This window comes from Enhydra lutris, unplaced genomic scaffold (genome assembly GCF_002288905.1).
Source record: "Enhydra lutris kenyoni isolate GAN:26980312 unplaced genomic scaffold, ASM228890v2 scaffoldscaffold15, whole genome shotgun sequence".
NCBI classification, from domain to species: Eukaryota; Metazoa; Chordata; class Mammalia; order Carnivora; family Mustelidae; genus Enhydra; species Enhydra lutris.
The window spans coordinates 54836740-54908828 of record NW_019154099.1 but is presented as its reverse complement, the minus strand read 5'-3'; the positions used below and the strand labels follow the sequence as shown (position 1 = coordinate 54908828).

Sequence of the window (72089 nt, the reverse complement as noted above, 5' to 3'; positions counted from 1 at the left end):
GATGACAAGCTTAACTTCTGTGGTCCCGCTTCTCAAACTCTCCGTAGACATGGTTTTGTACTTATCCTCTGGCTCGGATCTCTTCTATCTTGAGTAACTTCATGCGATACCCGTCCTCCAATGCCTCCTTCATAACACCTTTCCCGAAGTTGACTAAACAAAGATGTGCAGGTGCCTGTGCACGAGAAGTACCAGCTCCAGTGCATCCTGGGAGGGCATCCTGGGCAGGCACGAAGCAAATCAGCACAGGTGCGTCTTGGGAGCTTGTTTGAACTCAGTCTTTCTTCCATCACTTTGCAGTTTAAAGAATGAGAAATAATATTTTTGAATGTTACAGTCATGACATTAAAATAGAAAGAAAATTTGCCACCAACTGGATTCCACCAACTAGATCTGCCACCAACTGGAGCAGCCTTGGTACATGCTCATGGAACTCCTGTTCCACTTTCTTGCTTTTCAGAAAGCCCAGAATGGAGGAAACTTTTGGAAAAGAAATGAGATACTCCTAGAAGCAGCAATGAGTTGACTGGCTGAGTCCAGCCAAGCTTCCTTGAAAGCCAGCAGCAGGCACCCGCACACCATACATTCTAGGCTCTCCATGACTACTACCACCCGCCTCCTTCCTTCGAAGGCCTTCACAGATTAGCCTCAACCTACCTTTCTGGCCTGATCTCCTCTGATGATCCACACACATAACACACTCCAGCAAGGTTGAGTTATTTGATGTTCCCCAGTGATCTTTCTCAATGACTTGTGATCTTATTTCCACAAGAAAGTTCTTTCCCCATCTCTCCCCCAGCCTTGTTCCTTTTCCATATCGGATTTTACTTCCTCCCTGAGCACAATCACCACATCCTCCCACTCTTGCAACAAGATGTAATCTCTCTCCACCTAACCTCTCCTAGCACCATGGGTGTACCTGTCCTTGGGCCCTTATTCCATTCTACTCTATGTTATAATCATTCACATATTGAATTGTTTCCTTTGCCACCATCAAGGCGTATTCACCTTGAGGGTAGAGACTGTATCGTTGTATCCCCTGCCAGGCCTAAAACACAGCTTGGCATGCTGAAAGCACTGAGTAAATATTTTTCATGTTGAATTAAAGATTGCATTGTGGATAAATATCCTTTGATTTACTTTATACTTATTTAAATGTATTTTGTTTTATTTTGTAAATATTACTGACTGTATCAACTTAAGATTGCTTTTCCCCTGTTTTGTTCCTGTTACTGGCAGTGAACAGTATTCTCAATATGCTGTGTAGCTGCCGAAACCCAAACCAGCAGAAAGAGCAACAAAAAATGGAGAATCAGGCCTTGTATTTAATCTCCATGTTTTTTAAATTTTCAGGGGAAAGTCCAAAAGCATCTCATGTTCTCAGATAACCTGCATACTGAATGAGGCTATGGCTCCGCAGGAATAAAATGAAATTTTAAAAGCTAGTTTATTCTTCTACATATAGCTGCCCAGTTTTCCCAGCACCATTTGTTGAAGAGACTGTCTTTTTTTCACTGTATATTTTTTCCTGTTTTGTCGAAGATTTACTGACCATAGAGTTGAGGGTTTATATCTGGGCTTTCTACTCTGTTCCACTGGTCAATGTGTCTGTTTTTATGCCAGTACCATGCTGTCTTGATGATCACAGCTTTGTAGTAAAGCTTGAAATCAGGTAACGTGATGCCCCTAGTTTTATTTTTGTTTTTCAACATTCCCTTAGTGATTTGGGGTCTCTTCTGGTTCCATACAGATTTTTGGATTATTTGCTCCAGCTCTTTGAAGAATACCAGTGGAATTTTGATTGGAATGGCATTAAAAGTATAGATTGCTCTAGGCAGTATAGACATTTTAACAATGTTTATTCTTCCAATCCAAGAGCATGGAATGGTCTTCCATCTTTTTGTGTCTTCTTCAATTTCTTTCATGAGTGTTCTGTAGTTCCTCGAGTACAGATCCTTTACCTCTTTGGTTAGGTTTATTCCCAGGTATCTTATGGTTCTTGGTGCTATAGTAAATGGAATCGATTCTCTAATTTCCCTTTCTGTATTTTCATTGTTAGTGTATAAGAAAGCCACTGATTTCTGTACATTGACTTTGTATCCTGCCATGTTACTGAATTGCTGTATGAGTTCTTGTAGTTTGGGGGTGGAGTCTTTTGGGTTTTCCATATAAAGAATCATGTCATCTGCGAAGAGAGAGAGTTTGACTTCTTCATTGCCAATTTGGATACCTTTTATTTCTCTTTGTTATCTGATTGCTGTTGCTAGGACTTCTAATACTATGTTGAATAAGAGTGGTGAGAGTGAGCATCCTTGTCGTGTTCCTGATCTCAACGGGAAGGCTGCAAGCTTTTTCCCATTGAGGATGATATTTGCTGTGGGTTTTTCATAAATAGATATGTAGAAGAATGAAACTCGACCATTCTCTTACACCATACACAAAGATAAACTCAAAATGGATAAAAGACCTCAACGTGAGACAGGAATCCATCAGAATCCTAGAGGAGAACATAGGTAGTAATCTCTTCGCTATCAGCCACAGCAACTTCTTTCAAGATATGTCTCCAAAAGCAAAGGAAACAGAAGCCAAAATAAACTTTTGGGACTTCATCAAAATCAAAAGCTTCTGCACAGCAAAGGAAACAGTCAAGAAAACAAAGAGGCAACCCACGGAATGGGAGAAGATATTTGCAAATGACAGTACAGACAAAAGATTGATATCCAGGATCTACAAAGAACTCCTCAAACTCAACACACACAAAACAGATAATCATATCAAAAAAATGGGCAGAAGATATGAACAGACACTTCTCCAATGAAGACATACAAATGGCTATCAGACACATGAAAAAATGTTCATCATCACTAGCCATCAGGGAGATTCAAATTAAAACCACATTGAGATACCACCTTACACCAGTTAGAATGGCCAAAATTAGCAAGACAGGAAACAACATGTGTTGGAGGGGATGTGGAGAAAGGGGAACCCTCTTACACTGTTGGTGGGAATGCAAGTTGGTGCAGCCACTTTGGAGAACAGTGTGGAGATTCCTCAAGAAATTAAAAATAGAGCTTCCCTATGACCCTGCAATTGCACTACTGGGTATTTACCCCAAAGGTACAGATGTAGTGAAAAGAAGGGCCATCTGTACCCCAATGTTTATAGCAGCAATGGCCACGGTCGCCAAACTGTGGAAAGAACCAAGATGCCCTTCAACGGACGAATGGATAAGGAAGATGTGGTCCATATACACTATGGAGTTTTATGCCTCTATCAGAAAGGATGAATACCCAACTTTTGTAGCAACATGGACGGGACTGGAAGAGATTATGCTGAGTGAAATATGTCAAGCAGAGAGAGTCAATTATCATATGGTTTCACTTATTTGTGGAACATAACAAATAGCATGGAGGACATGGAGAGTTAGGAGAAGGGAGTTGGGGGAAATTGGAAGGGGAGGTGAACAATGAGAGACTATGGACTCTGAAAAACAATCTGAAAGGTTTGAAGAGGTGGGGGGTGGGAGGTTGGGGGAACCAGGTGGTGGGTATTAGAGAGGGCACAGATCGCATGGAGCACTGGGTGTGGTACAAAAAACAATGAATACTGTTATGTTGAAAATAAATTTTAAAAAATGATTAAAAAATAAATAAATAAAATAAAAGCTAGTTTATATTATTATCCTTTGAGACTGTACTTCTCAATTATCCTTTGGTTTATCTCTAGTTTTCCATCCCCATGAAAGTCAGCTTTCTCTCACTTTTTTCACTGTAAACAATTCACTTCACGAATGTAGAATAATAAAATTAGGCTTCACAGGAAGAAGTTCTGGAAGCTAATAGAAAATAAATCTTATCTCCTTTTCTTCCCTGAGCCTGGCTTCTCAGTCTCTCTGGTTTCTTGTCTCTGGATCTGTGCCTCTTAAATGCCTTAAGATCAAAAAGCAGGAAGGTGGATGGGCACTAGCTCAGTGTTTTAATATCCGGTTCTTGATTTTGGCTCAGGTCATGATTTCAGGGCTATGTATGGAGCTCGGCATTCAGCTCAGTAAGGAGTCTGCTGGAGATCACCTCCCCCTCTCCCTCTACCCTCCCCCTGCTCGTGCATGTGTGCGCTCTCTCTCCTTCTCTCTCTCAAATAAATCAATCTTTAAAAAAGTAAAAGAGGGGTGCCTGGGTGGATCAGTGGGTTGAGCCTCTGCCTTCAGCTCAGGTCATGATCTCAGGGTCCTGGGATCGATCAAGGCCCACATCAGGCTCTCTGCTCAGCAGGGAGCCTGCTTCTGCCTGCCTCTCTGCCTGCTTGTGATCTCTGTCCATCAAATAAATAAATAAAATCTTAAAAATAAATAAATAAATAAAAATAAAAGAAAGTAGGAAGGTGGAAAAGATGAGAAGAATGACTTTAACAAGGCCAGCTGGGTACAGTGACTTTGGAATCGACACATTAATTACAAAGCAAAGGAATCTTCATTTGAGCCATCTAAAAGGTGTCATCTTGTTTCTCAACAGGAGCACCTAGAAGGTTATACTATTTTTGCTTAAATGAACTTTCATAAGGTTCATCAGAGCCCAGCATATTATAATAAACAGATGATACTTAATACAGACAGTGAGATAAAGATAAAAGCTATCAATATTTTTTATTTCCTGATTCTTCAAAAGACATTAAATCACTGAACTAGTTGAAAAAAAGTAGAAAGAAAGAAAGAAAGAAGGAAAGAAAGAAAGAAAGAAAGAAAGAAAGAAAGAAAGAGAGAGAGAAAGGAAGGAAAAGAGGAAAGGTAGGAGGGAGGAAGGGAGAAATGCTGACCTTGGGAGAGTGAGCTCAAGCTGTCTCCTATAATAAGCAAATTGAAAAAGCAAAGGAAAGACTTCCATCTAACTTACATAGCGCCTGTCAAAGTCCAGGGTTGAGTCTATCTAAAGAAAGCAATACGGTCGATTTCTACGTTAAAGAGCTCCAATAAAACCACTTGAAATGTCTAAATGGAGGTTTATTGTAACTTGCTTATTTTCTGAAGACATAGCCATGTACCTCTCTGTGCTACAGTCAGTGACATGTAAGGTATCCTTCCAGGTTCAACGACCAAAGAGCTAGGTGTCATAGAAACCCTTTGTCCTCTACCTTATATAGCATTTGCAAGCTGGTGGGGGCAGTGGTGGGGGGTGGAGAAGAGGGCCGGGGAAGAACAAGGTTAGGTGAAGGGTGTTCAGAAACCAAAATGCACATTTTTAAATTAAATCAGCAAGGAAAAGGAACTATTTTAGGCACCATCCTCTATCACAATTCTCCATTCAGATAGTCCTACTCAAAGACTCAAATTTTCTTAAAAGCAAAATGCCTCCATCTTTTTCTTTTGCCATTCCTTTAAGTTAAAATCCTTCTATTTTCTATTCCTCATATTAGGATTGCCAGATTTTGTGAATAAAAATACAGGGTATCCAGCTCAGTTTGAATTTCAGTAAATAACAATTTTTTTTAGTAATAAGTATATTCCATGCATGCAATATTCAGAAATAGGTTCTAAAAAAGATTCATTGTTTATCTGAAATTCAAATTTAAACAATGAACCATTTTTTTTTAATATAAGTATGTCCCAAATATCACATGGGCCATACTTACACTGGAATGTTATTTGTGGTTTATCTGAAGTTCAAACTGAACGGGACCTGCTGTATTTTATCTGACAGCACCGCTCTTCGGTGAATTCTCCTATCATTCAAGCCCAGATTAAATCCCATTTCTTCCATGAATGCTTTCATATCCATCCTGTTTTGAAAGGATTCATGCATTTATTCATTACTCCCCAATCAAATATGTATTGAACACCTATTTTCCTCCAGAAACTGTATTAGGTACTGGGGATAAAAACAAACGAAGTCCATAGCTCACAGGCAGAGGATGGCCTTGAAGGTAGGCAATAATGACCCGAGGAACAAGTGACATGAGAGAGAGATGCACAAGGTGCCACGGAAAATCCATACACAAGCCTCCTTGTAGGGTTGCAGGTTATCTGTCCCTTTCATCGCCTATCTCGTACTGCCTTATATTAACCCTGGGAACTATATCTATTACTTCTCACCTTCTGCCTGGTGTCATACTTTGCTTATTATCGGTACTTATATTTGTTCTGTGCCATGAAGCCCTTTTTTTCCCATTCATTTGCTCTTCTTTGGAATTTTTAGAAAGATAACCACAAGATTGAGTTTGGTTTGTTTCACTCCAACCACAGTGAGAAATCGTGCATTTTCCAACGTACTAAATGTGCCAGGCATCGCTTCATGTACTTCACAGTCACTGAATCCTTGCACTGTCTCAATGAGCGAGGTACTCTTCATATCCCACTTTATGGAAGAGGAAACAAAGACACAAAACGGTTCATTAACTTGCCCCCAAATCACACAAATAATAAAGGTGAAGCTGAGATTCAGACCCAGGCGACTGGCTTCAGAATGCCGTGTTGCCACTATGATGGAGGTGATTTTAAAAATTAAGAGTAAACAAGCTTCTGGAATTTTCTGTGGACACTTTATTTGTTCTTTTTTTAAAATTTTTATTTTTGGAAAGAATCATCCTTTTTCTGTTTCTAAAGATCCACAAATGAACCACTTAGGCTCCAATACAATGTAAGAGAAGAAATTTTAAAAAGGAAGCTAACACAGTGCCAACTCACATAATGAAAGCGTAAGGTAGTTCACGACCTTTCCCTTCATTGTTATCTACCCCAGTCCTGGTCTGTGCTACAGTCTAGAGCCTGGATTCAAGAGCAAGCACTGTGCACATCCCCAGTTACTACTGGACAACAGCAGATTTGATCCATCTAAGGAAGCAGAGTCATGAAAGCCTTTTCAAGGAACTGTTTAACTGAAGGTTAGTTATCATTTGGTTAGAAAAAACAAAATCATTCTTCAACATGTGGCAGAAAATTTAGAGAAAATCAAACATGGTGCCAAGAGACATACTTAGGATGGAGTATTATAACCTTGTTACCCGACTTGTAAAAATACAAACTTAAATCTACTGAATGCTCTAAATCTTATGACTTCTAAAATGTGAACTTGAGCAGCCTATTTAATGAATGTTAAAAATAACCATTTTTCCATTTGCATAAAATGAAGATAGTTAAAACTTGAGATTAATTTGGAAGCATGCAAACCCAAACTTTCTAAAAAGGAGACTGTCCCTTCCCTCTTCTTGATGACTGGGACTTCAAGCAAATATGTTCTTATTTAAATTTCAGCTACGTGGGATGCAGAGGTTTTTGTCTTCAGGAAATCACCTCCCTCTACAAGTAACAGAGGCTGTTGTGGCCTGGTCTCAGTGTTTATATCCCACTCAGTTTGGTGCGGTGTACTCAGTGTGATTATTACTGATAGATTATGATGTTAAAATAAGTAAAATTATTGAGAAGAGCTGTTTGTCCCTACATGGCATTCTTTTTTTTTTTAAGACTTTATTTATTTATTTGACAGACAGAGATCATAAGTAGGCAGAGAGGCAGGCAGAGAGAGGACACTCAGAGAGAGGAAGCAGGCTCCCTGCTGAGCAGAGAGCCCGATGTGGGGCTGGATCCCAGGACTCCGAGATCATGACCTGAGCCAAAGGTAGAGGCTTTAACCCACTGAGCCACCCAGGCGCCCCCCTACATGGCATTCTAATACCAAAGCTAAGACTTCTGTAATATTTTTTTTGTAAATCTGTGAACTAAAATGTTGTCTATGACCTCTTTTACTTTCTGAGTCAGTAGACAGTGCAGAAATGGGAAATTATCATAGTAAATTATATTCAGTACTTAATATAAATCCAAAAATTCAAAATCTCAAAAATATAAGAAATTCTCTTACTTTGGACAAATTTTCTGCCATATAAATTAATGGGAGCTTCATATATAATTGATAATGCTGTGACATTTGGAAAAATATAAAATGTCAAACAGAGACATCGTGAGTAAACATGTCACAAAAGTCTGTGTTTATAACAATAAAAGATAAATCGGTTTAGGGGAATAATAGAATCTCAAAGGTTGAAAGAACTTTAAAGGTTATTGAGTTTACCACCCCCAAGTTTTAATATACTCTCCAGCATCTTCTCCCCATCTAGGCAGCGCTGGCCCAAGTACCAGTGACTATATTGTATCACCAAGCAGTTTGTACCTATGTTTCCATCAAAAACCATCACTGAGATTGACCTACTGACAACAAGAGAACAGAGCCAAGATTGGGCAGGGACTTTGAAAGGGACCTGTCCCACAACAAACTTTTCTTTTAACTTCCAGCAATTTTGTCTTCTAAGACTTGGAAAGAATTTGGGCCACTGAGGAAGCCCAACGGGGTGAACTGAGAACCACAGGCAGGAACACTGGTGTGAAATGAGGGCAAGGCTGAGCACAGATGTGTGTAAGCAGGTCAGTGGGAAGAGTGCAGAGTTCTCAAGGAGAGAAGGAAGTGTCTTCACCACTCTCTGGAGCCGAGAAAAAGCCATGTGATCAGAGACTTCTTTTTTTTCAGTCATGGTAAAGAACACATAACATAAAATTTACCATTTTGTCTAGTTTTTAAGTAAACAGTACCTTAGTGTTAACTACAGGTACGTTAGTGTCAACTAGAGCTCTCTAGAAGCTTCTCATTTTGCAAAACTGAAACCCTGCACTCACTGAACACCAACCCCCTCTTCCTCTTTCCTCAGCCTCTGGCAACCTCCATTCTATTTTCCCTTGACAAGGGTTGACTAGTTCAGACACTTCATGTAAGAACCATACAGGATTTGTCTTTTTATGACTGGCTTTGTCACTTACCCTAATGTCCTCAAGCCTCCTCCATGTTGCAACATGTGAAGGAATTTCTTTCTCTTTTGAGGCTGAATAATATTACATTGTACGTATAGGCCATCTTTTCTCTAGCTGAGAGGTGAAATCAAACTAAATGTCCATCACTGATGGATGGTTTGATTTCACCTCTCAGCTGTTGTGAATATGCTGCAATGAGCATGGATGTGCAAATCCATTTTTGAGATCCCGTTTTCAGTTCTTTTGGATATACACTCAGAAGTGGGATTGCTGAATTATATGGTAGTTCTATTTTGAATTTTCTGGAAATCCCCAGGCTTCCCTTTTTTAACTATTTGCTATGTGTTCTTTTCAATTGCCAGTCCTTCCAACTCTGGCTCCTAGGAAGACACACCTAATACTAGGCAGGGACATCTGGCGACAACCTTCCTCTGACTCCTCCTACACAGATTAGTACCAATACTGAGAGCAAGTCTCTTCTGCCCTGCTCTACATGGTCCTCCAAAGATAAAACCCAGACCAGTTATTCTTTTCTTACTCTCTTAGGATGGTGTCTATACAGATTCCTCTAATAATTAAGGAGTTCCTGTTTATCTCAAGAAAACCTATCGGGAACACAAACACAGTTTCTATTTCAAATGAATGATCTCCTTCCCCTCTTCTTTGGAGAAAGTAACATAGATATTTTTAGTAAAAAAAAGAAGTATTCTTTGGGGTGTTTGATATGAAATGTGTATAAATTTGTTATTTATGCAGTATAGTAATTTATGAATGTAACTTACAGAATTAGGTAGTGCCCACCTAAAATCTCAAATTCAGGTGTCTCCTGTGAATTATGTTACTGAATAAACCTATCAGGAAAAAGGCAAGTTTTGATGTTTCTAGGTAGAACTCTGAAAAACCAGGGCCTAATGAAGCCTAATGAAGACTTGACTCATGTATTAGGATGTTCCAGAAAAACAGAACCAGGACAGAGAGAAGTTAAGATGAGTTAGCTCATGCGACTATAAAGACCAAGTCCCAAGATCTGCCATCCACAAGCAGGAGACCCAGAAAAGCCAGTGGTATAATTCAGTACCAAAGACCTGAGAACCAGGGAAGCCAATGGTTCGAAATCCAGTTTAAAAGGAGGAGAAAATGAGATGAGGTGGACCCAGCTTAATTACTTGAGGCAGAGGGGAAAGGATGAACTCCTCCTTCCTCTACCTTTTGTTCTATTCGGGCCCTCAAACAATTAGAGGATGCCCAACCACAGTTGGTGTCAATAGTCCATCTATTCAAATATGAACCCTATCCAGACACACCTTCACAGATACAACCAGAGACAATATTTAGTCTGGGTAACCAATCCCCACTCAAACAGACACATGAAATTAACCATCACAACTGGGTATCAAGAAAATTTTGCTTAATTGATGGAATTATTATTCTGCAGGAGCACTGTGAACATCAAGGAACCAAAGAAAGACAAGCGCAAAGCAGAGAAATTTTCCACGGTTTGCGGAGAATGATTCAGAAAAAAAGCAACACTGAACCCAAGGTAGAGACATGCTGCTCTTTCTAAAGCTGAAGAATCTGAAAAGCAGGGAGGGCTCCCTGGATTTTCCAGAGCCTGGAAAAAAACAACCCTCAAGGTGATCTCCTTCTCTTCGTTCAATATCAACAAGCAGAATTTTGAGTGCCCCAAAGTACCCTGATAGTGCAAAGGAGGCATCAGATTGAGGCCACTGGAAACAAATTTTCTCCATTGTCAATAATGGTTTGTCATTATGTTTATACATCACTCTCTTGTGAGTTGGTTTAAGGTATCAGTCTCTGGAACGTTGATAAATCCCAGCCACTCTGCATCAGCAAACTAGAAGACAAGACCACTCGCAGATGAGCTCTCCAAAATTCTCCACCAGAGGCATACTCCGTGAGCAGCTGAGACCCAGCATAGGTTTATTTTCGATACCTAACTTCCATGTAGAAGCAAAGGATATCTGTCTCTCTGTCTGTCTGTCTATCTTCCAACCACGGTAAAGAATGAAGCTGAGTAGGAAGATCTACCACATGCTATAAAGATACAACTTGTCTCAGCCTGAGATAAAGGACAGAAACCAGAATGGAACAGGATAAAAGCTTAAGTTGGGAAATGAACACAATAATTAAAGCCAGGTACCCAATAAAAATGAAGAAATAACTTCAATAGTTCCAAGCTATGATGGGCAGGGCTGGATGGGAGGGACAGCACCAACCAGGACAGACATGGCTTTGACACCCTTCAACCCTCCCCAGTCAGTGAAAGAATCCTGTCGGCCATCCCCACCCACTATCCCTGGATGAGAATGTCTCTTCCTTTCCCTTTTTAGGGGCAACTTTCAGTTGCCCCTAAATACAAAATCTGTCATTTATACCTTAATATGAATATAATTCTGCTTAAGGGGTTCCTAGAGTGACTCAGATCTTAATCCTCAACTTCTTATAAGGCACCACAGTGAGTTGATCTCATGGGATAGCGGTAGAGGTGTTGGAGTGACCAACTGGCAGGGAAACAGATGAGGTCATCAGTAGGGATGCTAGACGAAGGTAGGCTAGGTAAAGTTCCGAATCAAAAACCCAGGCATGCCAGAAACTCAGATTATAAATAGTTCTGGCCTCTCTGGCTGAATTTTCTAACAGATATCTGTCACTGACTGCAGCTTTTATCTCATTTTCTGGGGTTTTATTAGTTTGCAGATTTTTGTTTGTCCAGCATCTTGGTAGTCACTGATGGGGAGGGGTAGAGGAGGAGGCTGTGGTATTCATTCCCTGAGATGAACATAGATAGGAATGACCAGGATTCTGAATTCTCGTTTTGACCAGGTATCAAGAATATCTACAAGCAACCCTGAAAAGGCCTGGGGAAGTCATACACACAAAAAAAACACAAGGATACACAAAATCACATTATATTTCTTTAACATTTTGTCCCATAACCCTTAAACTATACAACTCAGTCCCATTCTGATATACAACTAATTTAATCCATTTAAGCCATTTATTTTACCTTTCTTTTGCCATGGATATCACCCCTGTTTGTTTGTTTGTTTGTTTGTTTGTTTTTAATATGTTCAGTTATCCAACATATACTACATCATTAGTTTTTGATGCGGTATTCAATGATTCATTAGTTATGTATGACACCCAGTGCTCATCACACCTGTTTTTGCTTAACCGGGCAAGTACTCTACCACTTCCTGACGATTAGAAACCCAAAAAGTGACCAGCAGCTTGGAATGAAGATCGAATTCTTACAGCAAAAACAGAAAAAAAGTAATATCTCAAAAATTATCCTGCCACACATGCAACAAAAATCCAAAATGCTCCCCTCAATAATTATCAAATGTTAAGATAATCCTCAGTGAAACAGTTGGAATAAATTATAGTCAAATATTTAAACGTTTATTGATGCTGTAGCAACTTTCCAGACAGTCCAAAATTCCAAAGTAATATTCTTCAAGATGTGGCACAGATTTCTGGAGTTCTTACCACATCTGAGAAGCTCTGCTCTTTCTATTAAGTCCTCAGGACAGGGAAGGGCGTTCTGATGGACGACTTCCAAATCAATGAGATTTTCTGCTTGTAGAAACAAGATATGCCACAGGAAAATCAAGCCCATGTGTGAGTATGCCGGGGTGCCTCCACATCTCTTTATGGGAATTGACATCCATTGATTTTTGAAAGTATACATTTTACCAGAACTCAACAATGTTTTTTAACGAGGCCTTCTCACACCGTATCATCAGCTCCAGTCACTCTGTAATTAGGTTCAATTAACATGTCCCAAATGCCAGAAGGGTTAGCAATAGTGACAATACTGAGTACAGTTAATGCATAAAAATTAAAATGTTTGCTCTCCATAGCATTACATTACATATCACATTCCTCTTTGCTTCTCTAATGTTTGCTTGTAGGAACCTTGAGAATTATGGTTTCTCGCTGTGGGTCATTCATATCAACATATTTTATAGATGAGTTTACTGATAGATTATACAATAAGAAGACAAAAACAGTCAACTTCTAACAAAAGGGAGAAGTTTCCAGTCCCAACCCCTCTTACCTGTCAATTGTGAGGCTGAAAATAGGCTTCCTGTGGGAGCTCATTTTTGAGGATGAGCGAAGGGTAGTTTGAAAAGATAAAATGTAATCTTCTCAAGGTATTCAATCGCCATATCCAATTCCGTCAAATAAGGAGGATAGGATAAAGTAAAATCTAAATACAGTCATGCCTATAATATTTAGCAACTACACGAGCATGAAGCAAAATACAGTTACAAGAGTGAAAGATAGCAGACCGCGATAACGATAAATCATAGTGTAGGTCTGAGGTGGGACATACTGCTACAACAAGCTACCACTTTATTTTTTTTTTATTTTATTATGTTATGTGAGTCACCCTACAGTACTTCATTAGTTTTTAATGTAGCATTCCATGATTCATTGTTTGTGTATAATACCCAGTGCTCCATGCCACAGTATTTTAAAAACAAAGTTTGCACATGAATTCCAATTCCAAATTGATGAATTCATTGACAGAAATGAATTCACATATAAATATCAACCAATAAAAGAGAAGAACAAAAAGGAAGACTAAAGAAATATTTGATAATTTATCAACATAAAAGTACCACAAAATTACTATCACAAAATGAGCAACTTCAGCCAACACTCCAGTGAGATTAAAATAGGTGTAAACACCTTTTTAAAAACTTGAAAATATAAAAACTTGAAAATATAGAAGCCAATAAAAGAGGAAATATAGAGGTAAAAGGAGGTTAAGCAAGCGTGTTGGGGGCATGCATACAATTCTGGAGGAGAGTCAAAGGGATTAGCTGCATGATCCACAGATTTTGAGGGAGAGAATACAGACTGGAGTCCAGAACGTCATAAAAAATAACCAAGATGCAAGACAACCCAAATGAAACCCAGTGGGGGTAGGGGATGGAGAGCAGAAAAAAAGCAATAGAATCAAATCTATAGTGATCCAGATATTAGTTTATATATTTTTTTAAAGTATTTCTACTGTTTTCAATAAGATGCAATCAAAATTGATAACTATCATCAGAAAACTAGACAATCTCAAAACAATGAAAATTCCAGAAATAAAAGGTATGATGACTAAAATTAGAAAAATATGAATAGTTTTGCAGAATTAAGACAACTAAATGCAAGGAGTATTGGTGAACTGGTAGATAGTCCAGAAGAAAAGATTGAAAAATAGAGGATAAAGAAAATATTATGGAAAATAACATGAGAGATTGAGCAAGTCAGAAGTTACAATGAGAAGCTTACAGTACATGTAATTTGTGTCTGAGCAAAAACATAGGACAGAAGTAATAGTCACCAAAACTGTAACTGATACTTTGTCAAAATTGGGAAGACATTGAACATATTGAAAAGTACTATGACGTACTTCTAAATAAATCTGTTTTCAAAGAAAAAATTAAGACAAAAATTGAAAAAAGTTTAATTCATTGATATTAGAAATCAACATATCAAGATTTGTGGAATGCAACTAAAGATGTAAAAATGTGTGTATTGGAAAAGAAAGGTTATATGTCTATCTCAAGAGACAAGGAAAGGGCACAGAAGTAAAATGGAGAATCAGAAGAAAATATACAAAATAGGAAAATTATAGCCGCTTTCATTCTTGCCTCATAAAATGTATTTGGAGAGTGTTTCTTTAAGTATTTAAAATAACTCATCAGTGAAGCCATTTGGGCCTGGAGTTTTCTCTATGAGAAGATTTTAATTACAAATGTAATTCCTTTAGTAGCTATGGAACTATCAGTATTTTCTATTTTTCCCTGCATTAGTTTTGGTGAACGGTGCTGTTTAAGGAATGTGTCCACTTCATCAAAGTTGTCTAATTTATTGGCATAAAATTTTTCATATTTGTTTATCATTATCCCTGTAATCTCCATGAGATTAATAGTGATATTGTATCTTTTATTCCTGATGCTTATCATCAAGCTTTTTTTCTAACACGATCAGACATTCTAGCCATTTCTCAATTTCACTGATCTTTTCAAAACACAAATTTAACTTTCCCTAATGTTTTATTCTCTTTCATAAATATCTTGTTAGTACTTAGAGTATTTTGCTTTTTTGTCTTCTTAAGATTAAAATTTGGATCATTAAACTTTTCCTCTTTGTTGCAAGCATTTGAAGCTAGTAATGCCACTGTTTTGTGGAGTCTGATATTGCGTGTTTTCAATTGCATACATTTCAAAATGCTTTAAATATTTCCTGTGGTTTCTTCCTTGACCCATGGATAATTTAGAATTTTCTTTAACTTCTAAATTTTTGAAATGTTTCCAGTTCTTCTATTGGTACTTACTTATAATTGATATCCTGTGGTTAGATCACATACTACAGAAGGTTTGATCTTCTTACATTTATCAATGTATCTTTTGACCTGTTACCTGATCTATCCTGTGACTGTTCCAGTGCACAAGGAAATAAAAACATGTATTCTATTGTTATGGGTACAGGGTTTTTAAAATGCCAATTAGATGAATGTGGCTGATAGTGTTATTTAAATCTTCCACAACCTTACTTAATTTTTCATGTTCTGTCAACTAATTACTGAGAGAGATCTTAAAAATCACTAAGTATTTCTGGATTTCTTCCTTTAGTTCTATATTTATTTCATACATTTTGAAGTTCCGTTAGTAGGTGTATACACATTCAGGATTGTTACATCTCCAAAATAAATAAAATCTTTATGATTATGAAATATTTTCTTTATTAATAATATTGCTCCTTTTCTTAAGTTCAGTGTAAATGATATTAATAGAGCCACACGAGCTTTCTTATACTTGGTAGTCTAATATATCTTCCACCTTTTACTTTCACCAATCTATGCCTTTGTATTATGATGGACTGAAAGGTTTGGTCCTTTCATATTCATATGTTGATGCACTAAACCCCAATGCAATTATGTTTAGTGAACATCCATAAACTACTGCTCAGGTTAAGAAATACAATATCACCAGCACCCAGGAGCCTGTTTATGGACCTTCCCAACCACTACTCCCTACCTCTCTGCAAAGTAGACCTTCACTTTCAAGGTAATCACATCTTTGTTTCTCTTTAATGTTCTGCCATCCAAGTATGCCTCCCTAAAGACCATAGTATGGTTTGGATTTTTTTTAAATAAACGGAATCATGGTTTCACTTTTTGGGGAAACATAAGGAATAGCATGGAGGACATTAGGAGAAAGAAGGGAAAAATGAAGAGGGGGGTAGTCAGAGGCGGAGACAAACCATGAGAGACTGTGGATTCTGGGAAACAAACTGAGGGTTTTAGAAGGGAAGAGGGTAGGGGGACGGGTGAGCCAGGTGATGGGTATTAAGGAAGGCACGTATTGCATGGAGCAATGGGTGTTATACACAATCAGTGAATCATGAAACACTACATCAAAAACTAATGATGTACTGCATGATGACTGGCATAACATAATAAAAATAAATAAATAGATAAATAAATGGAATCACAGACTACCGTTTCTGGTAGTGACACAGGGGCTTATGGTGAATTCACCTTCTTACAGATATCAATTATAAATTCTGGGAAAAATATTAAAAAGAACAACTTGAAGGTAATGAACAAAAGGCAGAACAAAACTAGAAGGTACTTGATCCTTGATAAAAGAGAACCGCTCTGAGATCTATGATTACAAAGCTCGTCCCCTCAAGGCAGCCATCAGTCCATGCAGTGTGGTATGGCGGAATTAAAGTAGAAAGCCACACAAGCTTGAGATGACAGAGAAAGAAGTCTGCAATTGCCAGAGAATCTAAAAATAAAGAGAGAAACCCCAGGAAGAAGGAAGAGATGGGGACATTCCCCAGTTTTGCATATAATTTTCCCTAAATCCTTTGCTGACCCCTGAGGAGCTCATGAACAAGAGAGACTCCAAAGATTAAAGCAGAACGAAAGAGCCGGAAGTCTGAAAATGCTGATCATAGATTTCAACTCCTGCCCACCAGAGAAGACACAATATCGGATTTGAATTCTTACAAATTAGAGAGGTATTGTAAACACCTCAGGCTTTTCATGAAAGAAGGGCCATGCCACAAGAATAAAATACACAAACAATGAATCATGGAACACTACATCAAAAATTAATGATGTACTATATTGTGACTAACATAACACAATTTGTGTGTGTGTGTATACACACTTAATGCTAAAAAAGTAAAAATAAAAATAAAGAAATAAAAATAAATAAATAAATAACATCTATGACTCAAGACTAAGAATCTAACCATAAAACTAGACTAAGTGCAAAACCAAAAGTCTTATCCCTGCAGAGTGAAAAGCCAATACAAGTTCAATGTAATAAGCCAGTAATTTCACTCCCCATTGAGTCAACTGCCATTTTGGTCAACTGTATGAGCTGCCGCTCTTCAGAAGATGATTCCTCAGTTAGGGTCTCTCAACATACAGTGTACAATGTCCAGCATATGCTGAAGAAAACAAAGCCTAGATACATGAAGAAACAAGAAAATGTGACCCATACTCAAGAGGAAAAGTAATGATGCCTAGGAATAGACCTCAAAATGTCTCCTTTTGCCTCAAAATATAGTAAGGTCCAACACTTCCCACCAAAATAAATAAATAAATAAATAAATAAATCTGGAAACAAAGAAGTGGAGATACATAAGCCAAAGCTAAGATTTCAACATGTAGGCTCCAAGGTGAGGAAAAGAAGACCCTAGATCCTGTTGTAGCAGGGCTCCTAAACCTGTTTCCTGACAGCTATCCGTTCTCTGATAATGAGGAGGCAATATGCTAAAATTGGTCACTAATAGTCCAATATATGGAACCAAGCAAGCTGAGGTGATATCCTTATATTTTTTTACCTTCAGATTTTTTTTTTTTTAATCAAGAGAAAGAAGTGAATATGAGGATGTGAAATTCTCGGGGCTGTGTCAGTGGTCAGTGTGTGAATTTTAGTATATACACTCTCAATATGCTGGAGAACAATCCACAGTTCAAGGGTAGAACACACTTTCCTCAATAGGTGGAACAAATTTTGGCAAAGGTATTTAGCAAAATCTAAAAAGTAGACAGAATTTATTACACATGAAAATGTTAGAGTGTTGATGAGAGGAAGAAAGAAGACAGGAAAACATAGGAGAAAAGGAAAAGAGAAGAAGAGAAAGGGAAAGAACAATGCATGTAAGACATAGATAAAGAACCCAGTCTGGAAGAAAATCTAACTCAAGGAATAAAAGAAAGTTCTGTGTGAGCACTTCCCATTTTAGAATAATTAAAAATAAATTCAATGAAATCAAATTCAACAGATTAAATGTTAAAAATACAGACTTTGATAAATAAACAATTTAAGGACAAATATATCATTTCCATGGTAAAAAATAATTTGGAAATGACAAGGAATCAAACAGATCTATAAAAGACAAGCGATATCATGATAAATGAAAAGAAAGGAGAAAAAGGTATTTTTAAAAACTAGAGATAGATAACAGAAAGGAGGGATCAACATAGTTACTCCAAATTAAATAACTGATCTTTCCTTAAATATAAAAGCTAACATATGAAACAGAGAAAGTATCCAAAGATAAAATATAAGAAAACTTCCTAATCAGAGAAGAGTATTTGAATCTAAACACACAGAGCATATAATGTTCTAAGACATGTCAGTATATTATGACCAAACCAGGGTCATGTTCTGATTGAATTCCTGAACTTCAAAATCAAAGAATAAATTCTTGAAGTATTCAGGCAGGAAAAAAAGAAAAACACACTGAAGAAAAAAATAATCTGGCCTGAAACTTCTCTATGGCAACATTCAATGCCAGAAGATAATATTGTAATGTCCATAAAGATCTAAGAAGTAATGTGAAATAAGAATATTTTACTTTCCAGTAGGAAGGCCAAAAAAACACACATTCATAAATAGAAAAGCACAGGGAATGCAAACTCCTAAAGTCCTTCTAGATAAAACTAGTCTGTGGAATACACACAATCAAAAATTAATATTAAAATTAAGAAAAAAAACATAAGAGAACTCAAAAATAATAGAGAAGTCAACTCTGGTGAATTAAAATTGGCTATGATTTTTTTTTTTCATTTTCTACAAAGAAAGGTGGGAGTTTTCTTCCTTCTACCTGGAATCTTCGGCAGCAATGGTACTGTGCCAGTTTTAAGCTCAGCCTTTTAGGACTAGCAACCTTCGAGATGAAGGCCTCTCCAGGCGGCTAAGGCTTCTCACAGCTCCCTTCCAGATCATCCAGAAGGATTGATATTCAGCATTAAATTCATTCTTAAAGACTAAATATCTGTGAAGATTATAGTTACAAAGCAGAATGTAAATACTATAATGACTGCAATGAGAAAAAGAACACTAATAATAGCTCCCATTCCACATTAGGTATTGGCCAACATCCTCATAATGGCCTACAAGAGATCTATGTGATCTTCCATCCTGTACACTTTCTCTCCTCTTCCATTACTCTGCTCTTCGTCAACTCCCTTCCAGCCTAGCCAGCCTCCCCAGGGTTTCTGGACATACCAGGCATTCCTTAGGGATTCACTCTAGCTTCCCTGTGCCTAGAATGGTTACCTCAGACACCTGACGAACTCCACTCACCCTTTTCTCCCACCTTGCCTTTGTAACGAATGGTTGGACTCCAACTTTCTTCTGCCACTCCCACACAGGGCACACCTAGTCCTTCGAACCCTTGTTTTTCTATTTCTGCTTATTTTTTATTTACTAAATTATTATTATGTTTGCCTTCATTATTTATTTCCTGTCTCCCTCTGAATAGACTGTAAGTTCCACAAAGGCAAGAATCTATTTCATTCACAGATGTATCCCAAACACCTAAGAGTTTCTGGTTCAGGGCAGGTGCTCAACATATATGAATTCAAACAATTTGGAAGCTGGAAGGCAGACAGGGAAGAAATGTGAGAATGTCCATTCTCCTCCCTTGTATGCTAGGGAGTTAACACTGCATAAAATTCAGTATATGTTTTTAAATGCATTCAACATCTTGTGTTTTCCATAACACCCTCTCAATATTTATCTGAAGCTATATCATTCCTTTATTCGATATTTTTCTTTTAAATTCATATACCGTAATTTTAATACATCTAATTTTTACCGGAGCATGCCGATGTGATGGCACTGTCGCAAGCTTGTCACCTTATGCTAACAGAAAGACCTTTTCATTCCCTTAATTTATCTGCAAAAGGACACATTTGGACCAATGATCCCTTAGTATTAACAAACTGCCCAATAATTTGGGCATTTTTTTTACTTCCTCTTCAAATCTGTTTTTCATTAAGTAAAATTTTTGTAATAAGTATTTATCAGTTGTAAAAATTATAAAGTGAAATTTATACGATAAATTACTTACTTCCTTAATGAGTTAGCTCTACCTCCAAATGTCCCAAAAGTAGCTCAAGGACCGGCCTTAATCCTTCTTACCTCAACCTTGTTTTCTTGTGTGTCATCAAGGATGAGGCATGTTTATCAAATTATAACTTGATATTTAAATATATCTTTGACTCCTGTCTTAACAAGGTACTGGTTATCAAGCATTCTCTGTTTTTAATTTTAATTAGCATCTCAAATCTAATTCTACTCCTCAATTCCATTGCTGCGCTCAAATACTCTACACAGGAGGAAGTCCAAATTCTTCCACCCATGGCTCAGATGTCTTGAGAATCTGCCCTTGATCGCCTTTCCTGCCTCAGTCCCCAACTCTCCCCAGCCTCTGCACCAGGCTTGTGTTCTCAAAAGTCCAGACAACTTGCTCATGGTAGGCTCTCCTCCCTTTTGTTGATTTTGTTTTCTGCTCTCTTAGTCTTTACTGAAGTTCCCTTTGAAAAGCCCAACCTGTCTCAGAAGTGTGGAGGAAAACAAGGAAGGGTTGTCTGTCCATTTGTATATTTGTTTGAGTGTTCCCTCGAGCTGGAAGTTTAAAAGGAGGTACAGTACACAGAGATGGGGAAGAGGCAGTGAAGGTATGGTCCTCCAAGGAGAAACAAAGGGATAAAATCTGAGAAAGGAAGCACGACCAAAGGGCGTATCCCACTGTTGCTTCATCTGCTTAATCAGCTGTCCTGTCACTTGGAGAGATCTTTTACCGGAACCCCGCTGTTGCAGTTTTAGACAGCATAGGTTTTATTAAAGAGATTATTACCCTGAACTTTGTTTTACAAAGTGCCATTGAACACGAGCCTCCTGACATGACTGACATACAACAGGGGCACCTGGCGGAGCCTTTGATCCCACTCAATGAATGGATAGCTAGTCTGGTCCTGATCTATACTCTCCAGGGTATTTTTGCCTCCAAGACGGTCAGTGGAGACGCCACTGACTATAGGACTTGCAGGCTCCATAAAAGTTCAGAGTGTGGGAAGGAACGAGAGAGAGGAGTAAGGGAGTTCATCTCAGCCTGGGGGAGTTATTCAACAGAATCACTCAAATCCCCAATGACTGTTGATCTGAATAGAGCCACAATAGGAAACAGAAAGCTTGTCTTTCACGAGTGATCTTCAGGCCAAGGACATTGCTTGGAAAGCTGTTAAACCTTCACTACTCCAGTGTGATCCACAGACACCAAATGGAAGCCCAAGCAATTGAATGGACCCAAAACCTGCTGCGTCTCCGACCAGGAGGCCAGAAGCAGGAACCTGCTGCTGGCTTCTTAAAGATGGTCTGTACCTGAGCTCAGTGCATGCAGAAAATGAGCAGAAAAGATTGAGGAGGATGACAGTGGAAATCAAGCCCCATTTTCCTGACAGTGCACTCAGGTGTGCATCTGTTCCCTGATTCTGTGTTGTAATTAAAAAGGATGATTTTTACATATTTAGATATTTTCCATTTATCCTGGTCTGATGCCTGAATTTGAATGCAGCTGAAGTTAAGGGTACTAATTAATTGTGAATCACTCCAATACTTGAATACGAGGCCTCTCGAGCCTAATGTGCAAATTTATGTAAAAACAATGTGAAAATTAGAAATGCATTGGCACATTTTTTTAACCAGAACTGTAGCATTCTGTCTAGTCAAACAGACTGCTCATTTGCAAGTTGTCTATATGCAAAGCGTTCTGCCCCTGGGAGCCTCAGATCTCCTTAGCAAGTGTCTGAAATTTGAGAACAGCTTTGTTCTGAACCTCCTTTCTCCTCTCCTGCTTTCTTCTCTCTTGGCTTCCAGCAGTGTGGACAAAAGGCTAAGTACGGATCTCACCTGGCAGCCAGCAGTGAGCAGGGCCCAGAACAGGAAGCCCACCCAGGGACCAAGCCAAATCACCGGCCAGTCCAAAAGCCTTGTTTCCCCTTGCAGGCCAGACCCAGGGAAGTGAAAGAGGCTGTTGGTGGGTAGGTCCTAAGCGAGCTCTCTGACTTTCAAGTGATGGTTGAGGTTAAAGCGGGGCAGTGGCTTTGAAAGCCCATCACCATTGCAGTGGGCTTCGTGGGAAGAGCCAGGACTGACAGGTGCAGCAGCAGAGGGAACGTTCACCAGAACGTGGGTCGGAGGTCAGTCCCAGAAGATGCTTGCCGGGGCCTGGCAGGCCAGGGCCAAGTCATTCCATGTGTGGGAGTGGCAGGGGAGTCCTTATGGGAATTATCCAGCTAATCATTTAGTTGTGGGAGCAGAAAGGGTAATGACAGAGACGGGAGGTTTCGCAGGAACTGGCATGAAGTCAGACAGAGCTAATGGCAACCCACCCATGGCAGCAAAGGCAGCCATGAAGCATGACAGCTGAAGAGGGGCTCTCCTGGGACAGGAGCTGCACCAACAATGAGGGTGAATCACTGTCACCCGTTAGGGACATTGCACAACGTTTTCCCAGTAGCACAATCCCAGATTAAAGGGACAGCATCACTAGGCCCCCAGCGCTGGGCGGGGCGAGGGGTGGGGGAGTGGGGAGGGGAGACATCGGACACAGCTGACTCCTCTGCTTGGTGCTCACTGCCCATGTTTGCTCACAGTATGAAAAAGGTAATTCCCCATATTGAGTTGCTCTGTAAATGCTGTTCTCAGTTGTAAGCAGGAAGCTCAATTTCCACCAGCTTCAATGCCATGGTCGTCACCCTGACGTCGGTGTTCTATGGCCTTGATACTCACGGTGTGGTCCCCTAGATCGGCATCATTACCATCAGCTCTGAGCGTGCTGGAAATGCAGACATGCTGGGCCCACCATAGGCTTCCAGAATCAGATTCTGCAGTGTAACAAGATCCCTGGACGATTCACGTGTTTTGAGAAGTTCTGTTCTCAGGTACTTCTCCTAATTTTCACCAAGCCAGACTGAGTTTCACGGGGTCCAGCTGTCAGCTGGGTGACATTGACTAAAGCACTTCATTTCCTGACCCTCAAGTCCTCATCTGTAAAACGGGCATGCTCATCCTACTTGATTTAACATGATTAATGTAAACAACCAATTAGAATTCGTCCTATAAACTGAGAATCCTGATCGAATACTCGGTTTTATTCTTACGCTGCATCTTGGCTGAATAATTGGATTATAACTCCTGAGAACAAGAACAATCTCTCCTCTACCTTTTTTTTTTTAATCTTCTTTACATACCAAGTACAGTTTTTTGCCTACAATGAGGTTGACTATTTGCCATTTACAAAAATCAACCTCCCTTGGAACCTCCAACCACCACCCCCACCACAAATAAAAAATCTGATTTCAATTCCTGACTCCAAGCACAAAGAGCTCCTGTCACTCTGACCTAATCCTCTGAGGTTCATCCCTCTAAATAATTGTATTGTCTCTATCTCAAACAGCACTCTGTTACCATGACGACACACACATAACCGCTTGTGTAATTGAGGGTGACTCCACTAGTCAGCACCCTCCCCACCAGACAAGATAGAAAACATTCTACCCTCCTGCATGTTCCTCTCCCATAGGTTTGCATCAAGACCCTACGTGTTTCTCAAACTTACATATACTTTATGAACACTATAGACCGGTAGGAGCAGACTGATTGATACGGTAGGAAGACGATTTGGGGGTGGAAACTGGAGGTCTGGGTCCCAATTCCGAGCCTGACACTAATTTGCAATTTAACTTGGCATAGGACACTCAACATTTCAGGACCCAGCACCACCCCCCATTCAAAGAGCGGTGAGTGAACAAGGTACTGGCTTAACCCTCCAATGTTCTGTCATTTCCTGAGTTGTTTCTCAGTGTCACTTAACTGACATTATTTAACAAACCTTCCCGGCATTAAACATTAACACGGCTCTTTTTCTACGGCATGGTTCATTATCATGCCAATAAATGATTAATTACAATTCTCCAACCGGACCAATAATTTGGCAGGAACTGTATGATTCATAACTTGTGCTTTGTTGTAATGTTACCTCTGAAAACTGACATACTAGCATTTATTGCTTTTATTGCCCCTCCCAGGTGGCTTCTGAAAGAGAAAATCAAGTGACACATGTTTAAGAAGGGTTTAAAAGTTTGACGTGGTTGGGTTAGGCATTATTTACCTAGCGAGAAGCAGAAGATTGGTGCTTCTGCGGACTTGTGTGACCATCTGAGCAGCAAATCCAGCAATGAATAATTCAACGGGCTGTCCGGCCAGTGCAACTGTGTGCAATGGCATGTCCTGTGTGGTAACTAAGAAAAACTTCAATGACATTCTCAGTGTGGTACTGAGTACTGTCTTGACCGTCCTCTTGGCTATGGTGATGTTCTCCATGGGATGTAATGTGGAAATCAAGAAATTCCTAGGACACATAAAGCGGCCGTGGGGCATATGTGTCGGCTTCCTCTGTCAGTTCGGAATCATGCCCCTCACAGGATTCATCCTCTCAGTGGCCTTCGACATCCTCCCCCTCCAAGCCGTGGTGGTACTCATCATGGGATGCTGTCCCGGAGGAACCGCCTCCAATATCTTGGCCTATTGGGTTGATGGCGACATGGACTTGAGGTAAGATAGCTAAAGCTCTGCATACTGTGATCATATTATGAATTAATCTTTTCAGAAGCCTATGGCTCTGTGATGTCCATCTGATCTGCCACTGAACTAGGGTACAACTGAGGAATTAAACAGAAGAGACTAAATGGATTCAGTCGCCTTCCTGTACAACTGCTTAGCTGTTGGAATTTGGGGGTTATACTTGGTACTTGTGCTTTTTAATCTAACTCAGCTCACAGGCATTTGGATAACTGCTATTTATCTTTGGGAAAAGATCCAAAGTTTTTCAAAAAAGAGATTCTTTCTGAGCCACACATGTACCTGAGAAAGTTTTCCTAGTTGGTACCAGCAAAACAAAACAAAACAGCTTTTCTCTGTGGTGATGAGAAGCTCCGAATGCAATCACGAAATCAAATTGTTCATTAAACAGTAGAATCTGTGCTGAGACAATGGTCAACTCCACAAATCCAGCCAGATCTTTGAAGAAACGTTTTCCTGGTATAAAACCTAAGGAAGAATCTGTACATTTGCCTCATTCTGCTGGCATTTAAAGAAAGAAAAGAAAAAAAAAAAAAAAACCTACAGCAGCTTTTTTTTTTTAATTATGCTTACCTTACTATAAAATAAACAGAAAATGGTTTCTCTGCTTCCCACAGAGTAACCTAAATTGCAGTGTTTGCCCAATTCTTCCCGTGCCAGTCTGAACTAGCACTGAGGGGGAAAAAAAAAAACTAATGGAAGTAAGAAGAACCATTAATGTGATGAGACCAAGAAAGTTAGTGCTTTAAGTTGAATAGAGAAATGTCTTTTTCCTTCCCTGACAATTCCTCATTTCCTGGGAAAGGTATGCATTTCTGCAAAGCAGCCAGGTGTTAATGTAACGAGTGCTTATTAAATACTATACGGTAGGTAATCAGCTCTGTTAATCACCAGCTACTCTACTCAGAAGAGAGAAGCTTAAAGTATAGAAATGTAACCGCTGCAAAGTGTAAAACTGTATTCCATGTTAATCCAGTGCCTACTGAGCAACTGGGAGCCTGCCATCTCATCTCAGCTGGGGCTGATCCTCCCAAAGCTTCAGAAAAGCCACACAACGATGTGTCTGCACTTCACATATTTTTCACTTAAGGAAATACCATATCCCCCTTGCAAGAGATTTTTTCCCCCCTAAGGAAGTCCTGTAAAGAACAAAGGATGGCAACTGTTGTTCAGGTTTAGTTAATCTGTGAACCACCACATAGCAATAAGGTCCTTTTAGACTTCAACTTAGTTTGTTCTGGACATGAGCACACAGAAGTGACAATTCTCAAAGCCAGCATCCACTACAGCAAGGGGAGTGACCTGAATTGAATATAGGACTTTGACACCCGCTGACCAGCTTTTACATAATATTTGTAACTTTTGAGCAAAATGGGAGAGTCTTCTACCTCAAGATAATGCCACATGTGTAATCGTTTTTGTAAGATGGAAAAGTATGCACGATGCTGGGTTATTTGGCTGTTGAAACAGATTTCTTTCTGCAGGCTAAAACTGTAGGGACCTAATCTAAAAGCTCCAACTTACACTTTTCTGTGGTCTTAAGGAAATCTTACTGGTCTTGAAACAGATGATTATGTAATCCTATCTACCTTATATAACAATTCCTCAAAAAAATAAAAATATTTTTTTAAAAAACCTAACCAAAGTAGAATTTGAAACCTCAGTAGAAAACGTCCAGCTGAATCAGTGTATACGAAAGGTGCAACAAGTCAGAATTATCCCTGAATGGGACATACGACACTGGAATTTTTAATTTTCGTTCTAGAAAATGTGTACTCCACAGATCCCCCTTGTCTTGCAATAACAAAATAACACCAATGGCTCTCCAGGCCAGCAGTCACCTTGCCGACAATTCCACCTATCCAGAACTCAAACAAGACCCAGGAAAAGACTCTACACAGCCAAAATAAATCCAGTTTAATCTAACAAATGTTCCTTACACAGGACCTTCTTCATCTCCTAGTCCTAGAGCTCTATCGTGCTATTTCCCAGCAGTGAAATAAGTGAAAATAAGAGACGGGAGCAGGGAACGAGGCACCAGAGCGGCAGGCCTATGTCCCACAGCAGCAAGTGACCCAGAAAGCCTGACCTCAAGAGAGAAGACCAAAAAATGCCTGCAAAGCAATGAAGGCAACTCACAAGGCACAGCAGCCTCTGCATCACTTCATCTAGAGCCCAACGGTTCTGTAAACACAACCATCCAGAGGACATTGCTATATTTTAGCAGAGCACATCATGACGCCTATCATGATGGCTCATGATCATTGAAAGGAGTTAAATAATGCCACTATGTAAGATGATGACATTATGCATCGTATATGTTAAAGGAAAAACTGTTCACATATTTCTTTAAAGCAAATTAAGAGATTATCACCTCAGCTATTGGGAAACAGTTTTCCAACACCTTCCATTCTTTTGGAGTCGATTCTGTCCTCTGAGAACTTCACCTTCTCCACTTAAACTGGGAACTCCGGCAATGGCGGCCAAGATAGGATTGTTTAGACCAACAGGTATCTGTACTGCCTACTAGTTGCTCGGACAGATACCACACAGTGCCGCAAAACTACTCCATCTATATCAACTTTCCTGGTTGTGGTTTCTGGGAAAAGAAACCAAATCATCTCCCCCCAGAGCCTCTCACCCCCAATCCCATCACCCCTCACCCTATTCCCCCTCTCACTTCCACTCCCATCCCCCGTCACCCCATTGTCCCCTCTTCACACCCTTGTTTCCTCCTCTCCTCCACATCCCTCCTCATCTGAACCTAGGACACCATTACATTTTGCAATCTGTAGTGAAAAAGAATAAACATCAACAACACAACAACAGCAAAAGCAGACGGCCATCCCTAACGAAATTATGGACCGCACTCATTGAAATAGAGCAAGTGATATTTCAGCTCCTTCTCAGATCTCTCCAGCCTAGAATATTGTTGCAAGAATCTGATTAGCATACAGGTATTTTCACCAGTTCTAGCTGGGCTGTGGGTATCCTATGCGCAAAATGTTTCTGGGAGAAATGAAGGTGACATTTTCAGGTGAATCTGCTGGGGGCAGGACCCAGAGTTCAGGAGACACAGAGAGGTCTGCCTCCTTTGTGCCTGCTGTATTCACAGAGATCCCCCATTTTCAAGCCTCCTTTCTCAGCAATGACCTCAGCCACACCATGCAAGGAATTTTTCCTCTTATTTTCCCTTTTTTGACTTCATCTTTGGGGAATCCCTGCTCATGCGTCCTTTCTTCCACTGCCCCCAATTCCTTCACTGCCATCTGTTAGCTACGTTCCCTTTAGCTATTTTCTAATATTAATACTGTCTAGATTTTTCTTCCACGTCCTTTGTTCTCTGGCTAAAGACTGTTGCATTTTTTCATCTTCCAGATCAGTTTTCATGGTTAATTCAGTTGTTCCAAGATCCCCACATTTCTGGCTTATCATAAATGTGAAGCAATCTCTCCTATTGAAACCACATAGATGTCCAGCTCCTCTCTACTCTAAGAGCTAACCTAAGAGTATTCGACTTTTTCTGTTTTTCCTGATAAGTAACCAAACTTTATTTCTCTCATGTAGTATTTATTTTTATTTTACTAGCTAGCATTGACCAGGCACTGTTAGGAGTCATGCACAGTACCAGTATTCCATATACATTGGTGTACTCAACCCTCAAGATAATCCTCTTGAGATAATACTATGATTTTCTGCCTTTGACAGATGATAAAATTAAGGCTCATAACCTTCACCAAAGTCACAAAGGCAGTACATGTCAAAATTATAATTTGGATCCAGACTTATCCAGTTATCCCTACCCAGACTCTTAACCTTTGTTCAACATTGTTTCTAAATCTTACCACATTCCCAATATCTAGCACTATCTGTATACACTTTGATCTTTCAAATTTGGTGTTTCACTTCTAATATGATAACAGTCTTGGCATTCCTCATCACTAATGTCACCAAATTTCTCAACATTTACTGAATTCTCATTTAATGTTTTTATTTCTAAAAAGAAATCCTTTAATAGAGCTAAACCCAAAAATTAAAGACAAGAGATATTTTTGCTTTTCTTATGTTTTTCCTCATTCCAAAAAAAATTCATGGTAGTATTTCTACATTGACACCTATGCTTCTTATAAAATTTCAGATTTCATTCAAGTAAAATGATTTTCTTTTGCTAATCTATTCCCCTATATTGCTCCCTAAAACTATTACCTATGAATTGTTTTTCATCTCATTTTGAGTGGCTTGATATTGTTCTCATATTAGTTTAAATGGCATCAACTTCTGGGCCATCTAGTCTCCTATACCTCTGCAATGCCTCACGGTCAATGTGGCCCACTAAAGCTAGACCATTCCCTTCTCCAACTGTTGACTTGTCCTTTCTCATGTTCTTTAAGAAACTATTCTTGCCAAACTCAAAACCATGATACAACTTCATAAATTGTCTTAGCAATAATTCAAAATTGAAGCTTTCCCAAAGAAATTTGAAAGAAAAAACAAAGAAAGAAACAGACTTCCTTTGAAATGCTGTTCTCATAGTTTAAAACAAAAATTCTTGGCCACCTTTTTGCTCTACGATCCAGGTAGAAAACACTTTCTTTCGTGCACCCCTCTCCTGTCCTCTTCACTCTGGAAAGTACACCAGACTTGCTGAAATAAAAGTGACTTCATTATGGCCATAACCTTAAATCCATTCTAATTTGTTTTTTAAATAAAAGATAAAAAAGAGGGCTCCTGGGTGGCTCAGTCGTTAAGCATCTGCCTTTGGCTCAGGTCATGACCCCAGGATCCTGGGATCAAGCCTGCTTCAGGCTTCCTGCGCCACGGGAAGCCTGCTTCTCCCTCTCTCACTACCCCTGCTTGTGTTCTCTCTCTTGCTGTGTTTCTCTCTGTCATAAACAAAATCTTTAAAAAATAAGTAAATAAAAATAAGAAAGATAATGTCAAAGGAAAGGAGAGAGTTTATAAACTCCAGTATTTTAATGATAAGTAGGACTGTTCCTGAAAAGTATTATTCTGGTTTTGGATTCTGCCTTAGCATCCCTTTTTTGTATCTCAATTAAGTTAACCTGTCACAATAAATAGATGGAACTTCTTGGAAATGTTTTACGTACATCCTTAGCACTGGTTGGTGTTATATTATTTTAGCTGCACTAAGACAAGTATTTTTTTTTCCTAAAATCTTTAAACACATTTTAAGTGAGATCATCTGGTTTTTTTTTTAATGGTTATTAAGGAAGTTAAGCCCCTGATAAAATTATTGCCACAACGCTTATTTTCGTGCCAAAACTGCTTCATACGTTAAAATGAAATTCCTTACCTCCAGCTGTTTCCCTTAACACTTGTGTAGTGTGGTTGTTGGTGTTTGTGGAGGGCAGGGGAATGGGAGGGCACAGGTGATATAAATAATTTCACATTTTCCTTTAAGTCCACATATAATACCTTTAAGAAATTACTACTCTGATAGTCTCCAATGCTACAACTTTTGGAGAAAGAACTTTCAGAAAAATTTCTCCAGTTTCCTGATTCTGTATTATGCCAGAAGCCCCCTCCCCACCCACACACACGCAAACACACACACATGCACACGCACACACATGCATACACACAATGGCTGGATGGCTACACAGTAACTGAATTTTAATAAAAGCCTTGCATTACTCTAAGTACTGGACTCATTGGGTCATTAGTCCTTACAGCCTATGAGGTGGCGACAATTTTATCTTCATTTCACAGATAAGGAAGCTGGCAAAAGGAAGTCAAGTAAATTACCCAAAGAATATAGTACTTGTGTAGTTAAGTGGCCACGCCTGCTTCCAACCCAGCCAGTGTCTGGCTTTAATGTCTGGCCCAGACATTTAACAGCTCAGTATCCCAGGAAGAGAATGTGCCTCTGGGCTCATGGCCCTTAGACAGGACCAGGAAGACCCACTGCCCAAAAACCTCTCTTCCGTTCACTGTCACATTGCTGAAAATAGCACCATTCCATGAATTCTTCCATGTCAAAAGCCAAAGTCCGCTGACCAAGCCAGGTCCACTCACTGAAACACAGATGCTCTCAGGAGGAACAGTACCAAATCCTGGTTTTTCTGGACACACGTTTGGTAAATTTCTTAGTGGAAAATAGAATCCAGGCCTCCCCTGCCCGCTCGGCTTCCTCTTTCTTTCTCAAGCCACAGGCATTGGGAAAATAATCTGTCTGCTTTCAAAAAAGACACTGAGGCTCCCTCTCTTGGGTATGTGTTCTCCTCCAAAGGTCCAGGGAGACCCAACTCGTCTCAGTACAGACAGACACAGCAAAGCCCCTAAAGTCTTGGCTGGTATAGATGTGTTTGCTCTTCTCTGACGGGAACTCCAAACGGTGGAGTGTCCAAGCACTTTGCACCTTCCTAAATAATAAATTAAAACAGCCATTAACTATCTTGAGAACCTTGAGATTGATCCTTGAGAACCCATGGGGAGGGAGGAAAGACCCAAGACAAAGTAGAAAAACAAATCCAGATCTCAGCATTTTGCCCAAGGCTGGGACCTGCACAGAGATGGGCACATGTCTGTATCCATCTCCATCAGCCTAGATGCCGCTGCTGTCAGAGCACCTTTTGTGAGACTTCCTAATCCCAAATTGCACCATGAAGTAAGCTCTCCCCCTAGAAAGCCCAGGTGGATGAATCAACCTGCCCATTTCCTTTCAGCATCAGCATGACCACATGCTCCACGCTGCTTGCCCTGGGAATGATGCCGCTGTGCCTCTATATCTATACCAAAATGTGGGTCAACTCTGGGACGATCGTCATTCCCTTTAGTAACATAGGTAAGTAAGTCATGAATACCCCCTCCTATTCTGTTTATCTTCAGGCCAGGCTCAGACCCAGGTTGCACCGGCTCTATTGGGATTGCATTACAACTCACGCCGCATTTCAGTGCAAGTTGACAGAATCCAAATGCCAAACCTTGACCCCACGGGAAAACTTGCTTTTCCTCTATCGAAATCATCAGGTAGAGGGGCTGACTTAAGGCTTAGCTGGCTGAACCTCAGGAAGCCAAGATGGCTGGGACACAAGAGGCTCTGTCCTTTACATAACCCATAGTACAATTAGCTCGTGGGAACATGAGTTTGCTCCCAGACATTCAGATCAAAGAAATATTAAAATAAAAAAAAAATCTACCAATGATTTGAAATTAGGGCACCTAGTAAGCAATCAGGAGTGTGGCACTTGGAAACTACCAGATGAAACATACTGTAGATAACACTTGACTGCGAGCCACTATGAAGAGGGAAAGGTGACTGGTGTTTACCATAGCGCAGGAGTCAAGTCTGCTAGTCATGACCCTGTCTCCACTCATGTTGCTCCCAGATGTTTACCCCCACCCCAAAGGGGCTGTTTTTCTGTTTCTGGGACAACAGATGACAGTGGGAAATTAAGTCGTTTGTGTTACATGGGATCAAGGGTAAGATGAACCACTTCCCAAGCCCTCCCAAACCAGGCATTTCCCACAGAGTTGTAGTCATAAAAGATGAGATACAAGTGAGACAGTACATATCGCCAGGTACATGGCACACTGCATAGTCATTATTCAGCTGACCGGCTGCCTCGGGAGGTGTGGGTGTCCACTGAAGGGAGCTTAGTGTAAGCGAAGCTAAGTCATGACTCAGAAGGATATTTGTAAAGGAATTCCTGATGGCATGGGAAGCTGGACAGCTGTATCGAAAATCCTTTGTTTCTACAAAAGATTGTTTCCATGATAAAAATGGGATTGGGGCCTACACAACTGAATTTGAGCAAACTTTGAAAATACTAATCAGGGACGACCTGTATTGGCATATCTTCCTCAATATGGGATTTCTCTGCACAAGGTCTTTTTACTGATCTGGGCAACTCCATCATACCAGACATAATCACCCACAAACAGGTTTTAGGGTGACCCTGCAGAATCATCACCTCCTATGCCTCACGGTCCTTAACTCTCAGTCCACTCCCCAGGAAAGCATCTTCCTTCAACTCAAACAATGTAGACTGTTTGCATGGTGTGCATTGTAGGTCTCCCAAAGAACCTGTCTGCTGAGTAAGGAGTTTAATTCTGTATTACTTATTGTTTTAAAAAATACTTTAAGCTTGGGGTGACTGAGTGGCTCAGTAGTTAAGCGTCTGCCTTCAGCTGGGGTGATGATCCCAGGGTCTGCTCAGTGGGAAGCCTGCTTCTCCCTCTCTCATTCCCCCTGCTCATGTTCCCTCTCTCACTGTGTCTCCCTCTGTCAAATATATAAATATGTGTCTCTCTGTGTCAAATAAATAAATAAAATCTTTTAAAAAACTACTTTAAGCTTTAAAATATTCTCCTCTAGATATCCATTCCCATCTGGAAAACATTCCATGGTAATATTGAATAATTTGAAATATAGTATGAATGACTTATACCACACCCTTTAATGTGAAATTTTGAAAGAAAGAGAACATAAAAAAGAGTAATTAGCATCTCAGTGGAGGTAAAAGTCATCAGAAAAGAGGTCAGGGCAAAAAGAAAAGAAAATAGGAAAAAAAAGAGAAAAGAAGAGGAAAATATTAAAATAATAATAATAATAATGAATTTGAAGAAACAAAAATATTAACTCTGCTTATTCACCATTTTGCCCAGGCTTGTTTTCCAACTTAACCTTCCTGCTATTGCTTTGTCTAGACCTTTAAGAAAACAAGCAACCTGATTACTTCACAAGTTGTTCTCAACACTTTCTAGAGAAGGGAGCTAAGGCCCGAGGTAAAGGTTTCATTTGTCCCAGATGAGCAGGGAGCTGGAAGTGCCCCTGGGCCGCGCATGCTGTCTGTGGGCAGGACCCCAAACCCAGGCTCCCCACGATGTCCACTCGCTCTGAAGGGAAAACACCCTCGCTGAGCCCTCCCATGGGCACGTGGAGGTGCAGGAGGGCGACCCCACAGTTGGCCCCACTGAAAAGAGCTGCCACCGGTTGCCATTCCTGCCTCCCACTCCGCGGTCTCTTGGATGGTGTCCAGCGCCGTGCACTGTGCACTGCGCACCTGCCTCATCACCTAATTCCCACAGCAGCAGCGGAAGCTAGACGTAATTCTACCCACTTCACAAACGGGGAAATCAGAGCGCAGAGGGGTTGGGCGGTTTGCACCCTCCCACGGTCTGTAGGGTTCCACTCTGAGCCAACCTGGCTCCACGACCCCACTGTGACTGTCCGCCTCTCGCTTTTATCCACCTTTCCTTCCTCCTATATGTGCTCTGTGAGCTCGATCAAGGCCAAATTATGGTTCAGGTGGTGCAACCGCAAGCTGTGCTTTCCGGTCTAACTGAACAGGCCTTTGACACGGGGCGGGGGTGGGGTGGGGTGGTGCGGGCGCTTAAAGAAGAGGGAAAACAGCCCTGAGAAGAACAGAGGATCTTTACCCCACTGGGGAGACAAGAGTCACACCAACCCACCTCTTCAGGTGGGAGCCGCACACTCCGAGTGCAAGGAAGGGCAAAGAGTGTCTTTTCCAGTCAACTTCTAGTCCGGGAAAACTGTCCATGGCCGCCTCTGGTGAGAGGAAACATGATTTGGCAGGTGGTCCTGCTTGCAGGCTTATCCTATAGTCTTGGGCTGGAGATCCTATAGCCTTAGGGAGGACATAAAGACTCAGCATGAGGGGCCCGACCATGGTGAGGCAGGGGGAGAGGGTCCTTCCCCTCACAGAGCCAACACATTTAGAGTATACAGTACCCAAACCTAACCACACTGACATTCCAAGCACAGCATTTGCACCAATTTAAGTTACCACACTATAATCAATGCATATCAAGATGGTTTTCATTTAAGGCCTACAAACTTCACACAATTTGGAGAATAGTCTGGACACCCCAGGGAGGAAGTCTCCTTCCTCCCAAAGGGGATTTTTCTGGGAGCTCTCACCAGCCTGTTTATCAACAACTCTTTTCCATACCCTGTGTTCCACCATTTTCTCCCATCCTGTCCTCCCATCTTTCTTTTTTCCTGCTGTAGGTACTCCTGGCCATGACTTAATCCCTTTGAGTAATTTCTGGGAAAAAGTAACTGCTGACCTTTATATTGCCAGGAAGACCAGAAGGCTACAAAGAAATTATGTTTTCATCACTGTTGTGTTCATTTTAAATTCATATTTACAGCCCTGAAATCTAGAATCCATTTTCCAGTCCTCATTGAATCTACTCCAATGCTAAGTAAAAACCACTTTCGAAATTTCGTTATTCAATTTCACTTTCCCCTACTGCTTTAAAAAGATATTTGAAAAAGAAACAGCCCATCAGAAGTTCGAAGTTGTTGGTACTATATTATATAAAAGCAGTGATTGGACCAATGAGTGTTAAGTAACATGGAGGAACAAACCACATGTCATGGGAACAGCAGTAAATTTAACACAGAGAAATTGAAGTACGACTCTTTTATCTGGCTGGGTGAGCACGTTTCTGCAAAGAATTATAATTACTTGAGAGGTCGCCAAATATATTATCTCACAGAAAATTTAAAGCACACTTTTTCAACCTCTTCTCTCACCTCTCTGCCGTAGATTTGAATAACCGAGCTCAGTCTGAGCCAGAAGTCATTAGCCCATGGAATGCCTGGAGAATTTTGAACTTTTTGTTTTATCTCTACTATGAGGAAGTAACAGGGGGATGTATGATATCTGTGTGTACCCCCACAAACATCAACATATACACAAAGTTTAAAGAGGTGTTTTTCCTAAGATATAAAGATCCGAAGAGCAAAGAAGCCAAGATTCCAATAAATTGAAACTAAAAAAGTGTCAGTATAAAGAGCACCAAAAAGGATTTATATCATCCCTATTACCAAGGCTGTATCAGCAGTATGAAATTATTTACTGAAGTGGGTAAAGATGGAGAGTTTATTGTTGTTTTGCTTGAGTCTGTTTTGGGTGTTCAAGAAGGGAGACCGACCAAGATTTCTTCAAGCTGCTACTCTTTTCTTTTCCTCTGTCCTGTGCTCTGTGTTCTGCTGATGAAATGTCGCTTCTGTCATATTTAGGTACATCTTTGGTCGCTCTTGTTGTTCCTGTTTCCATTGGAATGTTTGTTAATCACAAATGGCCCCATAAAGCCAAGATCATACTTAAGGTAAGTGTCCCATGCCATAGGTTGGAAAATCAAATGCTCCACAGTGTGAATTCCAAATTAGTTCTGGTGAATTCTGAATCAGTTTTCTCATTATATTATAATCCTCCATCTAGGGGGACTTGATGTTGTTAGATATGCCATCCACTCTTCTAGAACGCCCTTCCTGATCCCACTACAGGGCAGAATACTATGCCCACTTTGAGATACTCAACTCAAACACTGCCTCCTGCTTTTACTCTACCTTGTACTCCCATGGCACTTGGCTCTGATCTCTGTTCTGTGGGTCTGTATTATAAAATAGACCAAGAGAGCTGTTTGAAAATAGATCATCTGTTTCTTATCTCTGAATCCATATGGCCAGTTCAGCACCTGGCAACTGGTAGATGTTAGTACCCATTAGTAATCAGTAACCATGCATTCCCCTTCACCAGCTGTATTCTACCTAGGTGAGATGGATATGGATAAGATAAAGACACAGAGGATATAAATATCCAGATATTAATACAGATAAAGGTATAGATAGATAGATGTAGATGCAGGCATACATATATCCCATTGATCAGGAGACAAAATAAGCTAGCCAGTGTTCCTTGTTCCTCTGGACCAAAAAAAAAAAAAAAAAAAAAATATATATATATATATATATATATATATAATCTCAATTTTTTTAATGTGAAAAGGAGAAAACAGAATAACAGTAGTTTGTTTGCATATGATTTTTTAAGTTTTGTAGAGTTTTATATCCCTTTTCTCACTATCATCATCATGAAAAGTATCTAGGGCAACATTTTATCTTCAGTTACAGATGAAGAAAGCAGGACTAGTAGAAGTTGTGTGACTTACCAAAGGAAGGAGAGCAGGAGGAGTTGAATCTGGAGGCCAGGTCTTCCAGTTCTTGCTGACTTGGCTTTCTTCCTCTCCAAGAAGGATAATTTCCAAGCTAGAACATCTTCTTCAGGCTAATGGAGCATGGACATTAGAGGTCTTGCTATTTTCTAAAAAATGAGAACATAGGACAAACACCGCAGTTTCTGGTAATCTGACCACAGTCATCAGGAGGGGAATACACAGCACAACTTCACTGTCTCAGCTGTTGGGTCTGCTTGTGTCTTACTTCCAGATCGGGTCCATCACAGGTGCAATCCTTATTGTGCTCATAGCTGTCGTTGGAGGAATCCTATACCAGAGTGCCTGGATCATCGCTCCCAAACTGTGGATCATAGGAACGCTATTTCCTTTGGCCGGATACTCTCTAGGGTTTTTACTGGCTAGAATATCTGGTCAACCCTGGCACAGGTATGGTGTTTTGGTAAATCAGACTGGAAGTTTTCTTCTGTAAGAGTTGTAGTATGCATTTGTCAGGGCTGCTGTAAGGAAGTACACCAGACAGGGTGGTTTAAACAACAGAAGTCTATTTTCACTTAGTATTGGAGGTCAGAAGTCCAAAGATCAGCAAGTCAGAAGGATGGTTCCTTCTGAGGGCTGTGAGGGGGAATCTGTCCCAGGCCTGTCTCCTTGGCTTATAGATGGCTGTTTTCACATTGTCTTTCTTCTATGAATGTTTCTGTATTCAAATGTCCCCTTATGATGAGGACACCAGTTATACTGGATTAGGGCCCACCCTAATTACTTTACCTTAACTAAGCATATCTGTGATAACTATATTTCCAAATAAGTCCACATTCTGAGGTCCTGGGCATTAGGACTTCAGCATATCCATTTGGGAGGAAACAATTCAACCCATACAGCTGTAAATACTGATAAAAATTCAAAATTTTCACCCTTAATAACATTCACCCCATTTCCGAATATGTCATGATATAGAATCATTCATTTCTAAGTTATATAAGCCCCCCAGAAAGAAAATACTGACAGCCTCTCTGTTGCTCAAATGCTTGGGGACCATTCCCCACACAATGCGGATTGACCCTTTCAATGTCTCACACTCTTATTTTCCAAACAGAGTAACTTCAGCAAAAGCACTCAGGCTGGCCTTGTCACTCACAAGGGCTCCTCCAGCCAGCGGCAGGATGTACTCATCATCCCAAGGCACTGATGTTAGAACTGGGGTTAGCATGTATGAGTCTGGTCCCAAGTAGAAACCTTTCCTCTCCTACCAGCCCATCTGAATCCATGGGGCGAAAAAAAAAGCAGGTGTCAGCGCCGGAGCATGTATGAGGTTGGGAGATGAGCAGCACTGGGTAGTAGAGAGTGTTACATATATGTCGTCAAGCTGACCTGGGCCTACCAGTTACTGACCTTGGGACCTCAGGACAGGCACTCACTCTTCCTCTGACTGTTCTCATCTGCAGAATGGGGCAATAACATCTACCTGGTAAACTTTTTTTTTTTTAATCAAGATTTAGTCAGAAAAACAATTCCAACTTAAAACTGAAAGAACTCTAACAAATACTCTATCTTGAGTGTTTTCTCAGCTCCTGCTCTGTGCTCTGCACAGTTACCAAGGACATAATCGAAAAGAGTGAAATGAGCCCACTTTGAATTTATGGAACACTAATATAAATGATCCTGCTCTTTTCATATCTGTATTTTTAATTTATAAATGTCTGCTTTAAATGTATATGTATTATTCAAAATGTAATTTTATTTATATTGAATATATTACCTACTAATAAAGATTATGCCATAATATAAATAGTCTTTATATATAAGTATATATACATACATATACACACATATATACAGATACAAAGATACACACAGATATATAATATATAGACACAAATATAGATCTATTCCACTGCTCAGGGGACTAAATAAGCGAGTTGGTGTTCTTTGTTTGTCTGGACAAAAAAAAATTATCTTTAAATTTTTTTTTAATGAGAAAACAGTAACAAGAATGGTTTTATTTGCATATGCTTTTTTAACTTTTGTAGAGTTTTATATCCATTTTCTCAATATCATAACAATCATAAAAGGTGAGTAGGGTTGGCACAGTTGGGTGGCTCCGTTGGGTAAACATCCCACTCTTGATTTCGGTTCAGGTCATGATCTCAGGATCCTGGGATCAAGCCCACATGGGGATTCCTGCTCTGCAGGAAGTCTGCTTGTCTCCCTCTCCTTCTGCCTCTCTCCCACCCACCCTCATGCACAGTCTCTCTCTCTGTCAAAAGGAAGGGTAAATCTTTAAAAAGAAGAAATTGTAACTAGGACCAGATATTATCTATGTATATAGAGAGAATATTTATATAGTATATAATAATATATATTAAGAAGTATTAAGAAGTTATATATCTACGTAGCTTAAGTAAAAGTACATGTTGAATAAATATATACATTTAAAGCAGGTATGAATATATACACATATATGTACTTGTTCTCATTATGTCTGCTTTTTTTTGAGAGAGAGAGAGAGCACACACTCAAGTGTGCAAAGTGGAAAGAGGGGCAGGAACAGAGAAAGAGGGAGAGAATCTCCAGCAGTCTCCACAACCAGCACGGAGCCCTATGGGGCTCAATGTCCGACCCTGAGATCATGACCTGAACTGAAATCAAGAGTTGGGGGCTTAACCAATGGAGCCACCCAGGCGCTCCCACATTATATCTGCTTCCAGCATTATTCAATAACAAAGTAAAAACTACTGACAACAAAAGGGTAACTCCTCTTAACGCGTCTCATAGGTGCCGGACAGTTGCTTTGGAAACAGGGATGCAGAACACTCAGCTGTGCTCCACCATCGTGCAGCTCTCCTTCACCCAGGAGGAACTCAACGTCGTGTTTACCTTCCCGCTCATCTACAGCATCTTCCAGCTTGCCTTCGCAGCAATATTCCTAGGAAGTAAGGAGTAATGCGAATCACGTGTTGCTGATGATGTTCCTCTTTGAGAAAGCCTCAGGGGGCTAACATGGCATTTTTTTTTTAAATAATATTTTGTGGCAGTGGATGACATAAGTTAAACTCCCTTCTTCTGGTCGTAAAAAAAAAAAAAAAAATGGATGGGAAAAGCCACCTATGTTACCATGACGTCCCAAGAAGATTGCAATTTTATCAGAAGGTTCTAGTAAAGAGTATTTATTTATTTTTATATATTTTATATATTTATGTATTTTTACATTTATATACTCTATACAGTTATTACTTTTAAATGATAAGTAATAGAAGTCAATTCTCTCCATCAGCTTTCCTTTTCTCAATAATTAGGGAGACATATTAACCTGTTAGGAGAATTTTATTGTGTGTCTTTCTACATGCTTCCAGAAACCCCAAGCTGGGCATTTTTTCCAGATCATCATCTTGATATGCTTTGTAAATATAGGCTATTTATCCAAAACAATGGTATACAAGGGATATCTATCAGGCTAAGTTATACTGGAAGACAGATATGTGTGCATGTTCATGTGTGCCTACACTGCGTAATGTCCATATAATTGAAACAGTCAAAGCAAACACATCCTTATTTCAAGTCCTAGGGATAACTAACCTGGTTGTTCATTTTCCTCTACCGTAGCTTCCAGCTCTAGTCCTCAGCACCTGCCACCTGCTGGCCTTCACCTAGTTAAAGCTTGCCTTGCATTTTGTTCTCCAGGGACTGATATGTTTAACCTCTATTTTTCAACTCTGCTTTTTTTTCTAAATAAAGAGACTGATACCTTAAGCTCATTGATTTTTAAGGAGGGTTATATAGTGAAGGTGAAAGACACAAATAATGGCAGTGTTAAGTTGTAGAATGCCCAGTGGTCCAGTGTTGTTTGTGTCTGGTTTGGCTTTGTTCACTCCAATAGGTATTGCACTTGCCCGTGGGCACTAACTCTTCTCTGTGCTACTGTCCAGAACACTATTCTCAAAGAAGAGTTTTCCTTCTCATATAAGACTCTCCGGATCCATTCGAAACTTTCCACTGATCTATCACTCACACAGGAGACAGGGGTCCATGGTCTAATTACCTTGTTGTCATATATGATAGACATACACCCAATTTGGTACACCTTGAGATTTTTCCAAATAATTAGCTAATGATGTCTACTAGAAAGCCAGAGAAAGCAGACTGGTTGATAGAACAATTCAGTGAATTTGCTAGTTGAATAACTAACTCAAAAGAGACTCATAAATAAACCAAAGGAATGATGGGAAAGCAGGTACTGGTATTGGTCTTATACTTCCCCACATATTTATCAGTAAAAATAAAGATGAGGAAGTCATCATTATTAATTACATGCAGTGCCTGGAAACATATTTTGGTAAAAGGATTAGAAGCTTTAATTTTTCTGGAATAAGGAAAAGAGGAATGGAAGGGACAGAGGGAGGAAGAGAGGAAGGACTGAAGAAAGGAGAGAACAAAGGGAAGCAAGGAAAGGAGGGAGGGATAGAGGGAGGAAGGAAGGAAGAAAGGAAAGAAGGAAGGAAGGGGAAGGGGAGGAAAGGAGGGAGAGAGAGAGGGGAAGAAAAGGAAGAAGGAAAGAAGAGAATAAACAATTTGGTTAAATAAAATAGGTGGTGTGTGGGGCGCCTGGGTGGCTCAGTGGGTTAAGCCTCTGCTTTCGGCTCAGGTCATGATCCCAGGGTCCTGGGATCGAGTCCCGCATCAGCATATCTGCTCACAGGGAGCCTGCTTTCCCCCTTCTCTCTCTGCCTGCCTCTCTGTCTACTTGTGATCTCTGTCTGTCAAATAAATAAATAAAATCTTTAAAAAAAAAAAATAGGTGGTGTGTGTTGAAGAAGTCCCAGCTGAAAACAATTTATAATAAAACTGCTGGACTATTTTAATTAACCACAAGCTCAGTTCAATAGACTCAATAGCTCAGTGGCTTCAAAATTAATATATTGCTAAAGGGACCAATAAGGAGACATGGATCGTGACATATTAAGATCTTTGAAGCAGATCCTTGTCTCTCTCAGCTGTGTATCATGAGAGGTAACATTTCCTGAGCAGTAACTACTCTCCCAGGGCCATACTAGGCATCTTACTATATTATTTTTTTTGAAGATTCACAATTACCCTCTGAGATAGACAATATTATTATATCTATTTTAAGTGTGAAGTTCCTATAAATAATACTTTCTCTCACTCTGTTGACTTTGGAACTAATTGAGAAGTAGAAGAAAAATCAACTGTGTAGTTTTAAAAATAGTACTCTTATTACAGATAAAACTTATATAGAAAATATGGCTCAAAATTGCAACCACATGGGCTGATTCACCCCTTTCCACCACCCCATTCATGGGCATGTTGCATGTGTATACACACACACACTGCTCACCTCCCCTTGCTAGGAAATATAACCATCCTTCCCACCACGGCTGGCTGCGGAATTAAAGAACGTCTTCCACTTTCTCTAAGCAGCATGCATCCTACAGAAAGTGCAAGCTGATTTTGAGCCACAGATTGTAATCACTGCCCAAAAAAAGCTTGCAGCTAATTGTTATGAAACTCCACTAACCTCCTGTGTATTACTTTCTAGTGTATGTGGCATACAAGAAATGTCATGGAAAAAATAATGTGGAATTTTCAGAGAACAAAGACAATGAAATGGTCTCCGGGTCATCGCTCCATAAGGTGAATGAAGGATTTCAACCAGATGGAAGGTAGACACCGACTGGACAAAAGAGAAGAATTCTAAAAGTACATGCTTCTGTTAACAAGATTTATTTGTTTTGATGAGATATTTGGCAGGAAAAAGTTAAAGTGAAAATTTAAACTCCAGTTGAATCCATACATTGGTTTTGGTACCGAGTGACTGGTGGTCCAAATCCTTAATGTGACAAATATTTATATATATATATATATATATATATATATATATACATATATATATACGGTCTTTGAAATATGCCCAAGAAATATCCTCGGACCTCCGGCTAAAACTGACATTGGTAACACTGAGAACGTCCTAACTCCTGAACAGATTCTTAACTAGAATCTCGTAACCTGACCTTTCGTATCTTAATATAGATGCAATGAATTGTTGTTATTATTATAAAATGATCAAGATTTTCTTCAGTATTTATGATTGTAAAAAGATTGAAATGAACATCTTCCGCCGACATATTAATTACTACTTTGAAAATGTTGTAACCTATTTATTTATATAACTTTGTAATGTAACATGGACAAATACCTGACTTCCCGTATTTAAAAAAAAAAAAAAAAAAAAGTCAGTCTTCTCCAGGGACAGCCCAAAAGCAAAAATAAGAGAAAAGAATTACTAAATAGAATTCAATCACCAAATTAGAATCAGGCCCATACTCATCAGGGACCTTATACATGGGTTGCTTTGCCTCAGGAGTCCAATGACACCCCTAGTTTTTTTTAGGAAAAGCAGAATTCTTTCCTATGTCTTAAATTTGGCAAAGAGCTCTTCAAGCCCTAGAAAGGGGCTTCTTCAAGGTTTGCCTGTAGGAGGCAGGTCTATTCAGCTCACGGGAAGGCCCCACAGTAAGCATCATGGAGCGGGGAGGGGCCAGGAGGCTCAAAGACTGCAGAGGTCCTGCAAAAATCACCCCTACTCTAGTGAGTGAGCTCAGTTACATGGGACATGATGGGAAATGCAAGGAAAAGCACCGATAATAAAGGCCCACTTGAAGTGCATGATAAGGGTGAGTTAGATGTTACCAATAAAAAGAATGAAATCAAGGAGCCACAAGGGAAGTGGGTATTAAACAGTATTTGAAGAAGAGGACATGCCCAGGGCCCAGAAGTAGGGTGGGCACTGCCAAGTGGGTTGTCTGCGCGCTGTGAGTAGGCGTCACAAGAGGAAGCAGGCAGGATTTGATCAATGGCAGCAGGGCTCCGTGTCAAGGGGGAAACAACTGGCCCCATGTTGGATCTAATTGAATTTCTTTTCCTTCATTCTGCAGCAAAAGCGGGCCCATTCTTAACTCAGATCACAGTGGTTTAGTTCTGTTTTCCATTTAGACATTTTCCCTGCCTCATAGATTTCCTTTGGAGTGTTTGGGATCCAAAGGGCCTTTTGTGTTTTATTGAGGTGAGTTCAGATCCTGCTGGTGTTCCTCAGCATTCAAAGAACACGAAGATCACCTCTGAGCTTTCAATGGACGATGAGGGAATATGCTTTTAAAATTGTAATACTTATGCCTTTTTATAGGCGGGTCACTTTACAATTGAATAAAGCTCCTATTTTTTTTTTCATCATTAGACAAATATATTAAAAGGGACTAAAGATTTTTATTAAAGGCCAGTAGGGAAGAGATGGTACAGCTTTTCCATTAGGGAGTTTCAAAGAATACGCTTCTGAGGGTGCATGAGAAAGACACTGGGAGTGTCTGTTAAGTACCTCCTGTGCTTTCCTCATCAAACAGAAAAAAAGCAGGTGTACTGAAGCCACACAGTGAATTCAGATGATCACTTCAACACACCCAGAGTCGAGGATCCGGATGCCGGCAGCTGAAGCGAGCAGGCTTTTCCTCCCTATAGGACCCAGATATGTGAGGCAAAACTTGGCTTTCTCACATGGAATGGTATCTTGTGAGTTGTGGTTTTTTCCCTGATATGCTCGAGGGAAGAAAAATAGCTGAGCTTTGCAAAATGACAGCTCTGTATTTTTCAATGAGTTTGAAAAGCCGACTAAATTATGTATTTTATTGCCTCTGCGAGTATCATATTAAATGAATATTTTATTTTAAAGGCTTAAATAAATGAAAATAATTTTTGTAATGTTTGGTCTATGCGAGTCTTTGTGACAACTGTCAAGATTTCTTCATTGTTCAATTGTAGAGATATAAATAAGGTGGGCTTTCTCTAATATTAGATTGTTCTCTGAGAAGTGCCTGAAAGAAAATCTTAATTAAATATCCTAATAATTGGGTCTCCCACAGATACAGATTGAGGTTGTCCCCAAGCAAATCACACTGGGGGAACATTAATCAAAGACTTAAAAACAGTGTGACAATGACAACTATTTAAAATAATAATAAAAGTATGACATGTACTGATAAATAAGACTACTATCACCTTTTATGAAAATTTTACATTTACATACATAGCGTAATGTATAAACATGAATATGAATATATATGGACATGTATATAGCGAGAGAGAGAACATAAATAGACACAGAGAAAGAGACTTCAATTATGGTAGCAGTGCATTAAAGTCTCTCACCAACTGGATTGAAGAAATTCTGGATATGAGCCCCATCTGACTCCTCAAAGACATTACTCTGTTGTCCCTCTAGGAAACTTGACTCCCTTCCAGCAGGAAACAATTTATCTTTCTTGGAATATTTGACAACCCATTGCCTCTCACGCGTTTGCCTCTTCAAAAACCACATTAGTTGAGCACAAGAGTCTTTATACTATGTTATGGATCCTCCTGGGAGTTCTTGAAATTGTCCAAGGGGTGTGCAGGCATGGATAGGGAATCAGTTTCCGTTTCTTCAATTTCCATATGTGTGCTTTCCCCAAACTCCCCTGCTTGAGATGCCCCAGGGCTGCTTGCCCTAGGTTCCCCCTCCCCACCTCCCCTTTCTTGGCAGGGCTCTCCCGTTGAAAGGAAAAGCCTATTCTAGCCACCCCTCATCTACTATGGTGGAGAGGCCCAGGGGAAAAGACAAGACTTGAGCACCAGCTAAAGGAATAATTCAAAATAATAGTGTCTGTGAAAGGCTTCTTATCTTTTTAATTGATTACATACATATCTGTTTAAGACTTTGGAACAGGGTATTTTTTTTCATATTTTTTTTGTTTGTATATTTTTTGTTTTTTTAAATACTTTTCAGTGTACTAGAATTCAGTGCTTATGCACAACACCCAGTGCTCCATGCAATACGTGCCCTCCACAATACCCACCACCAAGCTAGCCCAACTTCCCAGCCCCCGCCCCTTCAAAACCCTCAGATTGTTTTTCAGAGCCCACAGTCTCTCATGGTTCATCTCCCCCTCCAATTTCCCTCAACTCCCTTCTCCTCTCCATCTCCCCATGTCCCCATCATGTTATTTCTTATGCTTCACAAATAAGTGAAACCATATGATAATTGACTCTCTCTGCTTGACTTAATTTCACTCAGCATAATCTCTTCCAGTCCCGTCCATGTTGCTACAAAACTTGGGTATTCATCCTTTCTGATGGAGGCATCATACTCCATAGTGTATATGGACCACATCTTCCTTATCCATTCGTCCGTTGAAGGGCATCTTGGTTCTTTCCACAGTTTGGCGACCGTGGCCATTGCTGCTATGAACATTGGGGTACAGATGGCTCTTCTTTTCACTACATCTGTATCTTTGGGGTAAATACCCAGTAGTGCAATTGCAGGGTCATAGGGAAGCTCTATTTTTAATAGGAACAGGGTATTTTTTACCTGTGTTGGAATATTTTAATGTAGAAATACTCTAGAGTGGGAGTGAAGAAAAATCTCCATGAACATGCTAGCATTTCCATCCCCAACGTTTTACACACCCCCCGCCAAAAAAACCTCTCTTGAGGATAATCCAAACCCATATTGATATATTAATTAGAATTAAAAAATGAAGTTGGATTTTTTTTTTCTGACAGAAAGTCTGATTTGGCTGATTGGTTTAACAAGAGCCCCTGTTTTGCCAGTTAGGACATATGAAGGACACTTTTCATAAATTAGATGAGCTAAATCTGCAGCTCAAAGGTTTAAAAATATATATTAAAAACATGTAATAATACAAAAACCATATTTTAAAAATAATTGACCTAGAATATATAAAGACTCGTAACAACCCAAAAATAAGAAGGTAAGTCAATTTTTTGAATGAGCAAAAAAAAAAAAATGAACAAACAAGCAAAGAATGACTGTAAAGCAAATAAGCACATGGCCATGGCAAATGAATACAGGAAAAGGTGCTCAACATCATTAATAGTTAGATAAATGCAATACCTCAATAAGGTACTACTTAAATACCCATAAAATAGCTAAAATGAAAAATTAGTAATGATAGCAAGTACTGGTGAGAATATAAACAGTAACTCCCATAGTTTGCAGGTGGTATGGTCACTTTCCAAACTAGTTTGCAGTTTCTTATAAAGTTAAGCATCCACTAACCACATAACAGCAATCTCACTCTTCGGTATTTATGCAGTTCCTAGAAGTAGAGCACAGTAAGACAAAGCTCAGGGGCCAGGAACTTGCAACGGGCCTTGACTCTAAGAGGCACAAGGGAACATTTGGGGTGATGGAAATGCTCTAAATCACGACTTTGGTGGTGGTTACACCATTTCAAGCACTTGTCAAAATGCATAGAACGGTACATTTTTTTTTTAAGAATTTTTTTCTTTTTTTTTAAGATTTTTTTTATTTATTTGACAGATCACAAGTGGGCAGAGAGGCAGGCAGAGAGAGACAGGAGGAGGAGGCAGGCTCCCTGCTGGGCAGAGAGCCCGATGCAGGACTCGATCCCAGGACCCTGAGATCATGACCTGAGCCGAAGGCAGAGGCTTTAACCACTGAGCCACCCAGGCGCCCCTAGAATGGTACATTTTAAATTGGTGCGTTTTATGCCACGTAAATTATACCATTAATAAAGCTGGCTAAAAATGTTATTGTCCAAGATGTAGCAAGGGAATTTACTACATTTTTCCTGACTCTCTGAGAACACCAAGTAAAATTTGGAGCCTCTAAGTGAAAGAGTAACAGGCTCTAAGAGCTGTCAGACAAGTCTACTAAAGACTTTGTTCATATACTTCTTAGAAATTAAAAGCTCAAGTTCCAGAAACATTTTGAGAAACAGGTATTTTCAATTCTTTTCTTGCAGCAAAACTGAAAAAGATTCTCACTGAGTTGTCAACTCTTGCATTTAAAAAAAAAAAAAAGTGTTTTGAGGATAGACCACTGTGACTTTTTGGCATTTAACTTGGAGGAAGTTCAAATTTGAGGGGCTAAAGATACCAAAAGTCCTTCCATTGTCATCTACCTCTTTACGTGAAACAAGGTTGATCAGCACTTAAACCTAGAGAAACAAAAGAGGGGAAGAAAATACATGATAAAACTTAGGCACAGAGAGTTAAGGAACTTTCTCCATATCACACAGGTGGCAAGTGTAGAACTTGGTTTGAACTTGAAAAATTTGGCTCTATTTCATGTACTATTGACCACAATACTACACTAGGTAATATTTGTCCACATATGTGGAATTTTTAATATTTCATAAATGTGTTACTTAGACTAAGACTCTACAGTGGAGATGGAATTATAATATAAATTCAAGTAGGAAGAAAAATAGTGTGAAATTACCAAATATGAAAGCAGAATTTGTCCATGTTTTTTTTAAATTGGACAATGGGTATCATACCTATGAGGTATGAAGCTTAGATTAGATACATTAGATATATTTAAAAGTGATGTGACAATTTAATTAAAATTTTCAGTATTTTCAAAATTGTATTTGTAACTATTGTCAGAAATTGAATTTGTGTCTATTTAATGTTATTATGAGAAATGCCAAATGTCACCTAAAAATGTACAAGGTATACAGAGGTTTGAAAAATTATTTAGAGGTTATGCAATCTAGTTTTTTTTTTTTTAATTCTAGTGTTCTAACCTCCTCTTAACTGCCTAAGGATTGCATTTAAAAATCTGGTCAGGGGGCACCTGGGTGGCTCAGTGGGTTAAGCCTCTGCCTTTGGCTCAGGTCATGATCTCAGGGTCCTGGGATCAAGTCCCACATCAGGCTCTCTGCTCAGCAGGGAGCCTGCTTCCTCCTCTCTCTCTGCCTGCCTCTCTGCCTACTTGTGATCTCCGTCTGTCAAATAAATAAATAAAATCTTTTAAAAATAAATAACTAAATAAATAAATAAAAATCTGGTCAGTGTTATAAAGATGGTAGGGAAGCTAAGGAATGATTCCCTTTCTGGAAATAAAATACACAGACAAGCAAACACAACCATATGTCTCAACTATAAGCATTCCTAACTTCTAGACCTGGTGATTACTATAACTGGAGATGCCGTGGGTAAAAAGTCAAGCATCTGAGGAAGCAGTGATGGTGGACAAGAGAAGGCTAATGGTTGTAGGGAACCATCAAGACAGTTTCTTGATGTAAGTTTTGCTTGGGACACAAGGTGGCAAGTTCCATAAAAGCAATGACTATAACATTCAATTTGCCATATCTCTTATCACCAAAGCAGCTCAATACATACTTGTGAAATTGAATACATTGGTCCTGAGTCAGATTATGAAAAATATTGTTCATTTTCAAGCCAAAAGAATCTTCCCCATAAACTTAAATCTGAAAGTAATAAATGGAAGTTGTAGATATAGGGAATAGGAAATATTTTTAAATTATTTCCAAGCAGTTATTCCCAAGTTATGTGTTATAATATTTCACTTTGTACCTGGCATGATCATAATTTTTGTTAATTCTCCCTAGATTATTAAAATTTTTAAAGGATAATTACACTATTTATTATTTGCTTTAACAAAAATGAAATCCTGCCATATAGCAATCAGGTGGAATTGGAAGGATAGAAAACAAAGATCAAAGCTACATAATTCTAGCATGCAGTAGTCATTTTTAAAGCTTTTAGATACATATTTATTATGTTGGGTTTCCAACTGCCCATGGAGTCATCATTCAGACTATTCTTTGACTATTGTGTAAATACGTATTAGGTGTGATTTTAAGCATTCATTATTAATTCAGCCAACCAGAACAACCTATTAAGAGTAAGTCTACCTGGTTTATCAAGTAGATTCTTAGGAATGTGCTTAAATGTTATATTCATTCATCAGACCTCACTAGAATCCCAAAGTCATGTATTCCTTATGTCAGAGACTTTTTTTTTAAAGATTTTATTTATTTATTTATTTATTTATTTATTTGACAGACAGAGATCACAAGTAGGCAGTGAGGCAGGCAGAGAGAGGGGGAAGCAGGCTCCCCACTGAGCAGAGAGCCTGATACGGGCCTCAATCCCAAGACCCTGGGATCATGACCTGAGCTGAAGGGAGAGGCTTTAATCCACTGAGCCACCCAGGCGCCCCATGTCAGAAACTTTTAAGGTTCTGTGTCAAACAATGTTCTACAAAATGTTGAAGTGATAAAATAGGATTAAGTTTATAACCCAGGTGTTAATTCTCATGATATAAAAAGGGCCATGAATAACTCACCAACATTACAAAGAGCTTTGCTACCTTCTGGTGTCTAAATGCCCCATACATTGTCTTCCCACACTTCTAGCCCCCACCTCTCCAGTCACACTAGAAATGGTCTCTTTCTTCTTTGCCTGGGCATTCTCCTGTTAAACCTGAGAAATTTTCCTCAAACCAGTCATGCCTCCTGCAGGCCATTAGACAAGGTCCACTGTTTGAAACTGCTCTTAAATCCAGCTGCCCTTTGGGAGAATTCTCTATCTACTTAGAGCCTGAGGAGGTGAGAATAAAAGCACTTGCCCACCATGAACTGACATCTTACATAACACTCATCACATCAACTAAGATGGTGAAAATCATTTAATTTTCAGACTTGATTATTTCCTTATTACTCTATCCTCTCACAGTTCTTATGATCTGCACTATCATTTGGCACTTCCCAAAGACTTGTTTGGTTAGTTTTCTTTCTCCTTCTCCAAGCCTCATCAAGAGTTAGGGTTTGATGAATATTCATTGAATAATGGTTATTTTAAAGTATTATAGATCTTTAAAAGATTCAAAGTGACTTCATTCCTTTTCCATACCACCTGGCAAAAGACTTCTTACTTCTGTGTTTCAAAACCGTTAGTCCCACAACATATTATTTCATGACTAATAAAATATACCTTGGCTCCACACATTGGTATCACCAGCTCACTTAACAGTTATACCTCCTTGTTTATACCCAGTGTTTCCTGGATAGACAAACAAGCATTTATCTACAGCAGATATCTCACACTTAACTGAATTACAAAATCCTTGGAAGGACCTACAAGAAATTACTGTAGCTACCAAAGGGCAAACTGTCTGATTATGCATTTCATGTGCCTAATTAGTACAAACAAGATCCTGATATTTATGGGGAAGATGTCGTCCATGAGAGACAATACTATCTTTGTAAAGGCAAGATACATATTTGCAAAGAAGAGAGCTTTTGATCATAACTTTAGTATGTGTTGTTGTCTCCTGACGGTTCCTTCCTGTTGTTTATGACGTTCTGCTCTGACAATTCAGAAAAGGCCTGTCTTGTAGTTAAAATCTAGTCAGCAGCTTCCTTCTCAAAGTAATATCTCTTCAGTACCTAGTCCCTACCCCACCTCTTCTGCAACTCCCTTTTTCAAGGACTTGAGCATTTTATAGACTTGTAAAGAAATTGTACTCTAACAATGATGATGTACATCCGTCATAATCCTGAAGTTCTGCTTGTTCCACGCTCCATCTTATCTCTATTTTATGACTCTATTTTATTGTCATTGGAATTACTGAATTGTAAACCTGAAGGGGAAAAATGTTCTGTTTAAAAATATCTTTTATACTATTTGGAGGTTGCACCCATATTTTGAATCTTCATAACATATTACGTATCAGTTCTTTAAAATGTCTATGATTATACTGCATAGCATTAGCATGTTCAATCTCCCTTACACTCCCCCATCAATGCATACCCTCCATGAGGTCAGGGATGTTAAAACTCAAAACTACGGAGCCTTAGCACCTAAAATAGCTCTTAGCTCTTAATAGGTGCGCAACGATGTTTGTTAAATAAAAGTCTATGAAAATCTATTGCTGAAAATATTGATATGGGGAGCTCTTTCTTTCCCCATTTCCTCCAATCACTCTGTTCCTTATGAGTCTTCTCTTCATCTTTCTATGGTCCCCTATACCAGCTGTGGCCATCTCCAAAATGTATTTCTTGGCTCTTCAACTATGATCTTCAACTACATTAAATAAGTACTATGTCTCATTAAGTTAAATGTAATGGCTCTAAGTTTACAGAGGTGATGATTCTAATACCTATATTTCAAACCCTGAACTCTAATTTGAGCTCCAGTCCTGTATCTCTAATAGCATGAAGGGCACAACCTCTTTAAAGTGAGGTCTGTGTTCTTCCTACTAAAGTTAATCCATTCACCTAACCCCATTCTTTCTGTCAGTAGCATTCTCCAAGTCAGCCCCACTTGAGGCTCTACCTTTCCCTTTCCTTTCTCCCCTAGAGCCAATTAGTTGCAATGACAGGTTTAGTATTGATGCAAGAAACCTCCTAAATCTAGTTCCTCCTCTTTGGTTCCACCACCATATTTGAACACTGTCCTTAATTTTCTCATATCTGGCCAATTACCTTAGCGTCTTGGTTTCCCTTCTTCCAGCTTCTTTTCCCTCCAAAACCCCGTCCATGCAACACTTGACAGCATGTCCAACAAATAGGAGTCAAGCACTATTTGTTCTGTGAAGGAATGAATGGATGGATAATGGGTAAACGATCTACCAGAAAATGTGCCTTAGGTATTTAGGTCATAATGGTCACCCCTGTCCTGATATGTCTCAACTCAGACTTCAAATCTGTCTACAGTCTGACTCCAACTTTGTCCACTGTGTCCAAACTACTGCACTTTCTCAAGTAGCTTTCTTTCCAGAATCAAGTTTCTCTAGCTCTGCAAGCACCCCTCCCTCTTTTCACACATGCAAGGTTTGCCCTATTACCTCCTGAATAGGTGTCTAGAATGACTTGTGTCCCCCATTAGCCATCCATCTTCTCTGAATTCCCATAACATTCCATATACAACAGTAATAAATTTCGGCATTCTAATCTGCATTGACACTTCACTATTTCTTACACATTTGTCTTTTTCCCTCAGCTAGATTTACATAGTCCTGGAAGATGGACACTATGTCTTAAGGTCTTTGCTTGACTGACTATAATTATTTAAAGGATGAGGCATTTCTTTAACTCTCTACACACTTGATTTTACTTTTGTATAGTTCCTGTGAAGAATAAAAAAGAAATAAAATGTAAAGCAGAACAAAATCTACACATAAAAGGCTCCTGAAAGGAGAGAAAACAGCACCTTCTACACCAATTGATTAACATGAAGCATATAACCCAAGAGAACCTTTATAAGTAGAGCTTTCTAAATGCTTATATTTATAGCCAGGAAGAAGAGTAGACAAGTGAAAAATCAAAATTAGAAGCAGAATAATTTACTTTTTCATTATTACTTCCTAAAAAGCCAAAATTGGCTTACTATTTATCAGTGATCAAGTTAAAATGGGAAAAAAATATATAAATCTATTTCTGTTCTTGTATAATACATCTGTAGAGACGTTTATTTAATTTGATGGCTTTCTATGGACTTAAGAACAACAAATCTGTGCAACCTGTTTTTTAAAAGCATTCAGTAATAGTAACGTCAAAAGAAAGACAATAAGCAGAGATAGAAATCAGATATCAAAGAAAGCACCATAAAATTTTATTAAGGATGCTTGTTCCTGCAACTCAAAAGTTAAAAATGCTCTTATCAGATAAGTTTCAAAGATAAGAAGAATGACTGAAGAATCAAGTTTATTTTTTGACCCTCCAAAGTCTAGCAGGCATTTAGTAGAGTATTAAAAATAATAAAGGAAATAGCTCACATGTTTTGGCCTCAGGAAATACCCTGTTGTTTATGGAACTAATTCCCCAATCTTTATCCCCTGTTTTTTCAGATAATTATTCCAGCATTCATTTGGCTTTGGTGCTTAATAATAAAATAAGAGTTTTTGAGGAAGGATCCCAACAAAAACATTAATATGTGAACAGAGCCACCCCCAGGCCATCCTGTGAGGTGAACTGTGTATATCTTCTCCTTCCTCTGCATTCTGCTGCCTCTTCCTGCCAGGTGCTCCCTGTGGGTCATTACAAATTTCTAGTCTTATCTTCTAGCATTTTCCCAGCAAAAAACTTATTCTCCAGAAAGATCAGTCCACTCAACATTTCACAATCCCTCCTCATAACTACTTAATTCCACACCTCCATGTGAACCATTTCTGTCACCTCCAATATCTTCCTCTGGCCTCACTACCTATGCAGACTTCACCCATCCTTCAAGCCCCACTTCTGTGGAGTCTCCACCTCCATCATATTAGAGTCCTCAGTTATGCCGCATGCTAAGTGCAATGTCTTTTCTCCTTAAGTAGGTGTGTTTGTCCTGGTGGAATGATACTGTGTTTTATATTGCAAAGGACAAGTGATTTGGGCCAAAAACACGGGCCTACCTGTTAAAATGCCTACCTATCCCTTTACATCTCGCCTCCACTTTCTTGTATGGGGTCCTCGTGTTAAGTCTTCACATCTTGCTTACAGCCTTTCATTTTAGTTAGTGCATGTGTAAACATTTCTTGTGTCCTTGGCAATAGAACCAGCTTCTTAAGAGCTGGGCTATGTCCTATACTATATGACTCAACCACCAAGACAAGCAATATCTTACATATGCCAAGAAATAGGAGGGCGCTCAGATATCTGTTTCATAAAGGCAACATAGTGGTCTAGAGTTCAAAGAACTGGAATCAGATTATCACTGTGTTACTTCTGGCAGCAGCAGTGGGACATTGGCTTTGTTGTTTACCCTCCACCAACCTCAGCTGGTTCATCTGTGACAGCTAGTATCATCAGCTGTTTTCAGTATTGTTTTCGGTATCGTCAAGGTTGTGGTGTTGCCAGCAGTCTCCTCTCAACCATAACCCAAAGAATGGCCATGTCTGTGGTGAGAGACAACTCTTCATGTAAGAAATTTTGACTGTCCCACTAACATCTCTGCAGAAATTCACTGACTCTTATCACTATATTTTACTAAAGTTTTTCTTCCAGACTCATAGAAGGAAAGTATGGGAAGGCAATAAAAATGAAAGGAAGGAAACATTTATAATATATATGCTCACTCCTAAAACCCCAAACAAAGGATACTGCAAACGTCTTTACTGTCAAATATCACTTTGTAATCGTTGATGAGCATCCAACCTCAGTTATGAACAATATGCTGGGTTCTGGAGATGATTTTATGGTTCAGTGCTGTCTTGGTCAAAGTCTTTAACCCATGACACTTGCTTCAGTGAAGAGGTTCAAAACCACATTCAGTCATTTCAAACCTAACAACATTTGTTTGTTTTGTGCTATTGGAGTGTTTCTGCAGTGTAAAGGTACACTCAAAATGGATGTGGGCAGTCAAGTGGCAGTCCTCTGGGATGCTAATATTTGCATGCCTGAGTGACTCTCTGATTCTCACATACCAAAACAATTAAAGAAGCAGGAGTGGGCTAAAAATTGTCAGAATTTTTTTTCTTTCTAAGTCATTGCCCACAGTTCCTATGCATAATTTGTTTTCCATTATACAGACTTTAACATCTTGTTTATCACCACTCAGATGGAGTGTTTCTATTTAGAAAAGTTTCTGAGTTTCTATGAATTGATTAAGAGTGGGATTACAGAATATAGAGTAGTAATTATTCAGCATTTGTGTGTGACAAATGCTCACGCCCAGGAGGTGAACTTACTCCTGAGCTCTCATTCATCTAAACATTACTTAGTTATTGAGCAAATGTGATATCCCCGGCAGTGTGCTAGGCATTGGGAGTAGTTCAATTGCTTTTCTTCAGAATCCTCCATTTTGTCTTTTATATTTGCAATACTTAATTAAGATGACTTGATTAACAAATCAAAGAGTAACACACTACCACTTATGAAAATCAATCTGAACTGAAAGAAAAGAGTTTAAAATCAACCTTGCAACAATATGGTCAACTGAGCTTCCTGCCCATGGTCATTGAAGGTGCTCCATAAGAACCCCTCTCTGCCATTCTCTAATCCTCCCCAACTTCCAAGACATCAACTATATTACCTTCACTGAAGTCAGTTAGTCATAGCTTCTGTACCACAAAGGCATACTTGATTTACCCCTTTAAAACTTTTATTTCACTATTTTTTGTCATCATCCCCCTCCTAGGAAAACGTTCTTTCTACTCTATCTCTGCCAAATTGAGACTGCTTTTCTCAAATTCAAGCAACAGATTCATTTCTCCTATGAAATCCTATTATACATAGTTTCAGTCACAATGTTCACTTGAATAAAGTACATTCCAATCAATGTCATGCAATAGCCAGGCTACTCAAAAATATAAATGTAAATATGCATTTACTATGCACCTTACACAGAGCAGCTGTATAATTAATACCTGATGAATGCATAAAATTTCCTTTAATTTTTCATCTCTCTACATGAAGCTCTTTCCGGTACACTATCATTCTCTATTAGTGTACATTTTGGCACACCAACAGTTTTGCTATTAAGAAAAACCAATTATACAAAGTTATAAAACCATTAAACAGTACTAGGAAAATTGTGTGGGCTTTGTGGAAAGAGAAAATAAAGGGTTAGTCATTTAGCAGTGTAAGCCACTTCAGAGGGATCTTCAATTTTTAGAAGTTAGTCCTGGAGAATATAGACTAAGACTAATTTAACAGATGCTTAACAAAACTAGTCCCGTTTCCTAAGGAAAACACACACACACACACACACACACACACACAAAACAATGACTGGTCAAGTCATAAATTGGTGTCATTTGTCTAGGAATTTCAGTAGTAGACAGATCCAGGAAATTCGCACAGAGAAAAATAAGTTTCCAAGTTAGTCATCCAACAGACGTGGATCAGCAGAGCAGTTACCATTCTACACAGGCCTCCCAAAGGTCTCCTTGGCCAGAAATGGTGGAGACTAGCAGAAACTTCTCAAATTATGCCAGAATCCTGGGAATGACCTGGAACAGAACCATGGGGAAGCTGGAACAGAAGCTGTTTGTTCATTTGCCAACATTTACCTCAGCATGAAACAGCCAAATAAAAAGTGCCAACAAATTTTTAAGAGAATTACCCTTAGTTACACAATGGTCAGAAGGCTGAGCAAAGAGTCAAATGCACATATTTATAGCGCCCTCTCCTGAGCATTGAATCTTGCCTAATGTCTGACAGTAAAAAATACCATTTCACCAGTTTTGTGTCATAATCAACCCCAGGATAAAATCTTAAATCAGACCATGAAAAGCAGCTGAGACTTTTTCTCACATAGGCCCAGTAATGATGAGAAACATAGATGTTAAAAGGGAAAGAGCAATTTGCAGGACCTAACTCCAGAAAACAAATGAGGTAAATATATACCTTAACTTAGTAAGCTTTGTGTTCCTTTCAACTGAATGTCTTGTTAAAATAAGGGTAAAATATAATGACTTGGTTATTGGCTCAAAAATACCATTTTCTATAAAAAATGTATCTCAGTATGAGGTCACTTGGGATAACGGCTCACAATTGGGTGCTTAAGGGATTTCAGTAAAGATGCCTTCTTTATTGCATTGCAACAAAAATTTACAAGTTAATCAAATGCCATGAAAAATTTCCTTGATAATCTATGCAGCTAACAGTGCATTGTTGAGTAGCTATTTAAATTTACAACTTCAAAGCAGAGGAAGATTGCTGACAGGTATGACATAGAACATCTTGGTAGGAAAACACCCTTGAAAGCATTTTTTTCATCAGGTTCTCAACATCCTCATTCCCACCTATGTGTGCAGCCCCAGGAACTGCCAGCTTTTCAGCAATGACATACAATCTGTTAGCTTCAAACACTGAGGAAGCTGAATGGGAGCCATCTTTGAACTCTACTGCATTATCTGTCTACTGCATGACTCTCAAACGTGTCTTCTTTTGTCTCCCTACTCAGCTGTCCCCTTTTAAGCACACTTGCTTCACTGTATATCAGCAGTGAATCAGTGAGGCTGGGGTCAGGAATTCTCACAAGTAGCTTCATTATTGACCTTATCCAAGACTATGCTACTTGTCTCTTAACTATAAAGGAGACCAGGAAAAAATAAATAAAACGGTATGTCCTTGGTAGTCTAATTACATTGTTATTTCAGCACATTCTGTTCTTTTCCATATTGGGCTTTTATCTTTCATTTTTATTAAACTTAAAAATCTAACACCGTATCTGATTTTTAAAATTCTATATATACACACCAAAAAAAGGATTTGGGGGGCGGGGTTGGAGGTCAGACACATAAAAGTGTGATATCTCCAGCCAGAGCCAAATTCCTAAAGGGTTAGCCCACTCAATGGCCAAGCAAAATAAGACACAATCAGCACTAACTTCATTTTCAAAAGTTCCCACATGCAGGTTTATAAGTGCCCAGAGGGAAGAGTTACCCTCAATTGTGTCTTGTTTAATTTGGCCATTGAAAGGACTAACCCTTTTCGAACTTGGCTCTGGTTGCAGATATCACACCTCTGCATGTCTGAACTTGATTCTTAACTTGGCTTTTTCAGTGCACGTTAAATGTTTCTGATTTGGTATCACTCTAAAGGAATTTGTAAGTGGTTTCTCTGCACTAATGTCTGGATGGATTGGGGTCAGGTGTGATTGGTGGGCTTCCACCGTTAAATTATTTCACAGCCCCTCACCCCCATCTAATGGCTATAACCTCAGAGTTCATCTTCTGTGTGGGAGGCCAAAATATTCTGAGATCACGCACTGGAGAAGTTAGATCTACATGTTGCAATTATAGCAAAACAAAAGTGATATATTGCTTTGTTGAATCTATGTGTTGTCTTAGCCAAGAGCTTCTCATTAACACTTTTTACTCGGAAAAAAATAATGAGGAATTGCCTAATCCAGTAGATAGTATGCAGAGATTAAGTCCTTTTTCTGTCCATTTCTTCATTTATTAAATGGAGAGACTATTATTTATCAGAGAAATACCTAATTTATGATTTAGCGGAAAGAATCTTAATTGAAATTAACTCTGATATCTTTCATGGAAATTAATTTTCCCCCAGAAAAAGAGTAAAATTCAGCTTGTAGATTCATAAACACAACATGATAACCTAAGTTTGAATGGGTAAGAAAGAAGAAAACTCAAATAAAGATTCATAAAATGGAGTAAGCAATGAGTAGAGAGACCATGAATCTTAAGAGGCACAAAATAGCATTTCATTCCTGACTTACTGGCTTTCTAACCAGTGGTAAGCCATTTAACCTCACTGAGCCTCAATCTTCTTGCATGTAAAATAGAAATTACAATAATTTCTATCTCCCTTGGTTTTTGAAAGAACCACATAAAACTATATAAGAAGAGACACAGAGAATTTGTTCTCTGCCCACATGAACACAAAGAGGTCATGTGAGCACTCAGAGAAAGAGTACCACAGAAGAAACCTCAGTTTAAAAGACAACAGAAGAGACCTCAGAATAAAACCTCTCTTGCTGGAACCTTCACCTGGTCTTCCAGCCTCCAGAACTCTGAACAGAAGCTCTGTTGTTTAAGCTGCCCAGCTTACAATATTTTCCTGTGGCAATCCACGCTGAATAAAACAAGTTCCAAATATGGAAAGCCTCAAAAATTGGACAGAGAGATTTAGCTGTAGTTTCCTGATAGGAGAGGCAAAATTAAAGGGGTGTCTTTGGAATATTATCTTGGTAATGGTGTGCAGGGTGGACAGAAAGGAATGAGGCTGAAAGCAGAGAGGAAAGCCATGAAACTATTTCTAAAATCCATATATAGTCTGATAAAAACAATGACTGGAAAATAGCACTGAGAGGAAGAGAATGAATCCAATGGGCAATTTCTAAGACATGCACAAAAGTATCCAATGATAGGAAACAAAGGGAGGGAAGAATCAGCTTGAATCCTAAATTTGGCTTTTGTCTTCGTATTTTCTTTAAAGTGCAAAAGGGGTTTGAAATGAGCAGGTTGAATTGCTCAAAATAAGAAACTCAAGCATTATTATGATAATAATATTCCTCTTCATTATTTCATAGAGCACTAAGTCTTTATTCATGGCCTGGTCAAAGATTAGGAGGCTAGAACTATGCTCAATTTGGCTTAATTCCAAGCCCTATGTCTAACTTCAGAGTTACATGCTACATGCCCCTGCTTCCACATCTAGTAAAATAGGAATAGCTAAACACTCCCTTCTTCATCTCAAAAGTTTATTTGTACATGAGTATGTGAATACTTGGAACCCTGCAAAAGTATTATCAAGCAAACATAACAATTAGTATGCTGAGACACACGACCATTAGGAATAAGTATTCATGGTCAGCAGAGCAACTAACCTTTAAAAATTAAGCACTTTTTTATGAGAAACCTTAAGAATCATAACTCGGAATGTCATTATTGAGCTATCCATCAGTTATTCAAAGAATGAACTTAAAAGTAAAACATTTAAATCCTAAAAGTTTTGTGCTTTCTTTCTGAGAGTCTGCATTTTTATTGCATTCAAAATATGTCTAAGATGGAAGCAGAAGAAAATGTTATATTCAACAAAGAAAAGGAATTACATTATCATTTCTTCATTACTAAAAAATTGGTGAACTCTTTATTCTTATGTATGTATATATACATATGCATACATAAACACATACGTACACACACACATACTTATGGTAGACATAGATACATGAAATCTAACTCAAGACATTAGAACTAGAAATCATTTTACAGATCATCTAGTGTGGTGTTTTCATCTGACAGATGAAACTATTGAAGTCATATTTCACCAAAGGAAAGAACTGAGGTAAGAGAGTGCAAGGAATTTCGCAAGGCCATCTCTTGGGTAAGTGGAAGAGTTCAGACTAAAGCACGAGTCCGGGTTTCAGAATCTGTCCTTTCTAAACCCTGAAAAAATGATCTTCTCAACATGTCATGCTACCTGCTGTTTTCTTTCCAACCTATAATTCTGGAGGTGACATTAGGAACCCAAAGCCACCCCAGAAGAACTGGATGAGGCCCCCCTGGGCTTAAAAATTCCTGAGAAGCTCCAGGCCAATCACCCATCCAAGAGGACAAGTTGATTTGGAGTCCCAAATTCATCCAGAACCGAGTTCATCTCAGATGAGATTTCTCACACAGTTACTGAGTTGACATCAAAAGCAGATCTGAAACTGAAGTCCAGAACCAATAGTGCCTCCTGTTCCCTCCAACCTGCCCCTCCCTCTGGCCTTCCTCAGAAGGTAAAATTAGAAGCAAAGCAAAGCTTACCTTCTTAGCCCTCAAAACCCTCCTCTGTGCCCCTACCAATCTCCCAGGCCTCCTTGCTGCAAACACACTCAGGCCTACCCTTTGCAGCCGCCATGCATGCAGCACCCCCGACCTCCTTCACTTGACATCAGAGCCTTCATTTACCACATCTCCTCTCTCAGCTTCCAAGTGTGACAACCTAATTGTTACAAAGACAGAATTTCCCAAGCTGTGTTTCTCTGAACAAACAAAAAGCTTATCGAGTTCAAGTAATTTTTGGAAATTTTGTTGACTATGTTCCTTTCTTGGAGATTCACTCTACATATATTAAAGCCTTTGGGAAATTTATAGCTTTAAAAGAAGAAGAAGAAGAAAGAGAAAGATGTGGAGAAGGAGGAGGAAGAGGGGGGAGGAGAGAGTAAAGGAGGAGGAAGAAGAGGTTGAAGAAGAGGAGGAGGGAAGGGTAAAAGGGTAGAGGTCGGGGAGGAGAAAGAGGAAAGGGAGGAGAGGGTAAAAAAGGAGGAAGAGGAAGAAGAGGAGGGGAGGGTAAAAGAGAAGAGGAGGAAGAGAAGGAGGAGGAAGAGGAGCAAGAGGAGAGGGTAAAGGAGGAGGAGGAAGAAGTGAGGGGTAGAGGAGGAAGAGGAGGAGAAGCAAGTTGAAAAGAATTTGTTCCTATTTAACCCTGTGTTTGCAAAGTTTGTAAGATACAAATTTTAGAAAATTTTGCATTAAGGTCTTTATGCCTCTTGGATTAGTGTACTGTTTGTCTCTCATAGCATTTTGTAATTTAACTTGAACTTCCCAGAAATATAACTTAACCTAAGGAAATGCTCCCCGGAGGGAGAACGTTAGGCAACTGTCAGTCCTTTGAGGGAGCAGTGAATGGCAGAACTATTCTAGCCCCAGAAAATGTCCTCAGGAAATGCAGCCAGCCTCACAAAGGTCCCCTGCAGCCCCTCCACACCTGGTCCCATGGTGAACACCTATCAGGGAGTCAGGAGTCATGGTGGCAGAGCCTTTTTTTAAAATCAAATTTTTCCACATAAAAGCATATGGATATAAAATCCCTGAGGAGAAAATTGAAATGATATGGTTTATCACAGTTTTCTTTCTGCAGCGTTTATTGAAAAAGGCATTATCACATGGAATCCTTTTAAAATGCATTTTGATTTTGTAATTTTATTTATTCATGGTTTTCTGATGTCAAAGTGTTGTGCGAGCTTCAAATTCTATTTCAGATCCATCTAATTGCGTTTGAAAAGATCTATGGAAACAGTCCCTACCATGTGAATTATCTGTGCTGTCTGGGCTCTGGGTAACGGCCTGCACAGCTTCCTGCAGGATTAAGCCTTACAGGCAGCCTTTTTTCTTGCCACCACATCCTCTCCACAACTTGATCAAACTGAGCCACATAAAGCCAGATAGACACACCTCGGGAGGACCTGCTCCCCTTCACTTACGCTCAACTACCCATTTGGAAATGATAATGCTCCTATGTTTTCTTAATAATCAATGCTGGAGGAAGCAAGGCCTAGGCTAGCATGCTCTGTTTCCGCTCCTCCTGTTTATTGTCTACAGTCCTAATCCATCCGTTACTCCATCTACTCCTGCAGCTTTCTTGGTAGAGGAGCTGGAGCATAAATAGAGGTGACTTTCCTTTAAAGTCGGCCTCATTTGAAGCAGCAATGAGAGAGGAGAGTGACAGTGGCTTGCCAAAGCTTCAGACCAGCTTGTGATATTGTCTATTGCTTCTTTCTAAGTCACCTAACATCCACTCATTTGCCAGAAAGAAAAATCAAGAGCCTGCTTGGCACATGATGAGGGCCTATGACAAATCACAACCCATAGTTATTTCTCACATAGACTTTTCGGTGTAGTTGGGTACACAACCTTATCCTAAATGAAATGTTAATAGTGACACAGTTGCAAAACAACAATGCAAGCGATGTGTCAGGATGATATTTTATTAAACACATTCACTTTTTTAAAAAGCATTATTTAGCTCCTACGATGTACCAGGCAATAAGCCTGGGACTCGGGATGAATGAGTTGTCAAGGTTCTCACTGAGAATCTAGGGAGAGAGAAAAAAAATTAACCAGCACATACAAGACAGTGAGGCAGGATGTGAGGGTGATCTGGCTGTAGCACCTATCACCTCACTGATCACCGGGGTTGATTCGGCTGGTCTGGCTGGCAAGGCAGGTGTCCCCTTCCTCCCTCACCACTCTGTGTGCATCCCTCCCATGCCTGGTCAAAGAGAATAACTTTCCCTAATAGAGGAGGACCATTTTTCAGTAAGGGTATTTCAAGTAGCTGCACTCTCTTGCTAGAACCTCTAATCAACCTCTCAAAGTCTATTTGTAGGAGAATATAGGGTAGTCAAGCTTCCAAGGCTCCAGATACATCCAAATGATGCAATGTATGCGGCAGTCTGCCTTTCTGTATTAAAAAAAAAAAAAAAAAAAAGACAGTGGGGCAAATGCTTTGAGAGAGGTATTTCAAGAGCATGGTAGGAACATAGGATTCCAGCCAAGAAGAATCTGGAAAACAAGGAAGACAGCATGGAGTGAGTTTTGAAGACAAGAGGAATTTGGCCAGGGGAGTAAAAGAGAGAAGGGCATTTAAGGCAGAGGGAACAAGAGGAAGGAAGCCGCAAAAGTGAGGGAGAAAATGCTGAACCCAGGGAACTGGGTTCATCGTCCATGGACAGAACCATTTGCTATACACTGGGTATCAGGTGACAATAACAAGACAGCAGGCAGCAGTCCAACTACAGAGGGTCTGGAATCTGGACTTTGTCCCTAGGTAGTAGAGAGTCATAGTAGCATTTTGGACAAAGAAATCATACCATTTAATCTGAATATTTCAAATATTACTGCAGCAACAATACAGGAGGAATTCAAGAAAGAGCTAGTGTGAAAACAGAGATAGCCTGAACCAGGACAGAGCAGTGAGGAACGCAGGGTAATTTCCAAACTCGTGGCTTCCAAGAATGGAGCAGTTGATGGCTCCATCATGATTGAGTCTGGACTGTCGGTGATTGAGTTGAACTGAACGATTTCAGGTTTCCTATGGGATATTTAAGTAGAAGTGTCCAGTGTGACACCAAGGATCAAGAGATAGACTAAAGATAAATTTGAGTATTTTCTGGATGTAGGTGGCAATGGAAGCCATGAGAACATAAGGTTGTCAAATTGTGCCAGATCATCATGCAGGAGCAACTCTAGGCAACTCTGACATTGACCATGTGAGTAGTAGTGGCCGAGGAATAGATCAGAAGGAGCTGGAGAGCTAGGTTAAAAGAAAAGAAAAAAAGGGCATTAGGGAAGCCGCCCCCTCACACTGCTAGCCTAAGTGAAAGGGGGATTGCTCACATGATGTAGGCAGCGGGGACCTTCAAAGGACTGCATATATCCTCTGCTCCTTTTTCTTTTTTTTGCTAGCTTGGTAGTGAATCAATGTGAAAGCAATCTGATTCATCATCTTATCTACCTGCAAACGGGGAAACATTTCTGAGGTCTTCTCTCTGGCCCATTTAATTACCACTTCCATTTTACAGATAAGGGAGAAGAGGTTCAGAGGTTGAGACTCAACTACCCATACTGATAAAAGGGTTAGTGCCAGCCCTAAACTCTCATCTGCCTACAAGTCCAATCATTCATTCTTCACTGGATCCCACTAGTTCTAAAGACATTTCCCCATCTGTTCTCTTTCCATTGTTTCAAATTCTTCCTTCCAAATGAATCCAAATTAAAACTGGAGACTCCTTATAAAATTTGATGTTGCTGCCCGCACATAAATGGGAATCTCATTGCACATTCCAAAAAATGGCTTATAAAAAACACAAATGGGTAAAAAGTTTATTTTCTCTCCCTATGTGAATGCTCAGTGTTTCTAACCTGTTCCTCTTCTGTTATTTGGGAAAAGGGGGAAAAAAAAAAAACCAACACCAGAATAAATGAATGGATGGATGGATGGATGGATGGATGGATGGATGGATGGATGGAGAAAAGAAGGAAGGAAGGAAAGAAGGAAGGAAGGGTTAAAACATCAACAAATTTCAGTCAGGAAATAACTGCCTTAAGAATCCTATTGATCACATTTTAACGTGAGAGGAACCTGAGGGAAAATAAAAATCAATCTAGGTGAATATATATAAATGGTCTGCAAATAATATGGTAATAGAATTTTCATGACTGTATAACATATCCAGGAATGAGTCTCAGGAAAACTCTAAAAGACAACTGGTCTAAGCTTTAATATTTTGTGAGTCAAGACCACAGTAATCTCAAGTACAATATACTGAGAATGGGATGCTGTATAAAATTAGGTTGGATTAAGAAGCCTATCTTTGTTTAACCCAGAATAACATTTTTTAAGATTTTATTTATTTATTTGACAGAGAGAGAGAGAGAGAGAGAGAGAATGAGTAGGCAGAGAGGCAGGCAGAGGGGTTGGGGGGGAGAACCAGGCCTCCTGCTGAGAAGAGCCCCTGATGCAGAGCTCCATCCCAGGACCCTGGGATCATGACCTGAGCTGAAGGCAGAGACTTAACCCACTGAGCCACCCAGGCGCCCCCAGAATAACTTTTTAAAAAAGGTTTCAGGATGTGTCTCCAATGATTTAAATTACTATGCTGCAATGAAGAAAGAAATTAGGTCAAAACTCATTATCAAGTGGCATTTCCACAAGCAGCGAGGGAATACACTGTTTCCTATCAGACATTACATCCAGAGTCTGGGTAGATTTCTTTCCTGAACCTGAGCCTAAAAGACTACTTCATTTCCTCACCTTTTCCCAGCATTTCTAAGTATGCAAGTTCCAACAGTGACCGTGAATAGTAGACAAACTACTCCAATTCCCTGGGCTATAAAACTTTTTTGAAAAGCAACTTGTAAATTCAGCAGTTTGCTTCAGTTTCTCCCTGCCAACCAGTAATGCTCAACCACCCCCATTCTTATGGACAGACAGAAAGAAACTATTACAGTCAAAAATAATTTTCTTTTTTTTATTTAGAATAAATCATTTTTGGCACAACTTGGCTTCCATTTCTTCCTCTCTAGAGGATTGTCATTATGGAGTTCAGTACTCCAGACTTGAATTATCAGCTTTAGTTTTTGCTTTAGGGTCATAACTGTAAGTTACTCAGAGCATTAATTGTGGTGTTCTTTGTTCCACTGGCATCTTTCTTCTGAGAACCCCAAGCTATACTATTCAGTGTGTTAAGTCTTGAATCCTCACAGAAGCCCTGGAAAATAGAAATACTATAATGGCTAATCTCCTTTCTAAAAATATGTACACCATTTTACCCAATGATGTAAGATGTCTCCCTATTTTTAACTTTATAATCAAATGATTATTCCTGATATCCAGTCTATTCCTGATATTTAAGGCTTTCCCAGAATAGATATTTTATGTCATTTATTGGATGGTTGGATGGAGGGAGGGAGGCAGGGATGGATGGATGGATGGATGGATAATACATCAGTGGAAGAATGGATAGGGGAGAGGTGAGTGGATAATATATCTTAGAAGAATTGAGAGAAATTAGTTCCATTCTTACCAACAAAAACATAGTGAAGAAATAATCTAGGTAAAATGACCCATATTATTTATATGACACTATATTTCCTACAATTTGCTCTCTCTATCTTAACCTATAAATCCTATTATCAATGAAGCCACCTAATTGATAAGTTAGGTGATAACTTAGTGAGCATATTACAATTTGCTAAAACTTGCTTTGTAAAGACATTTATCTCCTTCTATCTTTTTTTTTTTTTTTAAGATTTTTTATTTATTTATTTGTCAGAAAGAGAGAGAGAGAGAGAGCACAGGCAGACAGAGTGGCAGGCAGAGGCAGAGGGAGAAGCAGGCTCCCCACAGAACAAGGAGCCCGATGTGGGACTCGATCCCAGGACGCTGGGATCATGACCTGAGCCGAAGGCAGCTGCTTAACCAACTGAGCCACCCAGGCGTCCCATATCTCCTTCTATCTTTATGTGACATTCTTAGAGGCATCTGATCAAAATATTCCTTCTAGTGGACCCCAATAGTGCAGCCAAATCACTTTTTAAGACTGTGATATTCAAGATAATAATTTTCAAAATGAGTAATATAATTCCAACTTTGAGAGGAAAAGCAAAGTGTATATCATTCTTTTCTGCTATTTTAGGGTGACCTCCACAAGGTCACTTTGAAATGACTACTGCAAAATCACATGGTCATTCATTCCTTCAACAACTACTGGAGTGCATGCTCTCTGCCAGGCACCACGATAGAGAGCTTCTGTTTTCAAATACTTAATAATCTACTAAGGAGACAGACCAACAGCAATGAAAATGTGATGTGTGGGACCATAGGGAGGTGTGCAAGTGTAGCAGAGACATAAAAGAAGGACACCTCAGACTGCTTCAGGGCGTTAGGAAGAGATAGAACAGAAAGAAGTCATGCTTGAGACAACACTTGAAGGGTGAAGAGTTCGCCATTCTCATTAGCAGGGCAAGAGAGTGCCCGAGAGAATACAACGTGCAAAAGTGCAGAAACCTGAGAGATCCTCATGTGTCCAGAGACTGCAGGAACTCGGGTATGGGAGGAGAGAAAAACTCAAGTGGCAGAAGATGAAAATAGGCACATGGGAGAAAGGCAGATGATGAAGACTTTTGTTATCCTTGTAAAGAAATTTGGACTTAGTTCTGCACTCTAAGAATTGCGAGAAGAGGTGCCCTGTTATACCACATCTGCTTGTGACGAGCCACTGCAAGGCCTAGTTCAGGCCCCTGACTCGGGACAACTGCATCCAATCAACAGGGCCTACAGAATATGTAGTTTCTCCCTACGGAGAGGCCAGCTCACCATTACTCCAGTAGCCATAGTATCAGCGTGATCATCTTAACTACAAAGGCTCGCTGAAGACCCAGACAATCTGAGGGAAAATCCGTCCCAATACTATTCTAATATTGTTAGCTGACCCTTTGTACTGTATGAAAACTTGTTCTTGTTTGAACAAATATTATGTGCTAAACAACCTAAGTTTCTTAAACTGGGAGACACAGTTTCATATAAGTATGGAATATCTTCCTGGTACAGCAACTTTGCTCAAAATTGTGTGGCAAAAATAAACAGGTAAACATTTCTCAAAATCAATATGATATTTTAAGATTAAAAACTTGCCATTCAAATTCTTCCCCCAAACATCCACCCCATCATCCCCCACTCCCAGGGGACAAAGTCATTCCTTAAGTTCTGGGCAGCAATGTGAAAGTCTAAAAATCCAGTGCTCCCTAAATGATGTATAGAAAAGGCTATTTCCCTTAGGGAGAAACATATTTGGAGGGAAAGGGGACTCGTACATATTTTATTCTTTGCTATGATTCTACATTAATCTGTATATAAGTTAAAACCAAACATTTAAAGACAGGAATAGTAGCACTTGGATTTTCTCCTCAACTGTTTAGCCTCTTTCAACAGCCCTGCCTATTTCTCAAGGTTATTTTAAGGATTAAGTGAGGAAATGAAAGCACTTTGTAAACTATAAAGTGCTACCCTGATGTAATGTTTCATTAACAAATTAATTTACAAATGGCTAGGACAAGGTGCCTTCTGAATGATGGTTTTGTTCCCACATGAACTAGAAAAAAAAATGCTCTAGTGTGGTCTACCAAGCAGAATGAAGGGCTGCGGCATTCCCTGATGTCATGGCACAGATGTGCAGAATTCCGATTGTCTACATCAGACAGTAGCAATCAGGCGGCGTGTGGAAACCCATCTGGTTCTCATATCGTCTGAACGTGGTGAAGTGGAGGATTTTTCTTAGCTGAATTTGAACGAATCCTCCTGAGCTTTTACCAAATGATTAAAGACAGTACAAACTGTCCTCAGCCTGGTCCCCATTCTTTGATGTACTCTGTCAGCAAACCTGAGGCTATTGCGTAAGACAAAAGCTGAAGTGGTGGATGTAAGAACAGTAATTCCAGAGTTCCTGAGTGATTTGACTGAACTGTCACTGGTTCATTCAACTCAGAAGTTGTACGTGAGACATTGGAGGTGAACCACACATAAACCAGACCTACCCAATTTTTAATGTTCTCAGCTGCGTATTTGTGGGAAATCTATTTCTTGGAGGCTTGCCACTTCTTTGTTGAGTGCCGTGGCTGGGGTTTCTGCTTAATGGTTGGGGGTCGGGGGGCTACTGCTGGTGACAGAAATGCTAAAGCCAAACACAGAAGCCTAGCGAAAGAAAACAAACTTTCTCTCAAGAAGACGCACAATTAGCTCCGTGTGCTAAAAGAAGGAAGTTATTAAATTATTTAGTCGGGCGTCCATGTCACATGCAACATATTTTACTTTAACCCATTCTAAGACCACGGTTTGTTCCTATTAACAGATTATTCTGTGGGAGTAACAATATGGGACACTGATGGCAAATGAAGACACACACTGATGTTTTAAAGGATGAATCCTGGTTCTTGGGTGTTTAGTGGTTTTCACCAGGGTTATCCAAACCGAATAAAGAGATATAAAAATAAATTCTTATGCAGACCTTGAAATCTACCTGATCACTAATACATATGTCGAGACCTAGGATACATAAGAAAAAGGGGTTTCCTAATTTATCCTATTTACCAAAAGGTGAGCCTGGCTAGTAGCTGAGGGAACTAAACATGAAATATGGTTGGACATGGGGCACCTGTGTGGCTTAGTGGGTCAAAGCCTCTGCCTTTGGCTCAGGTCATGATCCCAGGGTCCTGGGATCGAGCCCCGCATCGGGCTTTCTGCCCAGCAGGGAACCTGCTTCCTCCTCTCTCTCTGCCTGCCTCTCTGTCTACTTGTGATCTCTGTCTGTCAAATAAATAAATAAAATCTTAAAAAAAAAATATGATTGAACATCTAATGACATTGAAAATGTTTCTTATTTAAGTAAAGCAGGTGTCCTACATGAAGACTGACCTTGTAAAATCCAACTGCTGAAATGTCATATCCTCCAAGTTACCTAAACTTCAGACTGAGGTCAACCACCTGAGGACTCATCCAAACCAGGCAGAGATCCCCTTATCTTGGAACTATATATACTTGCCAGCAGTTCTGGAATTTGGTTTCACATAGCAGTTTATCTTGACATTAATTTGGACATACCAACTCCTACACTGGAGATCTTTCTTAATTCATATATTAGATTTGTCCTGGTTTTAATGTGCATAAATGATCCTGATCAAGATGAATACTTGTGGTTATATTACGGCTGCCTGAAAAACCTGCTCTTGCACTCACTATACACAATCAGTGTGACATCTACATTAAACTGAGCTTTGCATGAGGCTGACAAGTGAAGGAGATTAACATCTCAAGAAATGGATGTTGATGTTTATGTTTGGTCTAAACAAAATAGCTCCCTAAGAGGATACTTCCATTCATCAACAAGACTAGGTCTATCTCAAAGACTCTCTTGATCAGGTTTTATTAATATTATTATTGAAAATAAGAATAGCTAATACTTTAGAAGACATTCTATTTTACAAAATGCTATACTTGTAATTTATCGCTTTAAAAAATCTTATAAAGTGAACATTATTAAAACCTTCATTTCACAGAGAAGAAAACTGAGTACATATGAGGTGATGTGACTCCCCGAGAACATACAATCAGCAAGTGACAAAGGAGAGATTGACACTCAGATTTTTATTCCCAATCTCAGGGGTTTTCCCACCACTCCCATCTTTCTCTTTTTATGTAACCACGTGTCATTCTTCTATTAGTCACGGAGTAAAGGAATACAGGAATGGCCTTTTAAACTCTGAGGCTTCAATGAAGAGCTTCAGTAGCATGAAGTGTTTTCTTGCTGTAAAGCAGTTGCTGACCCTGGTCTTTCTCATCAGTCGGCTCACTTCTAGTTTGGCTATTTTCCATAGACAAGATCACCCTACCCTTTCTTATCACTCTCAAGAGTCCCTAGCAGAAGAGCAGCAGGAGGCAAAGAGGTGAGTGTTATGGTTTCTGGTCCATTGATTTTGACCCCATAACTTACATTGCTTCCCACACATTTCATCCCATAGACACTTAATATTATATATTCCTCCTTAGGAACAAACACTAGTAGATTAAATTTGCTCATATGATCATAAATGTGAAACAGGAAGTCCAAATTGAACAATTAAGTTGCCTGCTTATCAGGAAGTCAACATCTTTCGACTAAAGAGCACTGGCCAACATGACTCATAGAGTGAGAATCTCTATGGCCTCCCATTTCATAAGGAAAGGTGAAGAAACCAGATGCTGCCTGACAGACTATGGGCTTATCTCTAAGAACAGAGATAAGTAAAGAGGTATAAGGAGAGTGGGAATCCACTCCCAAATTCTTTACCTAGCTCTGCCCCCTCAAGATTGTCTGCAGGTTGGGAACTTCGCAGTGGTCTTCAACAAGCATTAGCAGGGCCAGACTGGACGCCTTTAAAACCAAGATCTTCTGAGACTTGTCTACAAAGGCAAGAAAGGCCAAGTAAATGTCCCTCATGCAATCTGGGATGCTTCTATGGCCCGTAAGAGCTACTAACGACCCTCATCCTCTTTATATCCAGAATCTCTGACTCCAAGTTGTTATCAAGAGACTTTCAGAACTTAAAGAACAGACACAAACCAACAAATGATTTCTTTAGCAATATTTAAACTTGGGTCTTTATACCTGGCTTAAAGTAAACTGTCTGCATATGGCCAACCACAGATTATGTGCTAAATCCTGCACTCATTATAGAGAAAAATGAGCATGAACTTATGAACATCTCACACACCTCAAAACAGATGCTTGTCAGTCATGGTGCTAGAGAGAGGCTGACCACTAGAAGCTTTGGAAATTGTTGGGTCTCTTACTCCATGATCAGTCATTTTATCTCTATGTAATCCAATGTTATTTTTTCAGTGTATATTAACCCTTAAATCTATTCATATACTTCACCTGAGGATCCTGGCAGGCTATTGAACAAAGTGTCCATTCAATTCTTAACAACTTTCTTATCTCAGATTTGGTAATTTGGTTTTAAACATCTGCACTATTTTGACACTCACTTTATACCCGCTCATAAACTGTAATGAGAAAAAAAGCCTTCCCTTCAAAATTTTCAACTGCACTAAAACTTGGAACAAGTAGCTGCTCAATAAATAACTGTTAAGTAGAAGGAAAATGAACTTCCCAGGCAGGATTCCGATCCTAGTAATGATAGAGAGGAGGCATAGACAAGCCTACCAACTATCCCAAGTGGCATTTCGAACCTCTACCTCACCCAGCAGACAAGAGTTACCCAACACAGACTCAGATGAGACAGATAT

The 72089-nt window shown here is 39.5% G+C and overlaps 1 protein-coding gene across 1 annotated transcript; it reads left to right on the top strand.

Annotated features, from left to right (window-relative positions):
• The first annotated feature begins 24140 nt into the window (after positions 1-24140).
• LOC111147137 (solute carrier family 10 member 2) lies at positions 24141-42610 on the top strand. The gene is made up of 6 exons (XM_022503040.1): positions 24141-24744; positions 31458-31576; positions 35786-35874; positions 36995-37170; positions 39517-39674; positions 42296-42610. Exons 1-6 carry the CDS (start codon positions 24368-24370, stop codon positions 42421-42423), a joined length of 1047 nt encoding a protein of 348 aa, XP_022358748.1. The 5' UTR covers positions 24141-24367; the 3' UTR covers positions 42424-42610.
• The last annotated feature ends 29479 nt before the right edge of the window (positions 42611-72089 follow it).

What these genes read in the sequence shown, in the direction of transcription:
- LOC111147137 (XM_022503040.1), top strand. Translation starts at nt 24,368, where the DNA reads ATGAATAATTCAACGGGCTGTCCGGCCAGTGCAACTGTGTGCAATGGC. An exon ending in GATGGCGACATGGACTTGAG is followed by an intron (nt 24,745 to 31,457) that starts GTAAGATAGCTA and finishes ATTTCCTTTCAG; the next exon opens with CATCAGCATGACCACATGCT. An exon ending in CGCAGCAATATTCCTAGGAA is followed by an intron (nt 39,675 to 42,295) that starts GTAAGGAGTAAT and finishes ATTACTTTCTAG; the next exon opens with TGTATGTGGCATACAAGAAA.